The following is a 72,089-nucleotide window of genomic DNA, read 5'->3' as shown; positions in this document are numbered from 1 at the left end:
ACCAAAAAAGGCAGGAAATGGAAGAAGAAACAAAGCAAAAAATGCAAGAAATGGTAGAAAAAACAAAGCAAAAAATGAAAAAAATGGAGGAAGAAACAAATCAAAAAAGGCAGGAAATGGAAGAAGAAACAAAGCACAAAATCCAAGAAATGGAACAAAAAGCAAACCAAAAAATGCAAGAAATGGAAGAAAGAACAAACCAAAAAATTCATAAAGGCAACAAACGGACGAACAGATAAACAGAAAATTGCAAGAAGCAATGCAAACGCTGCAAGGGTTGAAAACTGAAATAGAGACACTAAAAAAACACAATCTGAAGAAAGGCAGAAAATAGAAAAGCTGGACAAACAGTCAGGCACTACCAATACAAGTATTACCAACAGAATAGAAGAGATGGAAGAGAGAATCTCAAGTGTTGAAGATACATTAGGAGAAATGGATTTATCAACCAAAGAAAACCTTAAATCCAACAAATCCTTAACACAGAACATCCAGGAATTATGGGACACCATGAAAAGACCAAACCTAAGAATAATAGGTATAGAAGAAGGAGAAGAAATCCACCTCAAAGGGGCAGAAGGCATATTCAACAAAATCATAGAAGAAAACTTCCCCAACCTTAAGAAAGACATGCCAATGAAGGTACAAGAAGCCTACAGAACACCAAATAGAGTGGACCACAAAAAAAATCCCCTCGCCACATAATAATCAAGACCCCAAACATACAGAATAAAGAAAGAATATTAAGAGCAGCTAAGGAAAAAGGTCAAGTAACATATAAAGGCAGACCTATCAGAATTACACCTGATTTCTCCATGGAAACTCTGAAAGCCAGAAGGTCCTGGATAGATATTCTACCTACACTAAGAGACCATGGATGCCAGCCCAGACTACTATACCCGGCAAAGCTCTCAATCACTATAGACGGAGAAAACAAGATATTCCATGACAAAACTAGATTCAACCAATATGTGTCCACTAACCCAGCCCTACAGAAAATTTTGGAAGGAAAACTCCAACCCAAGGAAGCTAACTACAACCAGAAAAACATAAGCATTAGAGAATCCCTCTCTACCAACAGCCAAAAGAACAAAGGGGTGAAACTCCACCCATAATTCCACCAACAACAACCATCGCAAATCGAAGAAGGATGAGCAATCAATGGTCATTAATATCTCTCAATATTAACGGCCTTAACTCACCCATAAAAAGACACAGACTAGCAGAATGGATTCGAAGACAGAACCCTTCCTTCTGCTGCATACAAGAAACACACCTGACCCTCAAAGACAGACATTACTTGAGAGTTAAAGGTTGGGAAAAATTTTTCAATTAAATGGACCCAAGAAACAAGCAGGGGTAGCAATCCTAATATCTAACAAACTAGACTTTAAAATAAAATCAATCAAAAGAGATGAAGGAGGTCATTACATACTCATCACAGGTGAAACCCACCAAGATGAAGTGTCTATCCTGAACATCTATGCCCCCAATACAAAGGCATCCACATTCGTTAAAGAAACATTATTAGAACTTAAATCTCATCTAAAGCCCCACACAGTTATAGTGGGAGATTTCAACACACCACTCTCACCACTAGACAAGAATACCAGACAGAAACTCAACAAAGAAGCAAAGGGTCTAATAGAAGTAATGACCCAACTGGGATTAACAGATATCTATAGAACATTTCATCCACATAAAAAAGAATATACCTTCTTCTCACCACCACATGGAACCTTCTCAAAAATCGACCACATACTTGGCAACATATCAAACCTCAGCAGCTACAAAAAAATTGGAATAACTCCATGCATCTTATCAGACCACCATGCCTTAAAATTAGAATTCAACAACAACACAAATTGCAGAAAACCTACAAACTCATGGAAATTGAATAATGCTCAACTGCACCATCCCTGGGTCAAAGAGGAAATAAAAAAAGAAATTAAAGACTTCCTCGAATTCAATGAGAATGAAGACACAACATACCCAAACCTATGGGACACTTTGAAAGCAGTGCTACGGGGGAAGTTCATAGCACTAAGTGCTCACATGAAGAAACAGGAACACAGTTATACCAGAGAATTAACATCACAGCTAAAAGCTCTAGAACACAAAGAAGCAAACTTCCCCAGGAGGAGTAGACGCCAGGAAATAATCAAATTGAGGGCTGAAATCAACAAAGTAGAAACCAGGAAAACAATACAAAGAATCAATGCAACGAAGAGTTGTTTCTTTGAGAAAATCAACAAGATAGACAAACCTTTGTCCAAACTTACCAAACAGCAGAGAGTGAACACGCAAATTAACAAAATCAGAAATGAAAAGAGGGACATAACAACAGACTCTGAGGAAATCCAGAGAATCATTAGGTCATACTTTGAAAACCTGTACTCCACAAAATTCGAAAATTTAAAGGAAATGGATGACTTCCTGGACAGCTATCATTTCCCAAAACTAAATCAAGAACAGATAAGCAATTTAAATAGACCTATAACCCCTATGGAAATAGAAGCTGTCATCAAAAGTCTCCCAACCAAAAAAAGCCCAGGTCCAGATGGCCTCAGTGCAGAATTCTACCACAAATTCAAAGAACAGCTTATACCAATTCTTCTCAAAGTGTTCCACACAATAGAAGCAGAAGGGTCTTTGCCAAACTCTTTCTATGAGGCTTCAATAACCTTGATCCCCAAGCCACACAAAGATACAACCAAGAAAGAGAACTTCAGACCAATATCCCTCATGAACATTGATGCAAAAATACTCAATAAAATACTGGCAAATCGGATCCAAGAACACATCAAAACAATCATTCACCACGATCAAGTAGGTTTCATCCCAGGGATGCAGGGATGGTTCAACATACGAAAATCCATCAACGTAATCCACCATATAAACAAGCTGAAAAACAAAAATGACATGATCATCTCACTAGATGCTGAAAAAGCCTTTGACAAAATCCAACACCCCTTCATGATAAAAGTCTTGGAGAGATCTGGGATAACAAGGACATACTTAAACATATTAAAAGCCATATACAGTAAACCAACAGCCAACATCAAACTAAATGGACAGAAACTCAACGCAATTCCTCTAAAATCAGGAACAAAACAAGGCTGTCCACTCTCTCCATACCTTTTCAACATGGTACTTGAAGTTCTAGCTATTGCCATACGACAACATAGGGGGATCAAGGGGATACAAATTGGGAAGGAAGAAGTCAAACTTTCACTGTTTGCAGACGATATGATAGTTTACATCAATGACCCAAAGAACTCTACCAGGGAACTCTTACAGCTGATTAACACCTTCAGCAAAGTGGCAGGTTACAAGATCAACTCAAGAAAGTCAGTAGCCCTACTATATACAGATGATAAAAGGGCTGAAAGAGAAATCAGAGAAACATCACCCTTTACAATTGCCACAAACAACATAAAATACCTTGGGGTAACGCTAACCAAACAAGTGAAAGACCTGTATCGTAAGAACTTTGAATCTTTAAAGAAAGAAATTAAAGAAGCCCTCAGAAAATGGAAAGATCTCCCATGCTCTTGGATAGGTAGGATCAATGTAGTAAAAATGGCAATCCTGCCAAAAGCAATCTACAGATTCAATGCTATCCCCATTAAAATCCCAGCACAATTCTTCACAGACCTTGAAAGAACAATAATCAATTTTGTATGGAAAAACAAAAGACCCAGGATAGCCAAAACAACCCTGTTCAACAAGGCAACGTCCGGAGGCATCACTATCCCTGACCTCAAGCTCTATTATAGAGCTATAGTCCTGAAAACAGCTTGGTATTGGCACAAAAATAGACAGGTAGACCAATGGAATCGAATTGAAAATCCGGGTATTAACCCACACACGTACGAACATCTGATCTTTGACAAAGAAGCTAAAAATATACAATGGAATAAAGAAAGCATCTTCAACAAATGGTGCTGGCATAATTGGAGACTGGCATGTAGAAGAATGCGGATCGATCCATGTTTATCGCCATGCACAAAACTTAAGTCCAAATGGATCAAAGACCTCAACATAAATCCAGCCACACTGAACCTCTTAGAAGAGAAAGTGGGTGGTACCCTTGAACGAATTGGTACAGGTGACAGCTTCCTGAACATAACACCAGTAGCACAGACAGTGAGATCAACAATTAATAAATGGGACCTACTGAAACTGAGAAGCTTCTGTAAGGCAAAGGACACAGTCAGCAAGACAAAAAGGCAGCCCACAGAATGGGAAAAAATATTCACTAATCCCACATCTGACAGAGGGTTGATCTCCAAAATTTACAAAGAACTCAAGAAGCAAGTCTCCAAAACAGCAAAGGACCCAATTAAGAAGTGGGCTGCAGAACTAAATAGAGAGTTTTCAATAGAGGAGTCTAAAATGGCTGAGAGGCACTTGAGAAAGTGCTCAACATCCTTAGCCATCCGGGAAATGCAAATCAAAGCAACTCTGAGATACCATCTCACTCCTGTCAGAATGGCTAAAATCAAAAACACCAATGACAATTTATGCTGGAGAGGATGTGGTGAAAGGGGGACACTCCTCCATTGCTGGTGGGAGTGCCAACTGGTTCAGCCACTTTGGAAAGCAGTATGGAGAATCCTCAGAAAAATGGGATAAACCTACCACAAGACCCAGCAACTGCACTCTTAGGCATATATCCAAAAGATGCCCATTCATATAACAAAGATGCCTGTTCCACTATGTTCATAGCAGCTTTATTTGTAATAGCCAGAACTTGGAAGCAACCTAGATGTCCCTCACCCGAAGAGTGGATAGAGAAAATGTGGTACATCTACACAATGGAGTACTATTCAGCAGAAAAAAATAATGGAATCATGAGATTCCCAGGCAAATGGATGACACTAGAAGAAACCATCCTGAGTGAGGTAACCCAGTCACAAAAAGAGAAACATGGCATGTACTCTCTCATATATGGATTTTAGTCATAGATCTGGGGAGTGCCAGCCTACAATCCTATGGCCAGAGAGTCTGGGAAACAGTAACTTCATTTACTGGCTGGTTAAGTACTGAGCTGAACTCAAGAAAGCCAGTATCAGAGAGGGAGGACTGATGATCAAAGGGATTAAGACTGGGCTGGTTGAACCCCCAGAAACAGCTGACCAGACTAAGGTTAACTCTTGAATCCCAGGCATCAGCCTGGGAATCCAGCATGGGACTGATCAAGACCCCCTGAATCTGGGTGTCAGTGAGGAGGCCTAGGTAATCTATTGAGCCTTGGACAGCAGATCAGTACCCATCCCAAGTATACACACGGTCTCTGGACTCCCATAGAACAATGTGAGGTGCACTCTCACCCTGAACTCTTGGGGAAGGGTCTAGGCCATGCCCTATATGAAATGACAGACTATGGACACCCCCATGGAGGGCCTCACCCTCCCTGGGGGAATGAGGGGATAACGGGGGGGGGCTGGGGGGCGGGCATGGGAGGAGGGGAGGGAAAGGGAGAGGGACCTCGTACTGACTTGTGAAGCAACCTTGTTTCTTATCTAAATTTAAAATGGAAAATAAAAAAAATATTTAAAAAAAAACAAAAAACAAAAAAAAAAGAGTGAGCTTTCTTCTAGGAGGTGGTGGTCCCTGATAGTCTCATATCCATGCATATATAGGCAGCAGAAAATGGATTCAGTACGTTTAGAGGAAAAAAAAACACATAGAGTTAGGAGAGAAAAAATGGTGGGAAGATAGGTAAGACATTGGAGAAGAGGAATGTTGGGATGCGGAGTAGATTCGACTGACATCCATTACATGTACAAAATACCAGAGCAATATGAAAATTCTACTTGGTTTTATAAGACTCAAAGAAATTTATTTTAAAACAATTATCTGGTATACATGCAACATTTATCATCTGTTAAAGACGAAAAGAAATTTTCATGCTAAAGAGATAGACATGCTTCTTAGTACAATACAAAAACACACCAAATTGATACTTACATGTTGAAGTATTGTGGTAGTTAAATAGTAAATCTTTTTGTTTCTACAATTAGGCCGCTGTATTTCTATAGGAATTGAAAGCTTACAGCAAATAGTAATCTTGAATATGAACTAAAGTGTTTTGGGCAGCACTTGTTGGGTTTGTGTGGCTTGATATAATGACTCCAGCAACAACGCACATATGGTGTATTCAGCACCAAGATGGCAGTGTAGCAGTGCAGTGTGACTTAAGCACTGCCATAAACTCCACAGATTCATTACCGTTTGGTTTTGAATTAATTTTTGGTTATTGCACATCCAGGGTCCGTTTACTGTCACCCAATTTTTCACTACCCTCACCAACGTGCGACCTCCCACAATTAAAGAAGCTGTGCTTGAAATCATACTGTAAGGCAGGGGCTTTCACACTCAACACTTGTGCAATATTCTCTCAAGGAAGATAAATCTCTAATCATTATAAAAACTGGTCCAAAGCACCTACTAATAGTCTACTATTCTAATACCTGATGACATTTGGCATAGTTTTTATCTTATGGCATTAATTGGGTAAAGGGACATTGATTTCACTTTAGGGATTCAATTGACTTTTATTTTTCAAAAAGCAGCTTTTATCTCATTATAAACTGTAACATGAAAATTAAAAGACCCAGAGACAGATATTGGGGTTCAAGCTTCAAGCAGAACAGAGAAGCAAAGTAGTCAAGCCAGTAGATCTTACTCTACCCAACTGATATGGCAATCCTGTCTCCACAAATCCTCTGAGATATAAGCCTCTCAGTTCCTGTCTCCTTCTGAATTTTATTCCTTTCTCTGCCCACCCATATCACTCCTGTCTCCATTTCCTAGTGCTGGAATTAAAGGTGCGTGATCCCAAGTGCTGAGATCACCTTTGTGTAAGATGTTTCTTTTAGGACTGGGTAAATTTGATATAGTCAGCATGGCCTTGAACTAGCAGAGATCCCACTACATCTTAATCCTGAGTCCTGGGATTAAAAGTGTGTGCCACAACTGTCTGGCTAGCTAGTGTGGCTGCTGGGATTAAAGGTGTGTATCACCACTGCCTGACCTTTATAGCTTGTACATGGCTTTGCTTTCTGAATCTTCAGGCAAGCTTTAATAAATCATAAATAATATATCACCACAATAAACAGTATCATGTACACATAAGTTGTTAGTCATAAGGTGAGTATGTGTGTGTTAAATTATCACCTCTGGATTGAAAGACATTTACTCTGACAATTATATTGTCACATTGGCCATGTTGTAGACTACTTTTTAAATAGAAACTCTCACTTTCAAGACAGAGCACAGAGGGGGCATATCTGGTAATGAAGCACCCACAGTAAGTTCTCTATATTGTGCACTGCTGAGCACAGTGTGGTGGCGCTCACCTTTAATCCCAACACCCAGAAGAAGAGATGTGTGGATCTCTGAGATCCTACCCATCATGGCTAAAAGGTAACACCTTTTCCCTAAATCAGCCAAGCCAACAAAGAATATAACTCATTGAAATCGAGGAAGTCTTTAATTTCTTTTTTTATTTGTTCCTTTACCCAGGGATGGCGCAATTGTGCATTGTTCAATCTCCATGAGTTTGTAGGGTTTCTGCGATTTGTGTTATTGTTGAATTCTAATGTTAATGCATGGTGGTCTGATAAGATGCAGGGGGTTATTCAGTGAGCTGATTCTGTGGGTTTCCCCATCATGGTCTTAACTCCTTTGTTCATATTATTGCTTCTCCTTTACTTCAATTGTACTGTAGGAACTTGGCTCAATGGTTAGTTGTGGATTTCTGCATCTGCCTCCATCTGTTTCTGGAAGAGTGTTCTATCTTCTCTGAGATTGTATGTTATAGACTGCATATTTTTTGCTTTATGTCTGGTATCTACTTATGAGTGAGTACATACTACGTTTGTCTTTCTGATTTTGGATTACCTGACTCAAGATGTTTTTTTTTTTGTAGTTCTGTCAATTTGCCTGGAAACTTTAGGATGCCATTGTTACTTACTGATGAGTAGCGATACATTGTATAAATGTACCACATTATCTTTATGCATTCAGTTGAGGGTCATCTAGGTTGTTTCCAAGATCTGACTAATATGAATAATATTGCTATGAACATAGTTGAGCAAATGTCCTTATGGAGTGAATGTGCCTCCTTTGGGTATATACCCAAGAGTGATATTTCAGGGTCTTCAGGTAGGTTGATCCCTAATTTTCTGAGAAATTGTGATTTCAACTGTGGCTGTACAAGTTTGCACTCCCACCAGCAGTTCTCCACAACCTCTCTAACATAAGCTGTCATTGGTGTTTTTTATCTTAGTCATTCTGATTGGTGTAAGATGGAATCTCAGAGTTGTTTTGATTTGCATTTTCCTGGTGACTAAGGGTGTTGAGTATCTGAAGTGTCTTTCCACCATTTGAGATTGTTCTGTTGAGAATTCTCTGTTTAAATCTGTACCCCATTTTGAAACTGGATTATTTGGTAGATTGACATCTAGTTTCTTGAGTTCTTTGTATATTTTGGAGATCAGCCTTCTGACAGATGTGGGGTTGGTGAAGATCTTTTCCCATTCTGTAGGGAGCCATTTTGTCTTGTTGACTGTGTTTTTGTTTTACAAAATCTTCTCAGTTTCAGGAAGTTCCATTTATTAATTGTTTCTCTCAGTGTCCATGCTACCAGTGTTCTATTTAGGAAGTGGTCTCCTGTGCCTATGTGTTCAAGTGTATTTCCCACTTCCTTTTCTGTAAGGGTCACTGTGGATGGATTTATATTGAGGTCTCTTTTACTTGAGTTTGTGCATGGAGATAGATATGGATCTATTTGCATTCTTCTCATGTTGGTAGTCAGCTATACCAGCACCATCTGTTGAATATGTTTTCTCTTTTCCATTTTATATTTTTAGCTTCTTTGTTAAAAATTAGATGTTGATGGGTATGTGGGTGTTTTTGATTTGATTCCATTGAACCATATGTGTTTTTTAATGCCAGCACCAAGATGTTTTCATTGTTATAGCTCTATGGTAGAGGTTGAAGTCAAGGACTGTGATTCCCCTAGATAATCCTTTATTGTATAGGATGATTTTGGCTATCATGGTTTTTTTCCATATGAAGTTGAGTATTATTCATTCAAAGTCTATGAAGAATTGTGCTGGGATGTTGGTGGGGATTACATTGAATCTGTAGATTCCTTTTAGTAGGATTGCCATTTTTATTATGTTGATTCTACCTATTCAAGAGCATGGGAGATCTTTCCATTTTCTGGTATCATCTTTACTTTCTTTCTTTAAGGACTTGAAATTCATGTCACACAGATCTTTTACTTGTTTAGTTAAAGTTACCCCAAGATATTTTGTGTTACTTGTGGCAATTGTAAAGGGTGATATTTCTCTGATTTCTTCCTCAGCCCATTTATCATCTGTATATATGAAGGGTATTGATTTTTTAGTTGATCTTGTGTCCTGCTACATTACTTATGGCATTTTCCAATTGTAAGAGTTCTCTGGTAGAATTTTTGTGGTCACTTATGCAAACTATCATATCACCAAATAGTGAGAGTTTGACTTCTTTTTTCCAATTTGTATCCCCTTGATTTCCTTTTGTTGTCTTATTGCTCTAGCTAGAACTTTGAATACTATGTTGAATAGATATGGAGAAAGTGGACAGCCTTATCTTGTTCCTGATTTTAGTGGAATTGCTTTGAGTTTCTCCTCATTTAGTATGATGTTGGCTGTTGGGTTACTGTATATTGCCTTTATTATGTTTAGGTATGCTCCTTTTATCCCTATTCTCTCTTTAACATGAAGGGGTGTTGAATTTTATCAAAGGCTTTTCAGCATCTAATGAGATGATCATGTGTTTTTTTTTCTTTCAGCTTGCTTATATGGTGTATTACACTGATGAATTTTTGTTTGTTGAACTATTCCTGCATCTCTGGGATGAATCCTAGTTGGTTATGGTGGATGATTTTCCTGATGTGTTCTTGGATTCAGTTTGCCAGTATTTTATAATTTTTGCATCTATGTTCATGAGGTAAATTGACCTGTTAATTCTCTTTCTTAGTTGTGTCTTTGTGTGGTTTGGGTATCAGTGTAACTGCAGTCTTGTAAAGAGAGTTTAGCAATATTCTTTCTGTTTCTATTGCGTGGAACAATTTGAGAAGTATTGATGGTAGTTCTTTGAACATCTGGTAGAATTCTGTACTGAAACCATCTTTTCTTAGTTGGGAGATGATTGATAACTGTGTCTATTTCCTTAGCGGTTATAGGTGTAATTAAGTTGTTTATCTGTTCTTGATTTAATTTTGATATGTAGTACTTACATAGAAAATTGTCGGTATCCTTAAAGTTTTCCAATTTTGTGGAGCACAGGTTTTTGAAGTATGACCTGATGATTCTCTGAATTTCCTCAGTTTCTGTTGTTGTGTTCTCCTTTTTGTTTCTGAATGGTTAATTTGGATATTCTCCCTGACTTTTGGTTACTTTGGATAAAGGTTTGTTTATTTTGTTGAATTTCTCAAAGAACCAACTCTTTGTCTCATTGATTCTTTGCATTGTTTCTTTTGTTTCTATTTTATTGATTTTTTGCTCAATTTGACTATTTCTTGCTGTCTACTCCTTCTGGATGAATTTGCTGCTTTTTGTTCTAGTGCTTTCAATTGTTCCGTTATTTCACTAGTGTGGGATTTTTCCTGTTGCAGGATTTCTGCCCGGGTCCTGTCGCCGCTTTAGCCCCCAAAATAACACACAAGACACTATATTAATTATAATGTCATTGGCCTGGCCATTTGCTATGGTTTCTTAATGACTAACTCTGATGTAATTATTAACCAATAATTACTAATATATCTTTTTATAAGGGCTTATGTTTCCAAGGACACCCTCCTGTCACATCCTTTCTTCCCTTGAGATCATGTGGTGACCCACACTCTTGACTACATTTCCCAGAATCTTCCTTGACTCCTAGTCCCACCTATTTTGCTTCCCTATTGTCCAACAGTGCTTTATGTACATATAGAAGGACTTTCCCCATCATTTCCCAGCTTCTTTTATGTAGGGTTCTAGTGCTATGAACTTTCCTCTTTGCATTGCTTTCATTTTGGGTATGTTGTGCAGTCATTTTCATTAAATTTTAGGAAGTCTTTTACTTCTTTCTTTATTTCTTCCTTGACCCAGTGGTGGTTCAGTTGATCACTGTTCAATATCCATGTGTTTGTGGGCTTTCTGAAATTAATGTTGCTGTTAAATTCTAACTTTAAGTTCTGGCGACTCAATATGGTACACAGATTTACTCCATTATCTGTTGAGGTTAGCTTTGTTACTGAGTATGTGGCCTATTTTTGAGAAGGTTCCATGGGGTACTGGAAAGAAAGTATATTCTTATGTGTTTGGGTGGAATGTTATACAAATGTCTGTTAAGTACATTTGAGTCAAAACATCTGTTAGTTCCCATATGTCTCTGTTAAAGTTCTGTCTGGCAGACTTGTCCAGTGGTGAGAGCGGGATATTGACATCTCCTGCTATTAATGTGTGGGGCTTGATTTGTGATTTAAGCTTTAGTAATGTTTCTTTTACAAATGAAGGAGCCTTTGTGTTCAGGGCATAGATGGTTCAGAATTGAGATTTCTTCTTGAAGGATTTATCCTGCAATGAATATGAAATTCTCTTCTTTATCTTTTTTATTGATTTTAGTTTGAATTCTATTTTGTTAGGTAGTAGGATAGCTACACCAGTTTTTTCTTCGGGTCCATTTGATTGGAAAATGTTTTCCCAACCCTTTACTCTGAAATAATGTCTGTCTGTGTGGTTGAGGTGTGTTTCTTATATGCAGCAGAAGAATGGATTCTGTTTTTGTATCCAATCTGTCAGCCTCTATCTTTTTATAGGTGAATTGAGACCATTTATATTAATGGATATTAAAGACCAGTGATTACTAGTTCCTGTTATTTTTGTTTTTGTTGGTGGTGATGGCATTGTGTGTTCAGTTTCCTTCTTTGGGATTTGCTTCTGTAAGCTTATCTATTGCCTGTGTTCTTTTGTATGAAGGTGTCTTCCTTGGTTTGGAGTTTTTCTTCTAGTACATTCTGTAGAGCTGGGCTTGTGGATAGATATTGTTTAAATTTGGTTTCATCATAGAATATCTTGCTTTATCCATTATGGTTATTGAAAGCTTTGGGGGGTAAAGTAGTCTGGGCTCTCTGGGCTGATCCGTAGTGTATCTAGAGATAACATCTGACCAGGACCTTCTGGCTTTTACTGTTTAGATTGAGAAGTCAGGTGTAATTCTGATAGGTATGCCTTTATATGTTACCTGGCCTTTCTCCTTTGCAGCTCTTAAAATTCTTTAGTTATTCTGTATGTTTACTTTGATTAATATGTGATGAAGAGACTTTTTTTGGTTCAGTCTATTTAGTGTTCTTTTAACTTCTTTTATTTTCATAGGTATATCCTTCTTTAGGTTGGGAAAGTTTTCTTCTATGATTTTGTTGAATATGTTTCCCATGTCTTCTCCTTCTTCTATCTCTATTATTCTTAGGTTCAATATTTTCATGGTGCCCCAGATTTCCCGCATAGTTTGTGTTAAAGATGTACCAGATTTAAAATGTTCTTTAACTGATGAATCTATTTCCTCTATTGTATCTTCAATGCTTGCAATTCTGTCTTCTGTTTCTTACATTCTGTTGTTTATGCTTGCATTTGTGGTTCCTGAAAGTTTACCCAGATTTTACGTTTCCAGAATCCCCTCAGTTTGTGTTTACTTTATTGCCTCTATTTCAAATTTCAAGTCTTGAATTGTGTCATTCACTTGTTTGATTGCTTTCTCTTGGTTTTCTTTAAGGGATTTGTCAGTTTATCCAATTTTTTTCTTTGTCTTGTTCTCCCTTTCTTTAAGGGAATGTTTTAGTTCCTCTTTAAGGGCCTCCATCATCCTCATGAAGTTATTTTTTTAGGTTGTTTTCTTCTGCTTCATCTGTGTTGGGATGTTCAGGTCTTGCTGTTGTAGCACTACTAGTTTCTAGTGGTGTCATATTGCTCTCTCTCTATATATATCTATATAGTTGAGTGTGTTCTAGGGTACATTAATATTTTTATAAACATTCAAGTAAAATTTTGGGCAAAATGAGTAATTGAGAAGATTTTGAAGACATTCATAACTCGGGATTTGATTTCGTACCCATAGTGATTTAAATTCCACGCCTACCATATGTTGCTAGCTTGAGAATGGGGCTAGTTAGAAACCTCGCAGCTTTAATATCCTGTGTTATAGAAGCTTCTAGAACTAGATAAAATAATACATATGGAAAATATATCATAGAATCTTCTGACAGCAGTGACTATAAGGATCTTTGTCTTGCATAGATGTGTTTTCTAAAGAACTGAAGACAAAAGTTTTTACCACATATGATGGAAAGAAGCAAATACCTTATTGAAGTTGAGCATAGATGTACATTTCCCTTATTAGATAATAAATACAGCTGAACTACTCCACTCTCAAGTGCTGTGTGAACTCTGTCTAGGTGGTCCTGGCTTTTGCAACCAGCCCAGCTTTGTTCAGCATACATACTTGGTGACTAAATTTGCCCACCAACTAGAAGCTTTTTGATATAATCTCTATGCTCACTGCTCTCATGCCTACTGTACCTTGCTAGCACTATCAGGCTCTAATCTACTTCTTGTTCACACTTGGGGCTTAAATTAATTCTGTCTGAAACCTTACCTTGGCCTTTTCCTCAAGTGACAAGGCTAATTAATTTTGAGGCAGATAATGTTGAGCCTTTCCCTAATCCTTAGACTATAGTGAAAATATTTAGTATAGACATTACTCGTATGTCTGAAGTATTTTTATTTTTCATGGGAAATTATAACTTGGGAAAACAGAAAATGTCGGAATAGGAAATAAGTTCCAATGTTTTATTGCTAAATAGTGTGATTAAAAGCAGTCATAATATTCCATATATATATATATATACATATATATATATATATTGGTTTTTCGAGGCAGGGTTTCTCTGTATTGTTTTGGAGGCTGTCCTTGTAGACCAGTCTTGGCCTCGAACTCACAGAGATCTGCCTGCCTCTGGCTCCCGAGTGCTGGGATTAAAGGTGTGCACCACCAACGTACCGGCTATATTCTGTATATTTTAACAGGACATATTTTGAGTATTTTCACCTCAAAGAAGTAATGTGTTTGAGGAACCACACTTCCTCTTATTTGAGCACCCAAATTGTGTGTATTTATACAAACATTACTTGGATCCCTGCAAATGGACATTGCCATATTTGTTAATTGAAATAAAAAATAAAATTTGATAAATAATAGAGGAATTAAAAACAGATATATAGATATATAGATAACTGCTCTTCCAGAGCCCAAGTTGCATTTCCAGCCCCAATATGGAGGCTCACAACCATCTGTAATTCCAGTTCCAGGGATTCAATGTCTCTTCTGGACATACACATGTGTCACACACTTACATACAGGCAGACAAAGCACTCCTACACATAAAATGAAATAAAATTCTAACCCCCCCAAAAACTGTATTTTCCTTTCCAAGTGTATTATAAAAGTAAATAAAATGGAACAGTGACTCTTTCAGAGGACACTTATTGCTACCATGAGAAGGAGCAAAACCTTTGCTCTAAGAGGTTATAAACTATCTAAGAAAGAGGAGAAAAAGCCTGGATCAACAAGAGGATATTAAGTGCCTGTAAGGCATGAATGCTAGGCAGAGGGAAAATGTACAGATGTGTTTAGAAAAACCTTCCCAAAGACTTTGAAGACTGACAACAATTTATACAGGAAGACTACCCTGACTGAACAATGCAAACTGCAAAAAGAAGCCTCATCAACATTCACCAATGGCAGCAACTCAGAAGGGGAAAGATGCATGGGTGGGAGTGAGGAGCCTTCGTCAATCAACAGGAAAGACCACACATCACTATGCACACACTATCCTGCTGAGGGTATTTCTCAGGGCTCCTTTCATGTCCCGATTCCTCAGACTGTAGATAAAGGGATTCAGCATGGGTGTGACCACAGTGTACAGCACAGCCACAATGACATCCTTGTCATTAGTGTTACTGGAGGAGGGGAAAAAATACAAACCAATAATGGCTCCATAGTACAAAGAAACTACACAGAGATGAGACCCACATGTGGACAGGGCTCTGCTGATTCCCTTGGCTGAGGGAGTTCTCAGGATGGTGGCTCCAATGCGGCCATAAGAAACCAGAATGCATATCAATGGCACCGTTATGATCACCATTCCCACAGTGAAGATGACCAGCTCATTGATGGTGGTGTCTGAGCTAGACAGTTTAAGCAAGGCAGAAAGGTCACAGAAGAAGTGTGACAGAGTATTGGCCCCACAGAAAGAGAGGCGGGCAAGCAGTAGGGTGTGCACAAGGGCACTGGCAAAGGACAAGACCCAGGACACAGCTACCAGCAGGACACAGAGGTTCTGACTCATGATGGTGGTGTAGTGCAGAGGCTGGCAGATGGCCACATACCTGTCGTAGGCCATGGAGGTCAGAAGGAAGCTGTCAAGATCTCCAAAAAATAGGAAAAAATACACCTGGGAGATGCACCCAGCATATGAGATGGACTGACTGTGTGTCAGCATGTTCATGAGCATCTTTGGAGCTGTGACTGATGAGAAAGAGATGTCTGTGAAGGCCAAGTGGCTGAGGAAGAAGTACATGGGGGTGTGGAGGTGAGAGTCCAGCCTGATGAGCAGGATGATGAGCAGGTTCCCCAGCACCGTGGTCAGGTACATGATGAGGAACAGGACAGAGTATAAGCCTTGGTCCTCTGGCTGGATGGGGAGCCCCAGGAGGATGAACTCAGATGCCGTGCTCTGATTATTCCTTCTGACGAAGCTCATTTTCTCTTTTTTGGAAATAAAATGAGATAGAGATGTGAAAGGGAAATGTCTATGGCTATTATGCAACAAAAGCCTTATCATGTTTGAGCCAGTTAGTTTGTTCATTTCACCACAAGCCAGGAGCTTTTGTCAATACTCACAAGATAGTGATGGTCAGCTCAAGGTAAACCAACCCAACATCTTGTGGAGAATCTGGGAAGCATTACTTTGGGAGTTCATGGTGGGAATCTGAGATTAGGTAATTAGGATGTAACGTCAAGTGAATAAATAATTAAAGAAATAGTAGATGATCTGCAGCCATCTGTTTGCCTTATGCCTGCCTCAGAAACACAAGTGGGCAAATGCCTTATTTTCAAGAGTTGGATTAAAATGATTGGACCCACATTGGGCTCTTTTGATACTTATCATATCAAGAATTGGAGATCTAGAGGCGAGTGCATGCGTTTGATGTAGAAGATTCAGGAGCAAACCTAAAATATTGCCTGACATCGCATGTAATCTGGCTCCAGCTCTTTACGAATAGCTCTTCACACTCAATATGTTCAGAATTCCTTTATCCTTCATGGAAAAGGGAGGAAAAGACTGTTCCTCCTTCAAATCCTTTGTCGAGTACTTCCTCAACCCAATTGCATCATCCCTTTTCAAGTCCTAGAAATTCTTGACTTTTCTAGTCAAATACAGCAGCTGGAGGAAATGGAGTTCTTGTTGTGTACATACCCAAACAGAAGGAGTGCTTATTTCTATTGTTTCTATTCTTTTGTTTTGATGCTGTTTTTAACTGGTATTTTTCTAATTTACATTTCCAACATTTTTAAAATAAATGATAACTTCTTTATTTATCCCCCATGCCATTTGGTCTTAGAACCACCCATGAAAATAGCTCCGATAAATTAAAGTGAACATTGAAAGCCCACCAAAATATACTGAGAGATAAAGATTAAACAAGAGGGGATATTTTCCACTCTCTTCTCAAGAAATAGATAAAGACTAATTTTGAATGAAATTATTATGTATGGATTAGGTTTCATGCTATCCTTTCAAAATTTGGATAGTCAGTTTTATGACAAATTTACACCTTGAGTTATTGACATTCTATATTAGACATGGAATTCACAGTTAATATCACACTATGGACACACACAAATGCACAGACACTTCAATAATCATTTAACATCTGTCTCTATATCTTTTTTCATATGACCTCTTAGGTGATGAGAACAAATACCTTCAACTAAAAAAAATGGCAAAATTCTCCCATCTATTTCAAGGTGACGTTGAGGGTGGTAAAACAGATGGGATCTACAAGGACCTCCATATCACACTTCAGCAAAAGAATTGTAAGCTCACAGTCAAACAAAATAGATGTAGCAATATGCATTGGGTCAGAACTCCTGAAAATTGGCATGATTTATAATTTTTTAAACCTTCAAGAGGACTCAGGGGGCAGCAACCCCATACCTAGCTCAAATTAGAGAGAGTGGGATATAATTGCTTTATTTCCTGGGGCCCCTCTGGGAGTGGAGCTACTTACTGAAGAACACATAAGGGAGATCTCTTGCTGTTAATGACAAAATAATCAACAGGAACTTGGCAGTTCACAAAGATTTTTTTCTTTTCAGCTTCCCTCAAGGAAAATGTAATTCAGAATCTGCAATGACCTAAACTGAAGGTTAAGAGTGATAACCAAAGTCCCTTGCTTACTCTAAGACATTTTGTGGTGTGGGGGTATACATGAGCAGGGTGTGAATGAGTACATATGACGCACACACATGTGTATGGAGGCTGGAGTTCAATGTAGGGGTGGCTTCCCTACCTGTTTTCCTAGCCTTTTTTGAGACCAGGTCTCTCATTGAAATGGTAGCTCACTATATTGGTTGGTCAATTAGCCCAAGAGACAGTCTTATCTCCATTTCTCCACTGCAGGGACTGTAGTCAAACAATATCGTGCTCAGTAGTTTTTTTAAGTATTAAGTCTTTTGTATTTTCAATTCTTTCTCCCATTTCATCCCAGATCCACTCCCCATTTCATGCCCACACAACTTTGTGTCCTCAATTTTTAAAAATCCATCAAGTCCATTGGTGTGTCTATATACTCTTAGGTGTGTGACCAAACACTGTAGTGCTGGCTCTATCAAGGGCCATGCTCTTGAAGAAAACCAAATCATCTTCCGGAAGCTATCTATTCCCAACAGCTCCAAGTAAGACTTCATTTCCGCATCCATTCCAATGCTGGGATTCCATATGGCTTCAGGTTTTATAGGTCTTATTCATGAGGTTTCAAGCACTGTCAATTTATATGTAATTGCCTTGTTGTGTTCATAAGGACCACAGACTGGATGACCACAGAAAGCTAATTTTATGTGTATGTACATATGTGTACGTATGCTCTCTGCATATATGCAGGAGCACACAGAGGTCAGAAGAGATGATTGAATCTCATGGATCCAGAGTTATAGGATGTGAGACCTCTATAACGTGGGTTCTGGGAACTGAACCTGCGTTTTCTGTAAGAGAAACAATTGCTCTTAATCACTGAGCCATTCCCAAATTAAATTTCTGATGTTTAACTTTTTTCAAGTTAAAGTAAATAGAGAGGAGTTCTAAGGTCTACAGTTGGGGAAAGTAAATTTAGTCTCGATGTTGGGAATATTCAGGCTCACTGGTCCATCCCGCTTCCAACTTCCACATTTTTGTTACTATTATTACTCTTTTCTTTGTTGGTTTTGTCTGTTAAAAAAACACTTATAGAATATAATTAGGTGAGTTAAATTTAATAGGTGATTTCTTGTCCTTAATCAGAAGTGTGAGAAACTTTTACAAAAGTGGTAGACACATTTAGACTTCTTTAGTGAAGGAGTTTCTAAGCAGAGGGGCCCTGTTCACAGAGTCAGATACACCTTCTTAGAAACCATGCTTTACTGTACACCTGTGGTTCTCAGCCTACCCAGTGTTGTGATCCTTAACACAATTCCTCATGTTGTGGTGGTCCAAAAAATGAAGTTATTTCATTGCTACTTCATAACCATGATTTTGCTACTGTTATGAATTGTAATGTAAATAATATACATGTAGGATATCTGATTTGCAACCCCAAAATGATTATGACCCACAGGTTGAGAATTGTTTCTATAGCGGCCATTATTTATCAGTGGCAAGAGTGTTTAATGCATAAAGAAAACAGTGAAACATCTCAGATTTTATAGAGCCCAATGCTGTACTAATTTGGTCTATTCTAATAGAGACAGAAGGGAATCAGGTATTGTAAGTGTTCACTAACTAGGCTCTGGGGAATTGTGTTCTGTGACTTCTTAGATCTATAGACATTCAAAGTGGATTTGTTCACCCTCTTCTAGGGATTAGCCTGATGAAACAGCAGCTTTCTCTCTCTAAGTCAGACTTCAAACTGAAAATATAAAATACTTCAGAATTCCTCAAAACATCATTCAGGCAGATTCAGATTTGTCTCAGATCATCACAAGTTTTCAGGGAAAAAAAAGCAAAACCAACTCATCCTTATGGATTTTTTCTTCAAGCTTATGAATGTAGCATGACTACTCCAGCCTCCCATTCAGATATGAATTCAACTTGTCTTTTCAATCTTTTGTTCACTTCTTAGACTCCTCTTCATCTAGAACCTTGATACACTTTTCTCCAAACTTCTATTTCTTCTGCACAGTTTTCTATCTTCATTCAATAATTTGACTTTCGTCTTGGTCTATTTGCTGTTTGTATTTAATATTCTTTATTCAGAACCCGGATTCCAGTCAATTCCATTAAAAATCCTTTAAGGAAGACTAATTCATTCTTCCCAAATAAACACTCTGCATGATTACCTTCTCAGAGAACAAGGTGGCAGTGAGCACAGGAACTTGATATAAAACTGCCGTATGATGCCAGCTCCATGTCTTGGAGTACTCTCACCATATGGCTCACACCATCTCACCTTGCTGACTGGCACAGTCGGTGAAGAGGCAGCGGTGGTAAATAAAGGGATTCCTTGGTGTGGATGACAGTAAGTGAGCCATTTTATGGAAGCACCTTATTGATGTTTCAAAGATAGGTTGAGATTCCTGAGGTCAAGATTCCAAGAAGGATGATAAAGCTTTCTAAGGAAAATCATAACCAAGAAATAGAGTGGGAGGTGCTAATGCAAAGTACTGAAGAGAATAAAAAAGAGACAGAACATAAAATCTTGGCTCTACAAGGGCTACTAATGGCTCAGTGCAGCACAAGTGTAGCTGCTGCCAAGCCTGTAGATCGGAGTTTAGTCCTCAGAATCCACATGGAGGAAGGAAAGAACCAACCACCCTAAGTTGTCCTCCGACCTCTGCACAGGTGCAAAAATAAGCACATAGAGGCACACACACACACACACACACACACACACACACACACGTGCATGCACACACATGGTAAACAAGTATTTTTAAATGACTTAAAAGTGGAGATATTTGGGTTTATTTAAAGCAGTGAGAGAGCTTACTCATGCAAACTCTTCATTGCCATAGCTACAGACAGGTGCATTTTATGCTGGTATAGGTAGTACAAGACTTGTTTTTCTCTATAATTATATGTAGGCCCTTGGAAAGGCTCGTGGGAGATAAAGACAAGCCATGGAAGTCAGGGAATTTTGGAACTTATCAGGCAACTTGCCTTCAAGTTGTGACATTTTGAGATGTGTTAGTCGATTCAGCTAGAGTAGGTTTCAGAGGGTCACATGTATGAAATCATCTCAGATTTTCCTCTTGGAAAAGTTTAAAATTTTGATTTTGAAACATAAACACTACTTCAGGAAATCCTTTGGTCAGCAGACAGGCTTCTGCATAGGTGAGAACTCTGGTTAATGAAGTAAGTTTACAGGGAGATGGTAATGCTCCTGATGGAAACCCCAAAGACTTGATATTTTCTATCTGGAGAAGTGGTCAAAAGTAGAGAGAATGAGTCACTCCACTGTCCTTTCCCATGGGGTGGTTATCATGAATGTTTGCTAAAGGTGACCTTTTTTGCATGTTTTGTGATAATCTTCCAAAATAATATATAATTTGGCTCATGTACCCTTAAAAATGTCCCACTATGACAGTAGAGCCGATAGGGTCTGGCAAGCCTTGTCTAAGCTGGGTAGTAGCAGAGGCCACCGTGCCTAGACTCTTAGTGGGAAAGATCTTGTATCACAGACTGAACTGGGGGAAAGAAAGAGGAAAATTGAAATTATGGAATTACTCAGGAGGAAAGAAAAAAGGAAGCAAAACCTGGTGTCAGAAAGCATCAGGACTGGGGAGTAGTGAACTTAAATACGGATGGCATCAGAAGGCTCAGGAGCCAGTGTCTACAGCTGAAGAATCAGCCTGCAGCCTGACTATCTTTTCTCACCTCCAGATGCTGTAGGGTCATGAAAAACCAGTCCAGCGTCTCAGAGTTTTTCCTGCGGGGGATATCTGGCTTTCCAGAGCAACAGCAGCTGCTCTATGGGCTTTTCCTGTGTATGTATCTTGTCACCTTGACTGGTAATGTGCTCATCATCTTGGCCATTGCCTCTGACCCACACCTCCACACTCCTATGTACTTTTTTTTGGCCAACCTGTCCTTTGCTGACATGGGTTTAATATCCTCTACAGTGACCAAGATGTTGTTTAATGTTCAGACTCAGTGCCATACCATCTCCTATGCTGGTTGTCTCATCCAGATGTATTTCTTCCTGATGTTTGGTGATCTGGACAGTTTCTTCCTGGCTGTGATGGCCTATGACCGCTATGTGGCCATCTGCCGCCCTCTCCACTATTCCACAATCATGAGTACCCGGTTCTGTGGCCTGATGCTTGCCCTGTGCTGGGTCTTCACCAACGTAGTTGCTCTGACTCACACTCTCCTCATGGCTCGACTGTCCTTCTGTGTTGCTGGGGAAATAGCTCACTTTTTCTGTGACATTATCCCTGTTCTGAAGCGATCATGCTCTGACACTCATGTCAACAAGTTAACGGTTTTTGCCTTAGGAGGCACAGTCCTCGTGGTCCCCTTTGTATGCATTGTCATCTCCTATGTCCACATTGTGTTTGCTGTCCTTAGGGTTAAGACTTCTGGTGGGAGTTCAAAGGCCTTTTCTACCTGTAGTTCCCACCTCTGTGTGGTCTGTGTTTTCTATGGGACACTCTTTAGTGCCTACTTGTGCCCTCCCTCTGTAGTCTCAGTAGAAAAGGACATTGCAGCTGCTGCAATGTATACAGTGGTAACTCCCATGTTGAACCCCTTCATCTATAGCCTAAGGAACAAGGACATGAAGGGGGCCCTAAGGAGACTCTTCTGTCATGGGAGAATTCTCTCTCCCTAAATATAATGAGAATAATGTTAAATGAGAAAACGTGTCTATGTTAAACTAATTTCTTTTTAATTTGGGGTGGGATGCTTGCTAACCATGAGATTGATATCTAGTTAATTCACCTCACTAGGTTTTTATCTTCCCTTGCATAAAGCAAAAATTATGGAAAATAAGTAATTTATTTCCTTGCTTATTCATTTATTCTTTTCTCCATTCTGTCCTTTTATTTGAGATTGGCTTTGGTGTATAACCCAGGCTAATTTTACACTCGCTGTGTAGCCTGAGTTGGCCTTTATCTCACAATTCTCCTGCCTCCATCTCCTGGGTGCGAGATTTGCAGTCATGAACATCAACACCTAGTTCAGTGACTTCTCTTGAGTTGGAATATAGAGTAAGACAAGCTAAGAAATTCATCTGATGCAACAACAAATGTAGTAGATGTCCAACAACTGATAGCATCTTCATGTGTACCACAATCCAGAAGTAACAAACTGTCCTCTGAGATCCAATTGTTCAACAAGTATTCACAGATTATTTGCTATGTGCCTAAAGTTAAGAAAAAGTCCCTGCTCTCATGACATTTCATTCTAGATTATCAGTTCATCGCTTGACATATTTGTCTTGTTCATATTTCTCTTGTTAAGAGAAAATAATTGACAGAAGTTAAATTCCAGGAAATCCAGAAACAGTAAAGAATTTCCCGCCACTATGAACTCGACATTTGGATTTCTGTGCTGACTTTCCACAGTTGGCAAAGGTTTTACATGGAATGCTGTTAGCCTTCTTTACAATGTTTATGCCCATTGCTGCTCAGAAATGCTCCTTGATGAGGTTGGAGAGACGGATCAGCATTTGTTACTCTTGCAGTGGACCTCAGATTCAATTCCCAGCACCTAGGTCAGGCAGCTGGCAACCACCTGTAACTCCAGCCCCAGGAGATCCTATACCCTCTTCCTGCCTCCTTGGACACATGCTCACATAGCCACACTGATGCAATTTTAAAAGTGGCGCAAGAGAGAAAGACCATGTGACAGAGTTCAAGTGCTGGGTTTTTTTTATTAGGGGAAAGGGATCATAAAAGGGGTGATGGGAGGGGAGACTGGCGTCTGGGGACAGGAGCAGTGGGAGAGAGGAAAGAGAGGGAGAGAGAGAGAGAGAGAGAGAGAGAGAGAGAGGAACAGACAGAGGGGGGAGAGGAAGAATGAGAGGAAGATGGGAAGTGGTCAGGGCCCTCTTAAAAGGGAACATAGTGAATTTGCACAGGTGATGCTCTTAGTGGCTGCAGCTGAGGGTGTATCCTATTAGACATCTCAGGACAGACCAGTACAGAAGCCTGAGAATACTTTTTAAAAAGACATATCACTCCTAAAAGAAACCAAAAAAAGATGTTAAATACCACCAGCCTTCTAGAGACCACAAGATGAGCATATTAAAACCTCTTTTCTCGTTTGATTGTAAGTTTTTCTTCATGTCTAAACTAGTCATCAGAATCTTAGCTTCAGAGAGAGAGAACAAGTTTGGTAAAGGTGCTTTTGCTTCCCTCCACATCAATGATCACACAAGTGTTAAAAATTTTACAGTAAGTACCATTGTGAGTTTTCTATTTGGTTTGCCCATTGTCTACTATCTAAACTACCGAGCCAACTAGGGGAGTGGAGTGTGTGTTCACTTTAGTTTTGCCAATATTACTGCAGTAGTGTTTAGGTAAGCTCAGCATATAAAGGACCACCAAAGGACATGATTGCCTGTCCCTGGTCAACTGTGTACACCCAGCCAAGCTAGCTACCATTATATTAGAAATTCTAAATGTATTTCTTTCTTGATATGTAATCTTTACTCTTAGCCCCAAAGTTCAAACTTCTGCCTCTGGAAGGCCACCCATTCCTAATGTGTTGTTGATACTTCAGTGGTTTACACTGAATTAGGGATTACTGTTAAATCCTTGTGTCTCAGCAGTACAATGTGATTGTCACTGGGATCAAAGGTGAGTGCTGAGCAGTCTGCTCATGCATCTTTCCTGTTTAAGGCTTCCACTTTTTATCTGCTTAGAACCCACATAGGAAAAGCAGGTCATTTCCAAATTACTACCCTAGTTTTTTAAGGTTGTTAAACATAACCAAAATTATTCCAGCTGCCTAGGTTGCCTTTCTTTCTTAAATATCTGTTTATAAAGCCAAGAATTAAGAACATTGCTGGGAAGTTCTGATACTGCTTCCCTTCATCGCTATTACCCGTCTGGTACGTTTCCATTTTTATGCTCTTTCCATCCCCATATCACGATACTCACTCAGGCACTGCTCACTGCCACCCAGTGTATAACGACCAATCCATTGCCAAATTATCTGCATTGACTACCCAAGTTTCTAATCTCCCTTACATGGCATCTTGTTTCCTGCACAATAAAACACTATCTACTTGCCTAGATTCATATATAATGCTCTCTTGACTCTCAAACAGCTGTGCTTTAGTGACATGAACCTTTTTAAATCTCCCTGAACTTAGCATGCTACTGTAATACTTCTGGTTTATTCCACTTCTTCTGTCTAGCCTGCTATCTGTCCTATTGCATACTAACCCTGCACATCCTTCATAATTCAGCTGAAAACCTTCTTCCCTATAATATTTTTGCTGCGACCTAGGAAGCATTTCCTATGTTCTCTCTTGTGCTACTTCACGTAATTATGTCATTGAGCTAAGCCTCACTTTCCTTAACTATAAAATATGTGTAATAGTCTATACTGTTATGTGGGTCAAAAGACACAACACAGACAGTGGACACTGTTAACACATGGCCTGACATACAGAATCATGGAAGAAAGCATGACCATTTTGTTACATTTATAGTGAGGCATTTTTGGTACTCTTTCATATTTTACTGTTTCTGCAAAGCTAGGATGTGAGTCAGAGGCTTTCCCTTTCCTTGTTCTGTGTGAGCGGAGCTAGAATAAGTAATGTGCTGAATAACTGTTAACTGACAGAATCTATAAAATAAGGGAAGCAACACGAATTTTTCCGACCTAATGATAATACATTAATTTTATGTGTGTATGTGAGTGTGTATATATGTGTGTATGTATGTGATAACTTTGTTTCACTTGCAGCTTCTTTCTTGAAAATTACATATAAATAACATATATGCATATGGAACCAGTTGGGATTGAGTTTGCAGGCAATATGACTCCCTGCTTGTAGCTTAATCAGGGAAATTATGAGGAGGTTTTCTTTGTCACTATTCTCAAAGTCAAGAAGCCTCAATTCCTAATGTGGAGTAGTTGAACTCATAATAGACTTTTCTGATGTTAGAGAAAGTACAATGTATTTTCTTTTTCTGGCCAATCTTCATTAGAACTATTTTTTAAATAAAAAAAGAGTACTGGATTAGAGGAAGGAAATGGTACATATTTTAAATGCCCATTCTTTGAACTTTCTTCACTAACGTTGACATCCTCTAACAATACTTGTGAACAAACATATTTCCAGGAAATAGAGGGCGTGATTTAAATTACTCTAGCAATTGTAATTTCCAAATCTAGAGACAAAATAAATGGGCAACAAGAACACAGAATTCAATTTTCATACTAAAGAGATGGTAGGAAAATAGAGAATAAGTATGCCAGAATGCTGTGTAAGTAATCAATATTTACTGACTATGCGTTCCATGATGAGAGCACATTGGGATGTGGTATTCGGAGATATGTGAATACATAGGTTTATTTTGAGGACATGAAATGATGTCATCAATTTGAGATTTTTGGACTGTTGAAGAGCTTCTTTGGAGCCTCTTTCATGTCTCGGTTCCTCGTGCTATAAATGAAGGGGTTCAGTAATGCAGTGACCCCTGTGTACCCAAGGTGTTGGATGAAGGTATAAGATAAAGCCCAGTAATTCCACCATAACACAGAGACATCACAGAGAGGTGGGAGCCACATGAGAACAAGGCTTTGCAGATCCCTTTGGCAGATGAAACTTTCAGTTTCAGGGTGGTGCCGCCAATGAGGCAGTAAGAAGCCAAGATGCATATTAGTGGCGGAGCAATGACTGCTGTGCCCACTGTGGAAATGACCAGCTCGTTGGGGGAGATGTCTGAGCATGCGGGCCTCAGCAAGGTAACGAGGTCACAGAAGAAATGAGAAATAGTGTTGTTGTCACAGAAGCATGGGCAGGTCAGTATGAGGGTGTGAAATGGAGCACTGACACAGGCCAGGACCCAGGACACAGCTACCACTGAGATATACAGCTCCCTGTCAGGACCGTGGTGTAGTGGAGGGGGTGGCAGATGGCCACAGACTGATCATATGCCATTGAAGTGAGAAGAACGTTGTCTAGGTCAGTGAATGGTATGGAAAAATTGCATGTGTTATACACTCTGCATAGGGACTGGGTGGCTCCTGAGTCTGCACGTTCCTTGGCATCTTGGGTACACTGACTGATGAGAAAGATGTCTGTGAAGGCCAGGTGGCTGAGGAAGAAGTGCATGGGGGCGTGGGGGTGACAGTCCAGCCTGATGAGCAGGATGATGAGGCTCTCCTGCACCGTGTCAGGTATGTGGTGAGGAAAAGGACATGATACACGCCTTGTTTCTCTGGCCATAAGGAAAGGCCCAGGAGGATGAATTCAGACACTGCTCTCTGGTTCTCCCTCCCATGTTATTCTTCTTGCTGTGAACAGAAAGTCGTTGAAGGATGAGGGAATAAACAGGTATTAATTTATGGCAGGAAAGTAGAAATACGATTCCTTTTATGGGTGAATATCATACGCTGATATCAATCATTTAAAGTGGGTTGCACATTAAACGAGAGAATTTGCCAACAAAGAAGAGAGTTTAATTAAGTGACATCATTGACATTCATCAGCATCTGGGACGAGGCAAACAGGACCCTGTGATGACTTGCAACTGTGCAGTCAGGGAGAACCTCCATTGCTGTAGGAGAGGACTTTGCACCTTCAAATTGCAGTGTCAACTTTTGAAATGTGTCTTAATTGGCATTAATAATTAAAGTGTAACATGGATATTTCAAAGTCTTCAAAAGCAAAGACTAAAGTAAAATTGGCTCAAAGATAAATTTCTAGGCACACAGCACATTGGTAAATCATGACCTGGGTTCAAGATCAGCACTGCAAAAGCAAATGGTCATTGCAAAAAAAAAGTTGGTGAGAAAACAAAAATATCTTTTTATTATGCTAACAAGTTGGAATATTATTGATAATTATACATTCATTGACAGTTATCATACTTATCAGGACATTTTCTGATCACCTCCTGGTTCAATGACCTTTCTTGATGCCATGAAAATACATTATCCAACATAGAAAGAGGGTATTGTTTGTTTATTTTGTTTTTAAATCAAGAGATTAAAAAAAAACAGAACAAGTGTTTCTCCCTTCTGCCTTTTTTATCCTCTCGTTTGGGCGTCCAACATCTCAGCCTATCCATTTACTGAGCATGCCTGTCAGAGCTCCAGGGTCCCAAGGTCACAGAAGAAATGTTTCTAAAACAGTATCAAGTTTCTAAAACTATGTTTGTGGCCTGCCCCCAAAGCTATTGTCTTCTCCTAGAAAGAGCATAAGTTACAAATGCAGCAGGAACATAGGAGAGTTTTGATGTAAAAAAAAAAAAAGATCATTTTAAGCCCAAATTAATGCCAAGTACCTACTACACACTTGTGCAGAGTGAGTGAGGTGAGGTGTCAGGGTTTTGTTGGAGTTCTCAGTCACAAGAAAAGCTAAAGAGCGTGTGAAGTTAGAGGTTTCTGACAATTCTTGTTCTCCTTTCTGATTTGAGCATCCTCCCGTCTCACTTAAAACACCATGTCCAGCCAGGCGGTGGTGGCGCACGCCTTTAATCCCAGCACTCGGGAGGCAGAGGCAGGCGGATCTCTGTGAGTTCGAGGCCAGGCTCGACCGACAGCCTCCAAAAACAAGACAGAGAAACCCTGTCTCATAAAACCAAAAAACAAACAAACAAGCAAACAAACAAACAAAAAAACCCACCATGTCCCGTGGCTTTTAACAGAGAGTAGCCAAATAACAGTTGTGAGAATCCCAAGTGGACAGGAATGGCAGAACACCCAGCCCATGTCCCCGGACTCTCACTGCTCACTGGTGTTTTGAGGCTGCTAGATGCTGTGGTCTGAAGCATGAAGCCCTGTGCCTGAGCACAACGCGGTGAATCAAGACGAGCATCACAGAGGAAAAGGGACAAAAAGAATAATGCACCAGGCTTGGCTGTAGTTAATCACTGCAGTGTGATGTGTTCACAGCTGTTAAAATCCGTGGAGAGGTCATTTTAATTTTTCATTATCATTTTTAATTCACTTGCAAAAATAGGTTTCCTTATTACATTTTCTTTCTTTTTTCTTTTTGGTTTTTCGAGACAGAGTTTCTCTGTATTGCGTTGGAGGTCATCCTGGAATTTGCTCTGTAGACCAGGCTGGCCTCGAACTCACAGAGATCCGCCTACCTCCGCCTCCCTAGTGCTGGGATTAAAGGCGTGCGCCACCAATGCCCGGCTGAATTTTCATAATCCTCCAATTTGGCTGACCTTTCACATCCTCCCTGTCCCCATCTTCTGGCTTCTCATCCCTGACTAACCCCCTCCATTCCCAGTATTAGTCCCCCCTTCTACTTTCCTAAAATTAATAAATATTAAAACAAGTATTTAAAATAGAAAGGAATTTTTGATGCACATGCAACTAATGACTTAAAAACTGAGAAACTAAATTAGTATGAAATTAAAACACCAGTTAAAAAGAAAGTTTGACATGAACTATTCCAAAGTGTTGATGTCAGTAATAGCTTGGGAGTTGTTTGCTTATGGTTGCTATTTTCTTCTATTAAAAATATCATTTTGAGAATATCATCAAAATATATTGTATGAAATTCTCCAAGAATAAGTAAAACTGGAAAAATCATTTCCCCCACTTTTCTCTACATGCATTTTAATTTTTATTACCTAAAAATTTATTCACTCTAGAAATGCTAGAGCACGCTTATGGATCAGTGAGTATCAGACTGTGCTAGGAAGTGGAGAAAGGAAATCATCAATGGATTCTAATAAGAAGCTGGAAAATTAAGACCGTGGTTAGTATGTTGAGCTTTCTAACTAGATATATCCTCCAATATACTTTCAGTGCCATCTAAAATGAAGTCTAAATTGAAGAGAAAGGTTAGCCTAGACTGGTTATTCGCTATCTACTCTAAATAAGTGCACATTATTTTACCTATAAATGTGAATGATCATATCAAACCCCCACATGTGATTTCATGGTGTGCCTCTAGCCAACTATCTCAGTCTCTCTTCTTAAATCCTAAACCTTTGGGGTGAAATACAAAGGAGTTACTGGCCGGTGATAATTGCTACATTCCTGTCTCTAGGAACTAGGAATAAGAAATTACTTCAGCAAGAGCACAGAGAATTGCAGAGCACACAGACAGACAGACATGCACGTATGCATGCACAGACAGACAGACAGATAGACAGACACACACACACCTCTACTATGGTTCTGCTTTGAACTTTATGCTCAGGAACTTCCTAGATCATCTTTTGGAAATCCAGTGCATCCTTGTGGTCCAAACCTCTCATTGACAGCAAAGAGAAAAGTCACCAACTTGTATCTTAATCTTCCAAATTCATGAACACAGTTGTGAAGACTCCACTCTGTACCTGAGAGAAACGGCTAGAGAAAGTCATTGAAGATGTATTGATTCCCAGTTTCCTTACAGTTCATCCCCCAGGACAGATGCCCTATGACAGTCATCCCTACGGTTTGATGATCGCTAAGGGAACTTTTTTGCTAGTCTGCCTCTGCAGGTGATTATTCATGAGCTTTGAGGTTGAGTCCTTCTAAGGCACATGTTTCTAAGGGTAAACTTTGAGAAAACACTGTCTTTAGGAAGAATACAAGCTTGCCAGTGAATATGACCTGAAGAGGTGGTGAGGACAACTTCTCAGCCAGTCAGATTTCCCCAGTCATAGTTAGGGAATTTTTCCCAAAACAGACATCTGTTGCTTAGAAAATTAATTTTTTATACCAAAAATCTAGACCAACCTACCAATGTTGATTTACTAATCCTATTAAATGGGTTTTAATAAATAAACAAGTATGTTTATGTAAGTGGAATTCATATTATAGCTCTTGTCTTCTATAATAATTTAATATGCTGCTCACTTCAGCAGCACATATACTAAAAATTAGAATGATACAGAGAATATTAGCATGGCCCCTGCACAAGGATGACATGCAAATTCATGAAGCGTTCCATATTTTTGAAGAAAACCACCTCAAAGGGGCAGAAAATATATTCAACAAAATCATAGAAGAAAACTTTCCCAACCTTAAGAAAGACATGCCAATGAAGGTACAAGAAGCTTACAGAACACCAAATAGACTGGATCACAAAAAAAGTCCCCTCGTCACATAATAATCAAGACCCCAAATATACAGAATAAAGAAAGAATATTAAGAGCAGGTATGGAAAAAGGCCAAGTAACATATAAAGGCAAACCTATCAGAATTACAACTGACTTCTCCATGGAAAATCTGAAAACCAGAAGGTCCTAGATAGATATCCTAACAACACAAAGAGACCATGGATGCCAGCCCAGACTACTATACCCGGCAAAGTTCTCAATCACTATAGATGGAGAAAACAAGGTATTCCATGACAAAACTAGATTCAAGCAATACTTATCCACTAACCCAGCCCTACAAAAAGTTTTAGAAGGAAAACTCCAACCCAAGGAAGTTAACTACAATCAGAAAAACATAGGAATTAGAAAATCCCTCTCTACCAACAGCCAAAAGAACAAAGGGGTGAAATTCCACACATAATTCTACCAACAACAAATTCCACCATTCCAAATCAAAGAAGAATGAGCAAGCAATGGTCATTAATTACCCTCAACATTAATGGCCTTAACTCACCCATAAAAAGACACAGGTTAGCAGAATGGATTCAAAGAAAGAACCCATCCTTCTGCTGCATACAAGAAACACACCTCACCCTCAAAGACAGACATTACCCGAGAGTTTAAGGTTGGAAACATTTTTTCCAATCAAATGGACCCAAGAAACAAGAAGGGGTAGCAATCCTAATATCTAACAAATTAGACTTTAAAATGAAATCAATCAAAAGAGATGAAGGAGGTCATTATAAACTTATCCCAGGCAAAATCCACCAAGATGAATTGTCTATCCTGAACATCTATGCCCCAAATACAATGGCATCCACATTCATAAAAGAAACATTACTAAAACTTAAATCACATATAAAGCCCCACACACTTATAGTGGGAGATTTCAACACACCACTCTCACTACTAGACAGAAATAACAGATAGAAACTCAACAAAGAAGCTAAGGGTCTCCTAGAAGTAATGACCCAACTGGGATTAACAGACATCTATAGAACATTTCATCCACATAAAAGAGAATATACCTTCGCCGGGCGGTGGTGGTACACGCCTTTAATCCCAGCACTCAGAGGCAGAGGCAGGCGGATCTCTGTGAGATCGAGGCCAGCCTGGTCTACAGAGAGATTTCCAGGATGACCTCCAAAGCAATTCAGAGAAACCCTGTCTCGTAAAACCAAAAAAAAAATATACCTTCTTCTTACCACCACATGGAACCTTCTCTAAAATCTACCACATACTTGGCAACATATCAAACCTCAGCAGCTTCAAAAAATTGGAATAACTCCATGCATCTTATCAGACAACCATGCTTTAAAATTAGAATTCAACAACAACACAAACTGCAGAAAACCTACAAACTCATGGAAATTGAATAATGCACAACTGCACCATTCCTGGGTCAAAGAGGAAATAAAAACGAAATCAAAGACTTCCTAGAATTCAATGAGAATGAAGACACAACATACCCAAACCTATGGGACACTTTGAAAGCAGTACTACGGGGGAAGTTCATAGCACTAAGTGCCACATGAAGAAACTGGAGAACTAACATCACAGCTGAAAGCTCTAGAACACAAAGAAGCAAACTCCCCCAAGGAGGAGTAGACGCCAGGAAATAATCAAATTGAGGGCTGAAATCAATAAAGTAGAAACTAGGAAAACAATACAAAGAATCAATGCAATGAAGAGTTGGTTCTTTGAGAAAATCAACAAGACAGACAAAGCTTTGTCCAAGACCCCAATATCAACCCACATACCTATGAACACCTAATTTTTGAAAAAGAAACTAAAAATATATAATGGAAAAAAGAAAATATATTCAACAATGGTGCTGGTATAACTGGCTGTCAATATGTAGAAGAATGCAAATGGATCCATATCTACTGCCTTGCACAAAACTCAAGTCCAAATGGATCAAAGACCTCGATATAAATCAATCTACACTGAACCTAATAGAAGGGAAAGTGGGAAATACACTTAGGCACTTGAGACCACTTGCTGAATAGAATACCAGTAGCACAAACTCGGAGAGTAACAATTAATAAATGGGACCTCCTGAAATTGAGAAGCTTCTGTAAAGCTAAGAATACTGTTAACAAGATAAATTGGTTCCCTACAGAATGGGAAAAGATATTCACTAACCCCACATCTGTCAGAGGGCTGATCTCCAAAATTTACAAAGAACTCAAGAATGAAGTCTCCAAAACCCCAAAGGATCCAATTGAAAAGTGGGGTACAGAATTTAATACAGAACTAAAAAGAGAATTCTCAATAGAGAAGTCTAAAATGGCTAAGAGATGCTTAAGAAAGTGCTCAACATTCTTAGCCATTAGAGAAATGCAAATCAAAACAACTCTAAGATACCATTTCACTCCTGTCAGAATGGCTAAAATGAAAAACATCAATGACAGTTTATGCTGGAAAGGATGTGAAGAAAGGGGAACACTCCTCCATTGCTGGTGGGAGTGCAAACTTGTACAGCCACTTTGGAAATCAGTATGGAGATTCCTCAGGATGACACTAGAAGAAACCATCCTGAGTGAGGTAACCCCGTCACAAAAAGACAAACATGGTATGTACTAACTCATATATGGATTTTAAACATGAAGCAGGGGAGTGCCAGCATACAATCATACTGCCAGAGAGTCTGGGAAATAGGAAGGACACTAAGAGATATGAATGGTACCCCAGAGAAAGGGAATGGGGCAGGATCTCCTGAATTGATTGGGAACATGGAGGGGAAAAGCAAAGGGGAGAATAGAAGGGGAGAGGAAGACGTGGGGGAGCAGGAAGTTTGAGTTGGGGGAAAGAATAGAGGTGAGCAGGATGAGAGATATATGCCATCCTAGAGCATTCATCCAGTAGCTGATGGAAGCAGAGACAGACACCCACAGATAAACACTGAACTGAACTCCTGGGACCCAGTTGCAGAGAGGGAATAGTGATGAGCAGAGGGGTTAAGACCAGGTGGGTGAAACCCACAGAAACAACTGACATGAACAAGGGTGAGTTCATGGACCCCCAAGTGATGGTTGAGAGGCCAGCATGGTACTGATCCAGACTCCCAAATGTGGGTGTCAGTGAGGAGACCTCGGCAATCATTGGGGCCTCAGGTACTAGATCAATATTTATTGCTGGCATCTGAATGGGCTTTGGTAGCCCATTCCACATGGAGGGACGCTTTCTCTGCCTGGACACCTGGGGGGAGGGCCTAGGACCTGCCCTGGATGATATAACAGACTTTGGATATCCCCCACGAAGAACCTCACCCTCCGTGGAGAGTGGAGTGGGGATTGGATAGGGGATTAGGAGTTGGAGGGCATGGGGGGGGGAGAGGGGGGGAGAGGGATCTGGGATTGACATGTGAAGCAAGCTTGTTTCTAATTTAAATAAAAAATCTAAAAAAATCAACTGTGCAATGTTATATGGACTCACAGAGAGTGAAGCAGCAGGCACAGGGCTGCACTGGTCTGCACCAGGTCCTCTGCTTACATATTATATTTTCAAGTTTAGTGTTGTGTGGGACTCCTGCATGTGTGAACTAATGGATCTCTAATTCCTATGCTTTGTCTTGGGGCTCTTTTCCTTCTGTTGATTTGCCTTGCACAATTTTGGTGTTTTCTTTTTACTTTATCTTATTATGTTTTAATGTTTTATTGTTACCTCTGAGAGGCCTGCTCTTTTCTAGTAAGACAGAGAAAGAAATGGACCCTGATGGGAGTGTTGATGGGGAGAAACTGAGAGGAGTAGAGAGGGGGAAACTTTAATTGTAATATATTGTGGGTAAAATGCATCTATTTTCAATAAAAGGAAAATGATAACTTTCTCTACACAGTAATTGTCTTATCATAGAAAGGAGAGTAACTGAGGATACATAACACTTAACACATCCAACCGTACCATCAAGTGTACATTTTACACCTGCATTCACAAGACTTCTAAAGTAATAAATGCCTTAAGCAACCTGTGATGGGAAGGGCCTTCTGTTTCTCTCTGAGATGCTTGAAATATAGTAGAACAGATGGTATCCCTAAGGAACTCCATATTGCACTGTGACAAGTGAAAAAGTTGTAACCTCACAAATAAGCAATTCTAAGTCAATATATCAGTATACTTTGTGTTATGATATGCAGCAACATGGGATCTTTGGCAGATCCCGTGCCAGGTGAGGGAAAATGGTGGGTGAAAGATCGAGACCTGTAGATATAACTTATATGGAAATATTATTGGAGAAAGGGAGTGGAATAAGGGAAGGGAGAGTAGATAGGGTGAAAAGACAGAGACAGAGAAAGACGAAGAGAGACAGAAAGAAACTTCCTCAGGGAAATGGCAGAAATATATATAGAGAGAAATTAAGCAGAGTTTGTCTCTTAAAATGACCTTAGCACCTGTATACAGAGCCATGGTCCTACCTGCCATATGTAGAGGGGTGACACACTGTACCAAGTTCCCACGGGGTAGGGCTAGGTTTGACTGTATTACAACACTTTGAGCAACAGCTCTGGAGAAATTGGTGTGAGTTCTAGTTTTTCAAAACTCCAAAAGGACAAAGGGGGCAATTTATCAATGAACTGGATATAACTGTTATGTGTTTCTGGCTCCCCCAGGAATAGAACCATGTGTTAACACAGACATAGGAGAGTTCATCCTTGGAGAAGTCATAATATAACCACTAAACAATGATTTGAGACATGGTGACTCATAAAGATATTTGCTTTCCTAGTCCCCCTGGGAGAGCCATGAGTTATAAGTCAATAATGAACCAAGCTGGAGGCTGACTATGATGATAAAAGCTCTTGTTTCTGAAGCCTATGCTATATAAAGAATTTTAAAAAGAAGACACAAAGTTGGGAGGAGCAACTGTTGGGTGAAGTTTCCATGGGTACTGGAGAGGGGAGCTTGGGTTTATATAATCTACATACATTGTGTATGCATATGAAAGTCCCAAATAATAAATTAGAACTACTATAAAATTGTTGACAATTGAAACCCTTTAATAAATCACTGTTCAGAACTGAAAAATAATTCTCAGTTTTATGCTCATTTTTTAAATTCAGTGGCCAGTTCTTTTTTCTTTTTCTATTGAAACTTTACAATAGGTTTTGATCACAGTGTCCCTCATCTTCTTCCAGATCCTCCCACCTTGTCACCTATTTAACTCTTCCACATTAATCACTAATCAAGTTAGTTCACAAATTTGCCTGCAGGTCAATCTTCTAGAGATACTTTTTTTAACTAAGATTCTCTCTTCCCAGATATGTCTAGGGTTGTGTCAAGTTGACAAAAAGCAAACACCATAGTGACAAGGCATATTAATTGTGTGCTTCATGCTTCAAAAAAGCAAACGATGAAAATATTATTAGTGTTTGTTACAAAGCAAGATGAATAATGAAGGAGATACTTATACTTACTTGTATTTGAACATTGCCTAACTTACACATGCATGGAAATGTGAAAATATGTGTCATTTTTCCATTGCAATTATTAATTCAAACTTTCTTTATTCTTTAAAATTTCAGAAATGTATGCAATGTGTTAGATCATATTTACATCACACTCTTCCCCTTCCACTTGCCAAGGGACTGTCTACCGTATCTTCATCCCAAAGTTATGCATTTTTACTTTTTTATTTCTTAACCCATTGAAACAAACCGGTGTTCTCCTATTGTGCATGGGTATTGGGTCATCTACTAGGAAATATGGAACCAAGCAGTAGCCATGCTCCTAAAGTAAAGTGTCTCTGCCTCCCACAGCCATCAATTGCCAATAGCTCTTCAGCGAGTGGTGGATATTTTGAGCCACTCTCCTCTATGCTGGAATTTTCAACTATCTTGATCTTGTGAAGGCCTTATAAGAATAACTATAGCTACTGTGGGTTCTTGCAGGCAACAGCCACATCATGTCCAGAGGACAGCTTTCCTCCCCTATTTCCAGCTCTTACATTCTCTCCTCTATCATACATCTTTAGTATTGCTTAATTCAATCATACCTGTCTTCCCAATACCCTTCCCTCTCACTCTTAAATCATTTATTCCCCCCAGTATTCTTCCCTGTTCTTTCATATCGCAATGCTCTACCAGTATCCCCTCTTAGAAGATTTAATTTGAATTTCAAGATCATAGTTTTCCAAAAATCTTCTTTGTGCACACTTCATTTTGTTTAAATCTATCCCTGCCTCCATTTCCCCATACACATCCCTTTGCTACATTCCTGAACACTTCTGACTCTAGGATTCTACCTCTTTACTTTCGCCTAAATTCTAATACCCCTCTCCCTAAAGGTATCCACAATCAACAAGCCATATGCATTAATGCATACTCTTTGTTAAATACATAAAGCAAAACATGTGAACATAGGATATGAAACCTCATATAAAAGACAACATGAGTCATTTGTCTTTTGTGACCTGGGTAACCTCACTCAACTTAAATTTTTCATGATTTACTTTTATACATTTGCCTGTAAATATCATGATTTAGTTTTCTTTTGCAGCTCATTAATATTGCATTGTGCATATATACCACATTTTTATTTTCCATTTTTCAGTTGATAGACTTCTAAGTTGATTCCATTTTCTACCTACAGTGAACATAGATGTACAAGTGTCTGTGTAGTAAGATATAAAGTTCTTTGTGTATGTTCTCAGGCCTGGTAGAGCTTGGTCAAATGGAGGATCTATTTCTAGTCTTTGAGAAACTCACATACTGATTTTCAGTGCAGCGTCCACGCCACAAGCAACTCCGAGGAATCAGGAAAAGAAAGACCAGATGTCCAGCTGTTTGTACTAAGAAGTGTCTTTATTTTGCAAATGCTAAGAGGTCTCTCCCTTGTAGGAGGGAGCAATCTCATATATAGTCTTACAACACAGTAGGAAAACCCCAGGTGGAAGAGAGCATGTTTTCCTCCTGCTAGATGTTGATGTCAGTGGGGCAATGCGGGAGCGGTAAGCCATGACTAGAAAACAGGATGCACCTGTGGCTATCAGCTGACAAACAACTCAGAGACCCTGTGGGGGGCTAGGCCCCAACATCTCCCCCCTTTTTTATTTTTTAAAATTTTGTTTGAACTGTTTGCTACTCTATAGAATCTTCCATACAAATTTCTTTGGCTCTCAGGCCATTATGTAGACTTTTGCTATTTTTTAGGGGCTACAGCCAGACCCACTCCTTGTAAAAAGTTTTCAGAGATGACTCACAAAATTGACCTTAAATTTGTAGCAATAACCAACCCTGTATAAATGCAAACAAACATTTATAAACAATATTTGGGAATGTGGGCGTAATTCTTTCCAAACTACTTCGTGCTGTTAAGGGGTGCTGTTCATACCATGGGGATCATGACAAAACTCAGAAACCTGTATAAGTCCTTATTTTCAGGGTCTGTAAGGATGCATCATCTTAGCTGTTTTAGATGTTGAATCACTTGGGCCACTGCTTCCAGAGGTCTTGCTTCATCAAACCATACTAGTCTGGAAGGAACCCACAGCTTTTTATTTTCTGTGGAAACAAAAGCAGAAATTTTTTCCCAAGTAACCTGTCCTTCTATTTAAATTTAGAAGTCAAAGCATTTTCAAAATATGTAAGTTGGATTATTTTAGCAGTATTGATAATTAAATGTCTTTTAGTAGTTTTCCTTTCTTTCTTAGCAATTAAACAGTTTAAAAACAACACAGCACACAGTATCCAGACTGTAATGAGAAGCTTTTCCTTTGAGAGGAGCCTTCCTGCCAGCCTGGTTCTAGAGCTGCATCAGTCCCAAATAAACACACAGGAGGCTATATTAATTATGAAGCTGTTGGCCTTGCATGTTTCTTACTGGCTAGCTCTGACTTAAGTAATTACACCATAATTGTTAATCTAAGTATTTCTCTTACCGGAGAATAGTTCCGGGCTTCCTACCTCATGGCGGTAACATGTTGACTCTCTTGTGTTTCTCCTACCCAGAGTCCTCCTGGACTCCTAGTCCCTCCTATCTAGATTCCTACTGGCCAGCAGTGCTTTATTGACAAATAACAGGACTTGCCACATCATGTATTTTCCATTCCATATACTTTTACCTTTTCTCTCTTCTTTCACTTAATACCAGTATCTCATTTACTAACTGTTACCAATTTTCAGCTCACCTATTTTCAATCCATCCTCCAACTGAGGATGATCCTTCAGGCAAAAGCCTTAAGATTTGCTCAATCCACCCTCCAACTGAGGGTGAGCTCTCAGGTTCCCCTTTCTTTCCTGACCTTGTGGGTGAAGGCCTGGAGATTTAACTGGTACCCCTAACTTGGTACCTCCTTCCAATATACCCTCATAGCCTTACTTGCTAGCCAGACTTTGAGGGTGATCTCTCAGTTCCCCTTTACTTTCCTGACCTCAATGGATCAGGTGAAAGGCTGGATATTAATTTAATATATCTTCTCCTTAGAAAGTGATCTCTCAAGAAAAAGCCTGGAGATTTGACCTTTCAATTTTACTGTTAGAAGTCGAGGTACCTGTTTTTAAATATTTTCTTTCTTGAGTCTCTCCTCTCCACAGTCTTCTTTCTGGAAAATCTTTCCCAGTCTTTCCAAGTCTCTCTGGATCTCGGTGGGACCTCCAATTATGGCGCCCATGCCACAAGCAACTCCGAGGAATCAGGAAAAGAAAGACCAGATGTCCAGCTGTTTGTACTAAGAAGTGTCTTTATTTTTCCCTGTGCTAAGAGGTCTCTCTCTCTTGTAGGAGGGAGCAGTCATATATAGAGTCTTACAACACAGTAGAAAAACCCCAGGTAGAAGAGAGGGTGTTTTACTCCTGCTAGATGTTGATGTCAATGGGGCAATGTGGGGGCAGTAAGCCAGGACTAGAAAACAGGATGCACCTGTGGCTATCAGCTGACAAACAACTCAGAGACCCTGTGGGGGCTAGGCCCCAACATTTCAGAGTGACACAATTATGTATTGATTTATGTACCAATTTTGGAAATAAAAAAAAATTAACTTGGTGGCGGTGGCTCATGCCTTTAATCCCAGTTGGAATCAAAGGCAGATTGATCTCTGAGTTTTAGGTCAGCCTGGTTTACAGAGCATGTTCCAGGACAATCTGGGGTACACAGAGAAACCCTGTTTCAAAAAACCAATATGCAAAATTTTTGGAAAAATCTAGAGTTCTAATTGGTGTTGCGATAGAGGATGTTCCTTTGTATATGTTTCTCTTATTGGTTAATGAATAAAACACTGATTGGCCAGTAGAGGCAGGAAGATAGGCGGGGCTAGGAGACATGGAGAATTTTGAGGAGAGAGGCAAGAGAAGTAGCACAGAGAGGCCATGCTGCCAACAGAGCAACATGCTGGAATACAAGTAAGCCATGGTCTTGTGGCAATACATATATTAATAGAAATGGGTTGATAATTAAGACAGAGATAGCCAGTAAGAAGTCCTAGCCATTGGCCAACAGCTTATAAATTAATATAAGTCCTTGTGTGTTTATTTAGAGCTAATGGGCTGTGGTATCAGACTGGAAAGAAACTCTAGCAACAGTGTTACTAATGAAAATAAATTAAAGTATATTATAAAATTAAACAATTCACATACAGGAGAAATATTTCTGTTTTCTTGACAAAGGAAAAACATTTATACAGAAGGCCATAAAATTAGAAAATAATAAAATGCAAATGCCTGGAATCAAATAAAAATTTTATATTCCTAAAGGTAGGGAACACTGTGAAAAGGAAAATAGTATGGAAGTGTTTGCTAAACAAACAACAAACAATATCATTTTGCTCCTGTCAGAATGGCTAAAATCAAAAACACCAAAAACAGTTTATGCTGGAGAGGATGTGGAGAAAGGGGAGCACCTCTCCATTGCTGGTGCCAGTGCCCACTTGTACAGGCACATTGAAAATCAATATGGAGGTTCCTCAGGAAAATGGGAATCAGTCTATCACAAGACCCATCAATTCCACTCTTAGGCATGTACCAAAAAGATGCACATTCATACAAAAAGGACATCTGTTCAGTTATGTTCATAGCAGCACTACTTGTAATAGCCAGAACCTGGAAACAGTCTAGATGCCCCTCAACTGAAGAGTGGATAGAGAAAAATGTGCTCAATGGATTACTACTCAGTGGAAAAAAACAATGGAATCTTGAAATTCACAGGCAAATGGATGACTCTAGAAGAAACCATGCTGAGTGAAGTAACCCAGTCCCAAAAAGACAAACAAGGTAGATACTCACTCATTATGGATTTTAGACATAGAGTAGGGGATTGCCAGCCTACAATCCCACCACAAGAGAGTCTGGGAAACAGGGAGAACTCTAAGAGAGACATGCCTGGTACCCTAGAGAAGGGGAATCTGACAGGATCTTCTGAGTGGATTGGGAGCATGGGAAGAGGGGAGCAGGAGCTAGGAGTAAGAGAGAGGGAGAAGGGGGGAAAGAAGATGTGGGGGAGCAGGAAGGTTGAGTCAGGGGAAATTAGAGGAGAGCAGGATGAGAGATGCCATAATAGAGGAAGCCATTATAGGTTTGAGGAGAGATCTGGTACTAGTGAGTTTCCCAGAGATCTACAAGGATATCACCAACTGGCAATATAAGCAATAGTAGAGAGGCTACCTTAAATGCCTTTCCCCGATAATGAGATTGATGACTACCCCATATGTTGAGTGAAGCCTTTTTCTTGTCTGCTGCTTTGGTTTTTCCCCACCAGTTGCCTGGGCTCTGCCACGTTGTATTCCCCAAATAACACACAAGACACTGTGTTAATTATGAAGCTGTTGACCATTTGCTTGATTTCTTACTCGCTATCTCTGACTTAAGTATTTACCCCATAATTGTTATTCTAAATATTTCTCTTACCAGAGAAAAGGTCTGGACTTCTAACCCCTATGCAGCTACATGGTGACTCCCTGTGTTTCTCCTACCCAGAGTCCTCTGGGACTCCTAGTCCCACATATCTTGCTTCCCTATTGGCCAACAGTGCTTTATTGACATATACACAGGACTTCCCCATCACTTATATACCATCCTAGAGCATTCATCCAGTAGCTAGTGGAAGCAGAGGCAGACAGCCACAGCTAAACACTGAACTGGACTCCTGGAACCCATTTGTAGAGGCAGGAGTGATGAGAAAAGGGATCAGGCCTGGGTGGCTGAAACTCACAGGAACAGCTGATCTGAACAAAGGGGAGCTCATGGACCTCAGACTGATGGCCAAGAGCCAGCATGGTAATTATCCAGACCCTCTGAATGTGGGTGTCAGTGAGGAGGCCTCAGCAATCTATGAGGCCTCAGGTAGTAGATAAGTATTTATCCCTGGTGCACAAATGGACTTTGTGAGCCCATTCCACATGGAGAGATGCTCTCTTAGCCTGGACACATGGGTAAGTACCTGGGACCTACCCCAGATGATATGACAGACTTTGCATATTCCCCATGGAGGCCCTCACCCTCCTTGGGGAGTAGAGGGGAATAAGGTGGTTTGGAGGAGTTGGTGGGGTGCAGAGGAGGAGGGGAATGAGAGTGATCTGGGATTGACATGTGAAGCAAGCTTGTTTCTAATTTAAATAAATAAAAAATAACAAAAAAGCAATCCCTCAAGAGAAACAAAACCTGTGGCTGAGGTGAAACATAGACTGAAAAAGTACAACCTGAAGACTCACTGAAAAGCACCAAGTCACAGAAAGAGTCATGTGCAGAACTGAGAAGTTCTCAAATACAGAAAGAGGGAAACCCACCATCCTCACTGTGAATACATTCTCCTGATGAGGATATTTCTCAGTGCTCCTTTCATGTCCCGATTCCTTAGACTGTAGATAAAGGGATTCAGCATGGGTGTGACCACAGTGTACAGCACAGCCACAATGACATCCTTGTCATTAGTGTTACTGGAGGAGGGGCAAAAATACAAACCAATAATGGCTCCATAGTACAAAGAAACTACACAGAGATGAGACCCACATGTGGACAAGGCTCTGCTGATTCCCTTGGCTGAGGGAGTTCTCAGGATGGTGGCTCCAATGTGTCCATAAGAAGTCAGGATGCACATGAATGGCACAGTAATAACTACCACTGCTAAAGTGAGAATGACCAGTTCATTGATGGTGGTGTCTGAACTGGACAGCTTAAGTAAAGCAGAGAGGTCACAGAAAAAATGGTGGACAGTGTTGTCTCTAAATAGAGAGAGACAAGCAAACAAAAGAGTGTGCACAAGGCCATTGGTAGAGGAAAATATCCAGGACACTATCACTAGCAGGACACAGAGGCTCTGACTCATGATGGTGGTGTAGTGAAGAGGGTGGCAGATGGCCACATACCTGTCATAGGCCATGGAAGTGAGTAGGAAGTTATCAATACACCCAAACAATAAGAAAAAATATATCTGAGAAATGCACCCAGCGTATGAGATGGACTGACTGTGTGTCAGCATGTTCATGAGCATCTTTGGAGCTGTGACTGATGAGAAAGAGATGTCTGTGAAGGCCAAGTGGCTGAGGAAGAAGTACATGGGGGTGTGGAGGTGAGAGTCCAGCCTGATGAGCAGGATGATGAGCAGGTTCCCCAGCACCGTGGTCAGGTACATGGTGAGGAACAGGACAGAGTACATGCCTTGGTACTCTGGCCAGATGGGTAGCCCCAAGAGGATGAACTCAGATATGGTGCTCTGATTATTCTTCATCATTCTCTTCTCTTTAGCTAGATATGGGAAAAAAGATGATATGGATGAAGCAGAGGTCATGGCATCTATTATAGAATAACAGCATGTCTTTTTAATTGGTCACATTGAATGCTCTAAATGGAATATCTTGAGTTTTTGTCAAATTGTTTGGTTAGTGATTATGTGCCTAAAAGTGTTATGTCTACCTAGAAGCCAACTCAAATTGTTTCAGAGGAAAAAAATGGAAAACAGTGAGTATCAGATTTCTTCAGGTTCAACCAGAAGGTGAGGTCCACAAAAAGAATCTGAGAGCTGCTTCTGGCCTGCCTTCCAGTGCCCTGAACAGAACCACCTGAGACCTGGGGATCCCATCTGGACAGGATTCAGCCTGCCCAGAGACTGCCAGCACAATAGTCCCCTTCCCCACCCACAGGGCTAGGTAGGCCTGGGCCTCTTTCTGGCCCACCTTCCAATGCTCTATGCACAACTAGCCACTGCACACTGAAGCTCCCATCCTGACAGAGTTCAGCCTACCCAAAGACTGTCAAGGCCCTGGTACTGGGACCTCCATCCATGAAAGAGGAGAACCACCAGAATATTGGACCTGCTCACACCCACCAGAAGGGACCCATAGTCACATATCCATCAGGAAAGGAAGAGACTACTTCTGAACCCACTGGAAGAAGTTATGAGAAGGAGACAATATAAAAACAGACTAAACAACAGAAAAACCAATATGACATCCACAGGTCTAGAGATTATACACCATCAAGATTTGAACACCCCAATGAAAATGAAGCAGAAGAGAATGACATTAAAAACAACTTCATGAAAATGATTAATGCCCTCAGAGAGGATATGAGAAAATCCCTTGAAGAAATGGAAGAAAAAAAAAAACAAATCAAAATATCCAACAAATGCAAAAAAGGGATGAAAAGACAAAGAAAAATTGGAGGAAATAATTCAAACAGTGCAAGGGTTGAAAGCTGAAACAAAGACAATAAAAAACACAGTCTGAAGGAATGCTGGAAATAGAAAAACTGGGAAAATGGTCAGGTACTACATATGCAAGCATAACCAATGGAATACAAGAGATGGGAGAAAGAATATCAGGTGTTGAAGATACACTAGGAGAAATAGATTCATTGACCAAAGAAAATCTTAAGTCCAACAAATCCCTAACACAAAATATCCAGGAAATATGGGACACCATAAAAAGACCAAACCTAAGAATAATAGGTATGGAAGAAGGTGAAGAAAACCATCTTAAAGGGGCAGAAAACATATTCAACAAAATCATAGAAGAAAACTTTCCCAACCTAAAGAAAGAAGCCAATGAAGGTGCAAGAAGCTTACAGAACACCAAATAGACTGGACCACAAAAAAATTCCCTTGCCACATAATAATCAAGACCCCAAACACACAGAATAAAGAAAGAATATTAAGAACAGCTAAGGCCAGCGAGCCCAGCTTCAGGTGAGATTGGGTCTCCGGCTGGGACCACCCGCCCATCACCCATCCCCCTCCATCTTCAGGGCCGCTCCCGGCTTCCAGAAGAGCCGCCCACACAGGAAAGAGATCAGCCCCTCCAAGACCCCAACCCAGCGAGCCCAGCTTCAGGTGAGATTGGGTCTCCGGCTGGACCACCCGCCCATCACCCATCCCCCTCCATCTTCGGGGCCTCTCCCGGCTTCCAGAAGAGCTGCCCACAAAGGAAAGAGATCAGCCCCTCCAAGACCCCAACCCCAGGGAGTCCAGCTTCAGGTGAGATTGGGTCTCCCGCTGGGACCACCCACCCATCACCCATCCCCCTCCATCTTCAGGGCCGCTCCCGGCTTCCAGAAGAGCCGCCCACACAGGAAAGAGATCAGCCCCTCCAAGACCCCAACACAGTGACCCCAGCTTCAGGAAAGAGATCAGCCCCTCCAAGACCCCAACACAGCGAGGCCAGCTTCAGCTTCAGCTGCAGTAAGGAAGGAGACCAGTGGAGACAGAAAGCCCCCACCAGCACCCACTGGAAGAAGAGATGGGAAGAAGACAGCAATAGAAACACCAACACGACCCCACCAGAATCCAGGGATCCAACACCAGCAAGACCTGAAAAGCACTACATAGATGAAGAAGAGGAGACAGACCTTAAAAATTATTTCATGAAGATGATGGAGAGCCTCAAAGAAGAAACGAGGAAATCCCTTAAAGAAATAGAAGAAACAAACAAACAAAAAATCCTTGAAATGGGGGGGAAATTTCAAGAAATAAACAAATCTCTCAAAGAATCTAAAGAGCACCAAGAAAAAACAACCAAGAAAATTAAGGAAACAGCTCAAACAGTTGAAGGAGTGAAAGCTGAAATAGAAACGATAAAGAAAACACAGAATGAAGGGATGCTGGAAATAGAAAAGCTCGGTAAACGGTCTGGAATTACAGATGCAAGTATCACCAATAGAATACAAGAGATAGAAGAGAGAATCTCAGGTGCTGAAGACTCATTAGAGGACATAGCATCGTCAACCAAAGAAAATCTCAAAACCAACAAATCCTTAACACAAAATATCCAGGAAATATGGGACACCGTGAAGAAGCCAAACCTGAGAATAATAGGTATAGAAGAAGGTGAAGAACTTCAACTTAAAGGTACAGAAAACATATTCAACAAAATCATAGAAGAAAACTTCCCTAACCTAAAGAAAGATATGCCTATGAAAGTACAAGAATCTTACAGAACACCAAATAGGCTTGACCAGAAAAAGAAGTCACCTCGCCATATAATAATCAAAACATCAAACCTACAGAGCAAAGAGAACATATTAAGAGCAGCTAAAGAAAAAGGCCAAGTAACATATAAAGGCAGACCTATCTGAATTACACCTGACTTCTCAATGGAAACGATGAAAGCCAGAAGATCCTGGTCAGATGTCCTACAAACGCTAAGGGAACAAGGATGCCAGCCCAGACTACTATATCCAGCAAAGCTCTCAATTACCATAGATGGAGAAAACAAAATATTCCATGACAAAGCCAGATTTAAACAATACGTATCCATGAATCCAGCTCTTCAGAAAATGCTAGAAGGAAAACCTAGAGCCAAGGAAGATAACTACATTCACAAAGACACAGGCAATATATAATCATACTTTACAAAACACTAAAAGAAAAAGGGAGGAGAAACTACACAAAATAACTTCACTAACAATAAATCAAGCGCAAACAAGGATCACCAATCAATGGTCATTAATATCCCTCAATGTCAATGGCCTCAACTTACCTATAAAAAGACACAGACTAGCAGAATGGATATGAAGACAGAACCCTTCCTTCTGCTGCATACAAGAAACACATCTCAACACCAAAGACAGACGTTATCTCAGAGTAAAGGGCTGGGAAAAGATCTTCCAATCAAACGGCCCCAAGAAACAAGCGGGCGTAGCAATCCTAATATCTAGCAAATTAGACTTCAAATTAAAATCAATCAAAAGAGATGAAGAAGGGCACTTCATATTCATCAAAGGAAAAATACATCAAGACGAAGTCTCGATTTGAAATATCTACACCCCAAATACAAAGGCACCTACATTCGTAAAAGAAACATTACTAAAGCTCAAAATGCACATAAAATCTCACACACTAATAGTAGGAGACTTCAACACTCCGCTCTCACTGCTAGATAGGACCTCCAGACAGAAACTTAACAAAGAAACAAAAGAATTAATAGAAGTTATGACCCAACTGGGTTTAACAGACATCTATAGAACATTCCACCCAAATACAAAGGGATATACCTTCTTCTCGGCACCACATGGAACCTTCTCTAAAATTGACCACATAATAGGAAACATAGCAAATCTCCACAGATACAAAAAAATTGGAATAACCCCTGCATCTTATCAGACCACCATGCATTAACATTAGAATTCAACAATAACACAAATCGCAGAAACCCTACAAACTCATGGAGATTGAACAATGCACAATTGCACCATCCCTGGGTAAAGGAACAAATAAAAAAAGAAATTAAAGACTTCCTCGATTTCAATGAGAATGAAGACACAACATACACAAACTTATGGGACACTTTGAAAGCAGTGCTGAGAGGAAAGTTTATAGCACTAAGTGCCCACATGAAAAAACTGGAGAACAGTCATACTAGAGAATTAATAGCACAGCTGAATGTTCTAGAACAAAAAGAAACAAACTCCCCCAGGAGGAGCAGACGCCAGGAAATAATCAAATTGAGGGCTTAAATCAATCAAGTAGAAACCAGGAAAACATTGAGAAGAATCAATGAAACAAAGAGTTGGTTCTTTGAGAAAATCAACAAAATAGACAAACCTCTGTCCAAACTAACCAAAAGACAGAGAGAGAACATGCTAATTAACAAAATCAGGGATGAGAAAGGGGACATAACAACGGACTCTGAGGAAATCAAGAGAATCATCAGGGCATACTTTGAAAATCTGTACTCCACAAAATTTGAAAATTTAAAGGAAATGGACAATTTCCTGGATAGATATCACTTGCCAAAACTAAATCAAGAACAGATAAATAATCTAAACAGACCTATAACCCCTAATGACATAGAAGCAGTCATCAAAAGTCTCCCAAACAAAAAAAGCCCAGGCCCAGATGGCTTCAGTGCAGAATTCTACCAGAAATTCAAAGAAGAGCTCATTCCAATACTCGTCAAAGTATTCCACACTATAGAAGCAGGAGGCTCACTGCCAAACTCTTTCTACGAGGCTACAATTACCTTGATACCCAAGCCACACAAAGACACAACTAAGAAAGAGAACTATAGACCAATTTCCCTCATGAACATTGATGCAAAAATTATCAATAAAATACTTGCAAACCGGATTCAAGAACACATCAGAAAAATCATCCACATGATCAAGTAGGCTTCATTCCAGGAATGCAGGGATGGTTCAACATTAGAAAATCTATCAATGTAATCCACCATAGTAACAATCTGCCAAAGAAAAACCACATGATCATCTCACTAGATGCTGAAAAGGCCTTTGACAAAATCCAGCACCCCTTCATGATAAAGGTCCTAGAGAGATCAGGGATAACAGGAACGTACCTGAATATAATAAAAGCAATATACAGTAAACCAACAGCTAACATCAAACTAAATGGAGAGAAACTCAAAGCAATTCCTCTAAAATCAGGAACAAGACAAGGCTGTCCACTCTCTCCACATCTCTTCAATATTGTACTTGAAGTTCTAGCTACAGCAATAAGACAACAAAAGGAGATAAAGGGGATACAAATAGGAAAAGAAGAAGTCAAACTTTCATTATTTGCAGATGATATGATAGTTTACATAAGTGATCCAAAAAACTCCGCAAGGTTACTCCTAGAGCTGATAAACACCTTCAGCAATGTGGCAGGATACAAGGTAAACTCAAAAAAATCAGTGGCCCTATTACATACAGATGATGAAGTGACTGAGAAAGAAATCAGAGAAACATCACCTTTTACAATAGCCAAAAACAGCATCAAATATCTGGGGATAATGTTAACCAAGGAAGTGAAAGACCTGTATATCAAGAACTTGTGTCTTTGAAGAAAGAAATCAAAGAAGATACCAGAAAATGGAAAGATCTCCCATGCTCTTGGATTGGTAGGCTCAACATAATAAAAATGGCAATCTTACCAAAAGCAGTCTATAGATTCAATGCAATCCCTATCAAAATTCCATCACAATTCTTCAAGGACCTGGAAAGAACATTAATCAACTTTATATGGAAAAACAAAAGGCCCAGGATAGCCAAAACATCCCTATACAATAAAGGAACTTCAGGAGGCATCACCATACCTGACTTCAAGCTCTATTATAGAGCTATAGTCCTGAAAACAGCTTGGTATTGGCACAAAAATAGGCAAGTAGACCAATGGAACCGAATCGAAAGCCCTAATTTTAACCCACACACCTATGAACACCTGATTTTTGACAAAGAAGCTAAAACTGTACAGTGGAAAAAAGAAAGCATCTTCAACAAATGGTGCTGGCATAACTGGGTAATGGTATGCAGAAGACTGCAGATAGATCCATGTTTATCGCCTTGTACAAAACTTAAGTTCAAATGGATCAAAGATCTCAACATACATCCAGCCACACTGAAACTTTTAGAAGAGAAAGTGGGAGATACTCTTCAACGAGTTGGTACAGGAGACCACTTCCTAAATATAACACCAGTGGCACAGACACTGAGATCAACAATTAACAAATGGGACCTTCTGAAACTAAAAAGCTTCTGTAAGGCAAAGGACACAATCAAAAAGACAAAAAGGCAGGCCACAGAATGGGAAAAGATATTCACTAACCCCACATCTGACAGAGGGCTAATCTCCAAAATTTACAAAGAACTCAAGAAACAAGTCTCCAAAACACCAAAGGATCCACTTGAAAGGTGGGGTACAGAGCTAAATAGAGAATTCTCAGTAGAGGAGGCTAAAATGGCCAAGAGACACTTAAGAAAGTGCTCAACATCCTTAGCCATCAGGGAAATGCAAATCAAAACAACTCTGAGATACCATCTTACTCCTGTCAGAATGGCTAGAATCAAAAACACCGAAGACAATTTATGCTGGAGAGGATGTGGAGAGAGAGGAACACTCCTCCACTGCTGGTGGGAATGCCGACTCATACAGCCTCTTTGGAAATCAGTATGGAGATTCCTCAGGAAAATGGAAATTAATCTACCACTAGACCCAGCAATTCCACTCTTAGGCATTTATCCAAATGAGGCAGGTTCATACAGCAAGGGCATCTGCTCCACTATGTTCATAGCAGCATTGTTTGTAATAGCCAGAACCTGGAAGCAACCTAGATGCCCCTCAACTGAAGAGTGGATAGAGAAAATGTGGTACATTTACACAATGGAGTATTACTCAGCAGAAAAAAACAATGGAATCTTGAAATTCGCAGGGAAATGGATAGCACTGGAAGAAACCATCCTGAGTGAGGTAACCCAGTCGCAAAAAGACAAACATGGTATGTACTCACTTATATATGGATTTTAAATATGGATCAGGATAGTGCCAGTCTGCACTTCCACAGATAGAGAGTCTGGGAAACAGGAAAGAACCTAAAAGATATGCATATATGCATAGTACCCAAGAGAAGTGGATGGAGACAAGATCCTCTGAATGGATGGGGAACACGGCGAGGGGTTGGGGGGAGTGGGACCTGGGAAGAATAGAGGGGGTAAAGAGGAAGGGAGTTGGTCATGGGGGAACAGGAAGTTGAGGGGGTGGGGGTAAAATAGGGGGAAGAGGGAATCATAGGATCGAAGACAGATCAGGCACCAGAGTGACCTCGAGTGATCTAAAGGTATAACATCAATTGGCAAGCTAATCAATAGTGGAAGGACCACCTCGAATGCCCATTCCTGATAATGAACTTGATGTCTATAACCATCCGGGAGCCTTCATCCTGTGACTGATGGAAGCAGAGGCAAACACACAACTAATCACTGAACTGAACCCAAGGAACCCAGTGACAGAGAGAGAGGAGTGATGAGCAAATTGGCAAAGAATGGGCTGGCAAAACCAGCAGAGACAGCTGATCTGAACAGGGGAGTGCTCTTGGACCCAAGACCGACAGTGGGGAGGCCAGAATGGGACTGATCTGGACCCCCCAAATGTGAGTGTCAGTGAGAAGGCCTGGGCAACCTATGGGGCCCTGAGCTGTGGATCAGTGTCTATCCCTGGTATACAATCTGTCTTCATGTGCCTATAGCACAAAGAGAGATGCCCTCTCAGCCTGGACTCTTAGGGGAGTGCCTTGACCCTACCAAGAGTAAAATGATAGACTCTAGATATCCCCTATGTGGAAGGATTTGGCAATAGGGTGGGAGGGAGGGTGGAAGGGGAGTGCGGGAGGAGGGGAGGGAGAGGGAACTGGGATTGACATGTAAAACAAGCTATTTAAAATTAAAATAAAAAATGATAAAAAAAGAACAGCTAAGGAAAAGGATCAAGTAACATATACAGGCAAACTTATAAGAATTAGACCTGATATCTCCATGGAAACTCTGAAAGCCAGAAGGTCCTGGATAGATACTCTACAAAAACTAAAAGACCATGGAGGCCAGCCTAGAATACTATACCCAATAAAGCGTTCCATCACTATAGATGGATAAAACAAGACATTCCATGACAAGACCAGATTTAAATAATATGTACTCACTAATCCAGTCCTACAGAAAGTTCTAGAAGGAAACCAACCTAAGTTAACTACAATCAGAAAAACATAGGCAATAGATAATCCCACTTTACCAACAGCCACAAGAAAAAATGGGAGAAAATCCACACAAAATTCCACCACCACCAACAACTCCAAAACAAACAAAAATAAACAATCAACGGTCATTAATATCCCTCAATATAATGGACTTAATTCACCAATAAAAAGACATAGGCTAACAGAATGGATTCAAAGACAGAATCCATCCTTCTGCTGCATACAAGAAATACACCTCAGCTTCAAACACAGGCATTACCTCAGAGTTAAAGGTTGGGAAAAGATTATCCATTCCAATGGACCCAAGAAATAAGCAGGGGTAGCAATCCTAATATCTAACAAATTAGACTTTAAATCAATATCAATCAAAAGAGATGAAGGAGATCATTTCATGTGTCTCCCAGGAAAAATCCACCAAGAAGTCTCAATTCTGAAAGTCTATGTGCCAAATACAAAGACATCCACATTTGTAAAAGAAACATTACTAAAATTAAAATCAAACATATAACCTCACACACTTATAGTGGGAGACTTCAACACTCCATTCTCACTAGTAGACAGGACCACAATACAGAAAATTAACAAGGAAGCAAAGGAACTAATAGAAGTTAGGACCCAATTGGGTTTAACAGACATCTATAGAACATTCCATCCAAACACAAAAGAATATAACTTCTCAGTGCCACATGGAACCTTCTCAAAATTCAACCACACACTTGACAACACATCAAAAAAATTGGAATAACTCCATGTATCTTATCAGATTACCATGTGTTATAGTTAGAATTCAACAACACAAATTGCAGAAATCCTAGGAATTCATGGAAAATGAATAATGTGCAATTGCAACATTTCCAAGTTAAAAAAGAAATTAAAGACTTCCTGGAATTCAATGAGAATGAAGACAAAATTACCCAAACTTTTGGGACACTTTGGAAGCAATGATAAGAGGAAAGTTCATAGCACTAAGTGCCCACATGAAGAAACTGGAGAATAGTCATACTAGAGAAATAGCAGTATAACTTAAAGCCCTAGAACACAAATAAGCAAACTCACCCCAGAGGAGTAGACACCAGGAAATAATCAAATTGAGTGTTGAAATCAATAAAATAGAAACTAGGAAAACAATACAAAGAATCAATGTAATGAAGAGCTGGTTCTTTGAGAAAATCAACAAGATAGACAAACCTATATCCAAACATACCAAACAACAGAGTGTGATCATGCAAATTAACAAAATCAGAAATGAAAAGGGGGACATAACAACAGACACTGAGGAAATCCAGAGAATCATCAGGTCATACTTTGACAACCTGTACTCCACAAAATTGGAAAATTTAAAGAAATGGACAATTTTCTGGATACATATCATTTGCCAAAAGTACATCAAGAACAGATAAGCAATTTAAATAGACCCATAAAACCTAAGGAAACAGAAGCAGTCATCAAAATTCTCCAACCAAAAAAAGCCCAGTCCAGATGGACTCAATGCAGAATTCTACAATAAATTCAAAGAACAGCCTATACCAATTCTCTTCAAAGTTTTCCACACAATAGAAACAGAAGGGTCATTGCCAAACTCATTTTACAAGGCTTCAATAATGTTGATAGCCAAGCCACACAAAGACACAACTACCAAAACTTCAGACCAATAAACCTCATGAACATTTATGCAAAAATACTCAATAAAATACTGGCAAATCAGATCCAAGAAAACTCATCCACCATGATCAAGTAGGTTTCATCCCAGGTATGCAGGGATGGTTCAACATATGAAAAACCCATCAATGTAATACAACATATAAGCAAGCTGAGAAATAAAAATCACATGAACATCTCACTAGATACTGAAAACCCCTTTGACAAACTCCAACACCTCTTCATGAGAAAGGTCTTGGAGAGATCCGGAATGGCAGGAACATATTTAAACATAATAATAATATACAGCAAACCAACATCTAACACAAAACTAAATGGACAGAAACTCAATGCAATTCCTCTAAAATCAGGAACAAGACAAGGCTGTGCACTCTCTACATATCTCTTCAATATTGTACTCTAAGTTCTAGCTAGAGCAATAAAACAACAAAAGAAGATCAAAGGGATTCAAATTGGAAAGGAAGAGGTCAAACTTTCACTATTTGCAGATGATATGATAGTTTACATAAGTGCCCCCCAAAAAAACTCTACCAGGGTACTCCTACAACTGATAAATACCTTCAGCAAAGTGACAATATACAAGACCAACTCAAGAAAATCAGTAGCCCTACTATATTCAGGTGAGAAAAGGGCTGAGAAAGAAATCAGAGAAACATCACCCTTTACAATTGCCACAAACAACATAAAATACCTTGGGGGAAAGCTAACCAAACAAGGGAAAGACCTGTATCACAAGTACTTTGAGTCTTTAAAGAAAGAAATTAAAGAAGACACCAGAAAATGGAAAGATCTCCCATGCTCTTGGATAGGTAGGATCAACATAGTAACAATGGCAATCTTGCCAAAAGCAATCTACAGATTCAATGCAATCCCCATTAAAATCCCAGTACAATTCTTTCACAGACCTTGAGAGAATAAGTCTCAACTTTATATGGAAAAGCAAAACACACAGGATAGCCAAAACAACGTTGTTCAATAAGGTAATGCCCAGAGGCATCACCAACCCTGACTTCAAGCTCTACCATAAACTTATTGCTCTGAAAACAGCTTGATATTAGCATAAAATAGACAGGGAGATCAATGGAATTGGTTAAACACCCTGACAATAACCCATACATATATAAACACCTGATATTTGACAAAAAAACTAAAATGATACAATGGAAAAATAATGCATCTTCAACAAAAGGTGCTGGCATAACTGGAGGCTGACATGTAGAAGACTGCAGATAGATCCTTGCACCATGCACAAAACTTAAGTCCAAATAGATCAAAGACCTAAACATAAATCCAGCCACACTAAACCTGTTAGAAGACAAAGCGGAAGGTACCCTTGAATGAACTGGGGCAGGAGACCGCTTCCTGAACATAACTCCAGTAGCACAGACACGAAGATCGACAATTAATAAATGGGACTTCCTGAATCTGAGAAGCTTCTGTAAGGTAAAGGACACAGCAATACAAAAAGGCAACTCACAGATTGGGAAAAGACATTCACTAACCCCACATCTGTCAGAGGGCTGATCTCCAAAATTTACAAAGAACTCAAGAAGCAAGTCTCCAAAACACCAAAGGATCCAAGTGGGGTACAGAACTAAATAGAGAATTCTCAGTAGAGGAATCTAAAATGGCTGAGAGACACTTAAGAAAGTGCTCAACATCCTTAGCCATCCGGGAAATGCAAATCAAAATAACTCTGAGATACCATCTTACTCCTGTCAGAATGACTAAAATAAAAACACCAAGAACAGTTTATGCTGGAGAGGATGTGGAGAAAGGGGAACCCTCCTCCACTGCTGGTGGGGGTGCCAACTCACCCAGCCACTGTGGAAATCAGTATGGAGATTCCTTAGGAAAATGGGAATCAATCTACCACAAGATCCATCAATTCCACTCTTAGGCATATACCCAAAAGATGCACATTCATAAAACAAGGATGTCTGCTCCACTATATTCATAGCAGCATTATTTGTAATAGCCAGAACTTGGAAGCAGTCTAGATGCCCTTCATCTGTAGAGTGGATACAGAAAATGTTGTACACTTACATAATGGAGTACTATTCAACGGGGAAAAAACAATGGAATCTTGAAATTTGCAGGCAAATGGATGGCACTAGAAGAAACCATCCTGAGTGAGGTAACCCAGTCACATGGTATGTACTCACTCATACATCGATTGTAGACATGAATCAGGGGAGTGGCAGCATACAATCCCACTGCCAGAGAGTCTGGGAAACAGAACTTTCCTCCATTGACTGATAGAGGCAGAGGCAGAGGCACAGCTAAACACTGCACTGAACTCATGGAATCCAGTGACAGGAAGGGAGAACTGATGGGCAAAGGGGTTAAGACTGGGCTGGTTTAACCCATAGAAACAGTTGACCTGAACAAGAGCGAGCTCTTGGTCCCCAGGCTGATGGCTGGGTGGACAGCATGGGACTGATCCATACCCCCTGGATGTGGGTGTCAGTGAGGAGGCCTAGGCAATCTATGGGGCCTTGGGTAGTATTTATCCCTGGCATGCAAATTGACTTTGGCTGCCCATCCCACAATGACGGATCCTCTCTCAGCCTGGATTCTTGAGGGAGGGCGTAGGCCCTGCCCTGGATGAAATGATAGACTCTGGAGATCCTCCATGGAGGGCCTCACCCTCCCTGGGGATCAGAGTGGGGATTGGTTGTGGGACTTGGGGGCCTGCTGGGTAGGGTGGGGAAAGAGGGGAGGGAGAAGAACTTGGGATGGACATATGAAACTAGCTTGTTTCTAACTTAAATAAAAAAGGAATAAAGGATAAAATATACTTGGAGAGTATTGAGTGGGGGCATTTGAGGAACTGAGAAAATTCGAGCCTACAGTTAGCTGGAAAAGATAGGAATTAGAGAACTCTCAGGAAGCCTGCATATGTACGATCCTTTCTTGCTTCATTAGAAATCTTCATTCTGTTCTCAGAAACAGGACCATGCAAAAGTCTAAGCAAAGGTTTTTAGGAGTCTGCCATCTGTTGGTAGTGATTGAAACAGAATCAGTGGGAATTTGAATAGTGATCCACTATCAGGTACTAAATATTTCCCCTTTATATGTGAATTTTTGCAACACAGAAGAGTCAAAATATATTGATTGAGTACAAAATTTGAGAAAATACCCAAGAAGATGATGATGGGAATCAAAGAAATGCGAAGGAATGTATGCCCCTCCTTTTCATCTCAAACATCCTTAGCCATCAGGGAAATGCAACTCAAAATAACTTTGAGATACCATCTTACTCCTGTCAGAATGGCTAAAATCAAAAACACCGAAGACAATTTATGCTGGAGAGGATGTGGAGAGAGGGGAACACTCCTCACTCCACTGCTGGTGGGAGTGCCAACTCATACAGCCACTTTGGAAAGCAGTATGGAGATTCCTCAGGAAAATGGGAATCAATATACCACAAGACCCAGCAATTCCACTCTTAGGAATATATCCAAAAGAGGCAAATTCATACAACAAGGACATCTGCTCCACTATGTTCATAGCAGCATTATTTGTAATAGCCAGAACCTGGAAGCAACCTAGATGCCCCTCAACTGAAGAGTAGATAGAGAAAATGTGGCACATTTACACAATGGAGTATTCCTCAGCAGAAAAAAATGATGGAATCTTGAAATTCACAGAGAAATGGATAACACTGGAAGAAACCATCCTGAGTGAAGTAACCGAGTCACAAAAAGACAAACATGGTATGTACTCACTCATATATGGATTTTAGACATGGATCAGGATAGTGCCAGTCTGCACTTCCACTGACAGAGAGTCTGGGAAACAGGAAAGAACCTAAGAGATATGCATGGTACCCAAGAGAAGAGAAATGAGGCAAGATCCTGTGAACAGATGGGGAACATGGCAAGGGGTGGGGGGAGTGGGAGCTGGGAAGAAGAGGGGGAGAAGAGGAAGACAGAGTAGGTCATGGGGAACAGGAAGGTTGAGGGGGGGGTAAAATAGGGGGAAGAGGGAATCATAGGTTGGAAGACAGATCAGGCACCAGTGTGACCTCTAGTGATCTAAACGGATGACACCAATTGGCAAGCTAAGCAATAGTGGAGAGACCACCTCGAATGCCTATTCATGATAATGAACTTGATATATATAACCATCCTGGAGCCTTCATCCAGTGACTGATGGAAGCAGAGGTAAACACCCACAGTTAAACACTGAACTGAACCCAAGGAACCCAGTGATAGAGAAGAGCAATGAGCAAATTGGCAAAGAATGGGCTGGCAAAACCAGCAGAGACAGATGATCTGAACAGGGGAGAGCTCTTGGACCTCAGACCGACAGCTGGGAGGCCAGCATGGGACTGATTCAGACCTCCTGAATGTGAGAGTCAATGAGGAGGCCTGGGCAACCTATGGGGTCCTGAGCAGTGGATCAGTGTTTATCCCTGGAATACAAACAGGCATCATGTGTCCATAATACAAAGGGGGATGCTCTCTCAGCCTGGACTCTTAGGGGAGTGCTTGGACCCTACCCTGAGTGAAATGACAGACTTTAGATATCCCCTATGTGGAAGGAAATGGCAATAGGGTGGGAGGCTGTGGGGGATTGTGGGGGGGGCGAGGGAGGAGGGGGAGGGAGAGGGAACTGGGATTGACATGTAAAACAAGCTATTTAAAACTAAAATAATAATAAAAAATTATCTTCAAATAAACTCCCTTTGTTGAAAAAATAGATATAAAATCAGAGAGAATGAAAATTTGCTGTCACCCTACTATTTTAAATAGATGATCAAGTAAAGTTATTCTACAAGAATCTATCTGTCCTGGTGTGACATGAGGAGCACTAGACCATAGGGAGAAGCAATGTACACCACAAACACATACACATAAGGACATACAAGGTTGCACAGTCATGCTACTTCTCATAAATTCTATTTCTACTCTGATGTGGGCCTTTGACGATAAGCCCAGATACCTGATTTACAAGGCATGAAAGCTTCTTCCATTCTTCATGGAATGTAGGGAATATAGTGAAACTGACAAGACTATAAGGTGCTCAGTGATCCACTGTGAGGAGCAGCAGAAGGTTTTCATCATGCAGCCTGCTGTGACAGATGCATGGATACATGGTTGCTCACAGCCCTGAGATACCAGTATGGGTTTTAATTTTCTAGTCCATGATGTGGACCTGGGGGTGATCCTCTATGCCTGGCCCCTGATTGGGTACAAGTTACATATGGTTGCATCATTACCTTGCTATTCTCCAGGGATAGAAGTGTTTGCTGAAGGAGACACAAGAGAGTTCATCCTTGGAGGAATTGTGATAATAAGTGTGAGGCAGCTAACAGGCAATGAAAAAGGTTATCACCTATCAGAGTTTCTTGTGTTATGAAGAAATGTAAACAGAAAGATTAATACCATTTTCCCCCATATGTGAAAACTGGAAGAAAAAGACATCCTGAAAAGCAAAGACAGTCTACTATGGTAGAGAGCAGGATAAAAAGAGGTAGACGTGGAGACAATAAAAGAGGGAAACAGAATGGGTTGACTTGATCAAAGTGCTATGTGTGTGTAGGACAAAGTCACAATGAAACTCTTTACTTTGTACATTGATGCGATTCAATGTTTTTAATAAAAATAAATGTTACAGCAATCTGTTCATAGAAGTGAAGTTAACGGCATTTGTCTTGAACAGATGCAGCTTCACAAGGATTAAATTTCAAAATGCATTATTTTAAATGGACGTAGAAAGCAACACATTTGAGTGAAGGGCAGAGATGTATCATTTTTTCATTTTCAAGCACATGACAGTTGATTAATATATATCCCTGCATGTGTGAACCAATTATAATTGCGTAGACTTCCTGAGACGCAGGCAGCGACTCCTCAGCTCACATTCAAAGAGGCCAAACTGCGGGACCCACAGTGTATGCGTAATCACAGCACTGCCTGGAATGCTTTGCAAAGTCTCTCACTACTGTTTTGCAGGGATTTACCTTCCCAGGACCCAGAGATCTCCAATAGGGTTTTATCCACCTATTTAATCAGTATTTGCCTGTTATGGTCTTTTTATAGAAAACTATTCTTGTTTCTATATGTGAACAGGCTCAGATGCTTGAAGGAAAAAAAGGTACATGCTTGACTACCTTCACACTAACACCACTAAAATGGAAAGAGAATGGACAGAACAAAGGCTACAAAGAGAAGCCCAGACTTATAGGGAGGCTGACTAACAAGGGATTGCAGTTAAATGGAAAATTTGCTTCTGATTGCAGGGTAAGGTGCTGAGGCTGGCAATAAGAAAATACTGGGTTTTTCAAATGGATAGGAGAAGGAATTATGACTAGTTCTGTCATAAACATGAAAATGAAGAATTAAACATACTTGTCATGATTTGAACATATGAACTATATACATGTATGGAAACAATACATGGTACCCGGTAACTATGCACATTTGGTGTCAATTAAAACTAAAAATAATAAGAGGAAATTAATTAAAACAAAACATAGTTATACTTTAAATTAAAGTTATTCAAAATATAAACTCTAGCTAAATTATGAAATTAAGTACAAATAACACCTTGAAATCAATCAGTCCCAAGATACATTAGCATCTTTAAGAAAGGAGAAAAAAGTCTTTGCTACTTAAGGGCTTTAACATGTCATAAAAAATGGAAACAATGAGGAAATGAAATCACAATTGTGGAAAATGGTTCTATATGGCAAACAAAAATGTGTGGTGCCTGTGCCACGAGCTAGCCTAATGTATCAGGCAAAACTCTGGATATTTAAATAAAAGACAAGGCATCAGGCCGTTTGTGCTCAGAGAATGTGTGTGTGTGTGTCTTTATTGCAAGGAGAGAGCAGCCTTATATACAGACTTACAGCACAGTGGAAAAACCCCAGGTATAACAGCTCATGTTTTCATAATTAGAGATTGATGCCAATGGGGCAATGCTGGGGCTGTAAGCAAGGGCTAGAAAACAGGATGCACCTGTGGTTATTGGCTGACAAGCAGCTCACTGAGACCCTGTGGGGGCTGGTGCCCAACAAAAAATGGGTGGATATGTCTCTGAAAAAAATTGCACAAGATTATCATGGTCAAAAAGACAAACAAAAAAGGAAAGATAGAAGGAAAGGAGAAAGGAAAGGGAGATTTAAAATTTAAAATTCCATGGTAAGGTGTGCTTGAAAACACAATGCCAAAAGTCACTAACAAACAGCATTCCCAGAGGAGAGGACACTTGTAGAGAGTGGGTACATCTCAGCTCACATTAGTGCAGCAGAAAAAAATTAATCACACAGAAAAAGTTGCTTTTGCAAGTATATTCCATAAAGCTCCTTTCATGTCCCGATTCCTCAGACTGTAGATAAAGGGATTCAGCATGGGTGTGACCATAGTGTACAGCACAGCCACAATGACATCCTTGTCATTAGTGTTGTTAGATGAGGGGACAAAATACAGCCCAATAATGGCACCATAATAGAGAGAAACCACAGAGAGGTGGGAGCCACATGTGGACAAGGCTTTGCAGATTCCCTTGATTGATGGAGTTCTCAGGATGGTGGCTCCAATGCGGCCATAAGAGACCAGGATGCATATGAATGGCACAGTAATGACTAGAGATCCCACAATGAGGATGACCAGCTCATTGATGGAAGTGTCTGAGCTGGACAGCTTAATTAAAGCAGAGAGATCACAGAAGAAGTGGTGGAGAGTGTTACCTCTGAAGAAAGAGAGACGAGCTAGAAGGACTGTGTGCACAAGGGCACCAGCGAAGGATAAGAACCAGGATGCAAAGACCAGTAAGATGCAGACGCTCTGACTCATGATTCTGGTATAGTGGAGGGGGTGGCAGATGGCCACATACCTGTCGTAGGCCATGGATGTCAGAAGGAAGCTGTCAAGATCTGCAAAAAATAGGAAAAAATACACCTGGGAGATGCACCCAGCATATGAGATGGACTGAGTGTGTGTCAGCATGTTCATGAGCATCTTTGGAGCTGTGACTGATGAGAAAGAGATGTCTGTGAAGGCCAAGTGGCTGAGGAAGAAGTACATGGGGGTGTGGAGGTGAGAGTCCAGCCTGATGAGCAGGATGATGAGCAGGTTCCCCAGGACCGTGGTCAGATATGTGACTAGGAACAGGGCAGAATACAAGCCTTGGTCCTCTGGCCGGATGGGGAGCCCCAGGAGGATGAACTCAGATATGCTGCTCTGGTTCCTTGTGTTCCTCATCTTTTCCTGAAGATAAAAAAGACATAGAAATGTAATAACAGCAAACATTATGGCCAAGGACTAATAAAAGCAACATCAACTTTGTGTGAAATTCTCAAACTTTTGAACACTAATGGAAGATTAGTGACTTAGAAACCAGTTCAACATATTTTGAGGAACTTTGAAATATAGCAATTACCAAATAAGAAAAGATTAGCTTTTATAAAGAATGGAATTCTGATTGCCAGGTGTTGGTGGCTCACGTGTTTAATCCCAGCACTTGGGAAGCAGAGGCAGGCGGATCTCTGTGAGTTCAAGGCCAGCCTGGTCTACAGAGCAAGTTCCAGGACAACGTCCAAAGCAATACAGAGAAACCCTGTCTCAAAAAAACAAAAACAAAACAAAACAAAAAAACCATAGAATGGAATTCTGAGCTAGGGAATGAAGGGAAAGGTCAGTTCAGTCATCAATAATAGCAAAATTAATAGCAAATCTAGCCAATGATGTTTGCTAGCTTCTTGACCCTCTTCAGAGTTCCAGAAGCATATTGGCTAAATCTCTGGGACTATATTGAAATCAAAAGAAACCAGTGGGCATCTATGAAGCTGTAATATGTTTTAGACACTTAAGGGCATAAATCTATATCAATAACATGAAATATCAGATGGCATGACTTCTACATACCCTTCACATCTTCCCCATTCCAACAACTCCATTGGTCTGCCACTCTTTCTAAAGAAGTTTTCATGAAACATGTATAAAAAGTCTGTGTCTCTTTTGGGTTTTCTTGTGTATTCTCTCAAAAAAACCCAATTTTGCCTTTTTAAGTTCATGGGATTTAACATCTCTAGCTACATCTTGAATCTGCCAGGAAAGCACTTGGTCCCTGTCTAATGTAACACACTGGTCTTAATCTGGATTTCTTTGCTAATGACTCTTAAGTGATAAGTTCTTTTGTTGTGTTTCTAACATTTCATTTATTATTGTTCCCCTCTTTATTAGAACTTTTCATGAGAACAATCAGAAACTAATAGTAAATAAAACACACTAGTCTGTATATGAAACACATAGCCATGTTTCATAAATAAAATCAATCTGAATGTCTTTGCATTTTAAAGCTCAAGTTTGAACTAATAATTTATGGAAGGAGGAAGTATTAAAGTTTGTGTTACTACTCCATTTCTGTCTTTGCTGAAATTACCTTCAAAGTGTTTAGTAAAGGCAAAAGGTATATAATCTGAAGAGGTCTTCAAAGTCTTCACATTGTCCAGTCCACTCTATAAATACTCTTATGTGATTTTGTTATTAGAAATTAATTATTCATTTAGTTTTGTCACCCATCACTGTGTTTTTATTGATCAACTTTTCATAATGAAACAATAATTATTAATTTTTGAACTTTGAGTTTTGTTATTTTTGGGATTTCCAGTATTACAACAAACATCATTATCCAATACCTTTTTTCAAAAGCAAGTATGATAAATTTCCAGAACTAGAATTAAGAGTCTGTATGTATTCATGATTTTGATAGACCACCAAACACAAGAAGTAGCAGTTGGTTAGAAAGGCTATTCCCATACATTCTATAAATGGGGTCATGATAGTTCAGTGTTTGCAGACGGCAGGAATCCGGCAATAGGGGAATAAAGGAAAGTCAAGATCATGATTAGTCTAGTAAAATCAATGGAGTTGGAATATTACTGAAAAGCAGATGTATGTAAGATCATATATGGTACAACAGAAAGTTTCAATTCTCTACCTAAAGCATTATTATGTGCAAGAAAAGTTTTGAGTAAAGAAGTGACTGAGAGCTTTAAACATTATACTGTTTAGTGAGTAGGAGTAGCAGAATGAGCTGAACAGGGAGCTGTTGCACAGCTGAGATACAAAATACTCATTGCATACACCTGAGTTTGTCAGTGGAGACAGATACAGGTACAGAGATTTAATATCAAATTTGAAAGAGAGCTATCAAGAGATGATGGAGATTAAAGACAAACAAAGAAACTATGCATCTCTCTTCTCCTGGATTAGGTACTGTATGAGATTGAGATAAATTTTTCTACATAGAGCTACTGTGTTATCCTATTCTCTCAAACTTTAGATAAATACTTAATTCATGGTAAATAACTGTACATGGGATTGTGGTGTGAAGAAGAGCCTAAAGATAGTAGTACACAATGCACATGCACACTAAAACACACATACACTCATACTACTGAGGACAAATTCTCCCCCTGCTCTGGCATGACCCTTTAGATGATAAACACAGATACCTTCAATTTCAAAGCATGAGAAAGCCCCTCCATTTCTCTCTAGAAGATATGTGAGACATTGTAATGAATAGGGCCTCTAAGGGAGAGAACGTCTATACTGGAAGCCAGAAGCCTCACTGGGTCAGAATAAAACAAGGTTAGATATGCCAATAAACACGTGCTTGCAGCTCTTGAGAATTTGGATGAATTGTAATTTTACAAAAGACAGAGAGGATCCCAGAGGGCACCACTGCCATCTTGAGTCTAAATTAAAGATAGGATATAATTGCTACATTTCCATTGCCTCCTTGGGGAAACAACTACTTGTTGAGGAAGTAAAGGAGAGTTTGTCATCCCTGGAGGAATAAAACTAATATCAACAAGGAAGCCTGTAAGAACTTTAGGACCATAAAACTTTTTAGCACCTTATTTATCTTGGGGAAATGAACAAAGCTGGTGGCTTCTTTGTGTTCTAGAGCTTTTCAGCTGTGCTGTTAATTCCCTAATACAACTAATCTTCAGTTTCTTCATGTGGGCACTTAGTGCTATAAACTTCCCCCGTAGCACTGCTTTCAAAGCGTCCCATGGGTTTGGGTATGCTGTGTCTTCATTCTCATTGAATTCTAAGAAGTCTCTAATTACTTTTTTATTTCTTATTTGACCCAGGAATTGTGCAGTTGTGCATTATTCAATTCCCTTGAGATTGTAGGGTTTCTGCAATTTGTGTTATTGTTGAATTCTAATTTTAACGCATGTTGATCTCATAAGGTACATGCAGTTATTCCAATTTTTGGAGCTGCTGAAGTTTGATATGTTGACAAGTATGTACTGTATTTTTGAGAAGGTTCCATGTGGTGGTGAGAAGAAGGTACATTCTTCTTTATGTGGATGAAATGTTCTATTAACTGTTAATCCCAGTTGGGTCATTACTTCTATTAGACCCTTTGCTTCTTTGTTGAGTTTCTGTCTGGTATTCCTGTCTAGTGGTGAGAGTGGTGTGTTGAAATCTCCCACTATAAGTGTGTGGGGCTTTATATGTGATTTAAGTTTTAGTAATGTTTCTTTTATGAATGTGGATGCCTTTGTATTTGGGGCATAGATGTTCAGGATAGACACTTCATCTTGGTGGATTTCGCCTGTGATGAGTATGTAATGACCTCCTTCATCTCTTTTGATTGATTTTACTTTAAAGTCTAGTTTGTTAGATATTAGGATTGTTACCCCTGCTTGTTTCTTGGGTCCATTTGATTGAAAAAATTTTCCCAACCTTTAACTCTCAGGTCATGTCTGTCTTTGAGGGTTTGTATGCAGCAGAAGGATGGGTTCTGTCTTCGAATCCATTCTGCTAGCCTGTGTCTTTTTATGGGTGAGTTAAGGCCATTAATGTTGAGGGACATTAATGACCATTGATTGCTCATTCTTCTTTGATTTGGAATGGTTGTTGGTGGTGGAATTATGTGTGGAGTTTCACCCCTTTGTTCTTTTGGCTGTTGGTAGAGAGGGATTCTCTAATGCCTATGTTTTTCTGGTTGTAGTTAACTTCCTTGGGTTGGAGTTTTCCTTCCAAAACTTTCTGTAGGGCTGGGTTAGTGGATAAGTATTGCTTGAATCTAGTTTTGTCATGGAATATCTTGTTTTCTCCATCTATAGTGATTGAGAGCTTTGCCGGGTATAGTAGTCTGGGCTGGCATCCATGGTCTCTTAGTGTAGGTAGAATATCTATCCAGGACCTTCTGGCTTTCAGAGTTTCCATGGAGAAGTCAGTTGTAATTCTGATAGGTTTGCCTTTATATGTTACTTGGCCTTTTTCCTTAGCTGCTCTTAATATTCTTTCTTTATTCTGTATATTTGGGGTCTTGATTATTATGTGGCAAGGGGACTTTTTTGTGATCCGCTCTATTTGGTGTTCTGTAAGCTTCTTGTACCTTCATTGGCATGTCTTTCTTAAGGTTGGGAAAGTTGTCTTCTATGATTTTGTTGAATATGTTTTCTGCTCCTTTGAGATGGTTTTCTTCTTCTTCTATACCTATTATTCTTAGGTTTGGTCTTTTCATGGTGTCCCATATTTCCTGGATGTTTTGTGTTAAGGATTTGTTGGAATTAAGATTTTATTTGGCTGATGAATCCATTTCTCCTAGTGTATCTTCAACACCTGAGATTCTCTCTTCCATTTGTTGGTATTGCTTGTATTCTGTTGGTAATGCTTGCATCGGTAATACCTGACCATTTGCCCAGCTTTTCTATTTCCAGCCTTTCTTCAGATTGTGTTTTTTTTATTGTCTCTATTTCAGTTTTCAACCCTTGCACTGTTTGCATTGTTTCTTGCAATTTTCAGTTTATCTTTTTATCCATTTGTTGCATTTTATGAATTTTTTGGTTTGTTTTTTCTTCCATTTCTTGCATTTTTTGGTTTGCTTTTTCTCCCAGTTCTTGTATTTTGTGCTTTGTTTCTTCTTCCATTTCTGCCTTTTTTGGTTTCTTTCTTCTTCCATTTTTTGCAGTTTTGTCTTTTCTTCCAGTTCTTGCATTTTTTTGCTTTGTTTCTTCTTCCATTTCCTGCCTTTTTTGGTTTGGTTTTTCTTACATTTCTGACATTTTTTATTTGTTTTTTCATCCATTTCTTTGAGGGATTTTCCTATAGCCTCTTTTAGAGCCTCTATCACTTTCATGAAGGTGGTTTTAAGGTTATTCTCTTCTGCTTCATTTGCATTGGAATGTTGGAGTCTTGCTGGTGTGGACTCTCTAGAATCTGGCGGTGTCATATTTGTTTTTCTGCTGCTGAGTGTGTTTTTGTATTGTCTCTTTCCCATCTCTTCTTCTAGTGGGTGCAGAAAGAGCCCCTTATTTCTCTGGTGGTTAGGGGACCAGAGTTCCCTTTTGGTGGGTGCTAGCAAGTCCAATAATCTGGTAGTTCTTCTATTCCTCATCCTCATTCTGGTCCCGTGGGTGGAGAAGAAGACCTGGAATCTGGGGTGCTTAGCCTCTCACCTGGTCCCCTGGTCCCTTTGCTGGATCTGCTGGTTTCCCGGTTTCGCTGGTGGGAGAGAAGACCTGGAATCAGGGGTGCCTGGCTCCTGCCGGGATTGGAAGCTCTGTGCAGTTCCCAGGTGATCCCCAGGCACTGGAACACAGGCCCAGATGCAGGGCCTGTTGTACCTGGTCCCGCTGGAACAGCTGGTCCCCATACTTTCCATCTTTACATCACTTTTTTATTACTCTATTTCTTTTACTTTTATTTTTTTCCTTTTTTTAGAAAGAGTTTCTCTGTGTAACTTTGGCTGCCCTTGAACTCACTCTGTATACCAGGTTGGCCTCTGCCTTGTGAGTGCTGGGATTAAAGGCATGTGCCACCAACTCAGCTAGCTAATTTCTTTCTTTCTTTCTTTCTTTCTTTCTTTCTTTCTTTCTGAAAAACACTTTATCCTGTTTCTTTCTCTCTCCCAAGCTTATGTATATTCATAACACACTATAAACCTTTTAGAGGTTTTTTTCTTCATCTGAACCTGTCTTTACTGTATATGTTTATCGTTTTCTGGCCACGAGCCTATTTTCTGCTAAACTACATTGCTAAAATTTAAAGCCACAGCTGTTTTACCTTATGTCTTTTCAAGATGGCAGGGGGCAGGGGTATGTTTACTGCCAGCACTGTGAGGGGTGCTCAACACCTTGGTTTATGCTGCCATCAAGCAGCATGCTGCCGGCTTGGAGTGTGGTCACTGCCACTGCTAGCTGCTCATACACACAATTCAGTTGTTATCAGGGCCTCTAAAAAGATCCTTGCAGTTTTCACTGATTATGCCAAGTCAGGACGACTCCCTTAAAGGAGCCACGCTAGTCTCTGCTTGTCTCTAGCAAAACAGAGCCCACCTGAGAAAAATGCTGCTACCAAGAAGCTGTGCTTCTCTCTGTTCTTTTGTTTCTAAAATCCCTTTTAAGCTTTTGTCATTCTACGTGGAAATTCATTCCACATGTTGCTGGTGCCATTTTGTAGTGTGAATATTTCTGGCCCCGCTAGGTCCTGCTGCCCTTCTCTGCCCCAAAGAAGCACATAGAAACTATATTAGTTATAAAGCTATTGGCCATTGGCTATGGTTTCTTATTTGGCTAGCTCAGTCTTAATTATTCATCCATTTTTCTAGTAATCCATGTATTTCCACATTGTCTTATCTTACCAGGGACCTCTTACTCCTCTAAGAGTGTCGACTGTTCAAAATCTCAGCAGTGAAGAGGAGAGAGCAATTTCCTTTTTGTGCCTGCTTATATTCTGACTTTGCCCAGCTATGTCTCTTCCTACCTGACCAATCAGCCATTCAGTGTTTTATTCATTAACAAATCAGAGAAATATACACAGAAGGACCTCCCCCATCACCTTCATCCATGTCTATCCATGTCTCCCTCACATGCCCAGATTCCTTCTCCTCCTTTCTCTCTGCCTGGAAGCTCTGCTTATGCCTCCTACTCCTTTCTCTCTCTCTGCCTGGAAGTTCTGCTTATGCCTCCTACTCCTTTCTCTCTCTCTGCCTGGAAGCTCTGCTTTCTCTCTCTCCACCTGGAAGCTCCACTTATGCCTCCTGCTCCTTTCTCTCTCCGCCTGGAAGCTCTGCTTATGCCTCTGACTGAGCTATTGGACATTCAGGTTTCTGTTACTCCAATTGCAGTGAAAAATTTTAATACAGTGTACAAATGTCCCACAAACTTTCCCAACTTTGTCTAAAGAAACAGAAAAGGTTTTAAGTCTAACATAGCTAAATTATGCACAATAAGAACAATTATCAGGTAAGCATTGCATTCACAATGTCCAGTCCATTTGTATTTGGGATATTGAGAGAAAATACTCTATTAATCTTATCTTGATAAATTTAAAGTTTTATACCTAAACCACTTTCTATCATAATCTATATTACCATCCTAAAATGATCTTTTTAGACCTCAAAACATTTTCTTAGGTAAATAATTTAAGATTTTATGTCTCTCCATCTTATATATCTTCTAATACCCCTAAACAATGACAAACATCCATAACTAGAGAATGATCAAAACCACCCACTTCACCTCTTGGGAATCTGGGTGTCATGTTCTGTAGACCACTTCCTGTTTGTCAGAAGGTGATGGCATCTTAGGGGTACTCTGAGAAAAGTGGGAAAATTGCCAAGTCCTGGGAAAGTTCACTTTTTTGGTTTAGTCCCCTTGTGATATAAGATTGCAGAGGTTATTCAAAGGCCTAAGTTGAATACTCTGTGAGACAAGCAGACCCAACATTTTTCTGGATGCATAATTTTGAAGAAACTGCAACAAAGGTATTCTTTTTTTCTTTTTTTTATTAATATTTTTTTTATTTTCCATTTTAAATTTAGATAAGAAACAAGGTTGCTTCACAAGTCAGTACGAGGTCCCTCTCCCTTTCCCTCCCCTCCTCCCGTGCCCTCCCCCCATCCCCCCCCCGTTATCCCCTCATTCCCCCAGGGAGGGTGAGGCCCTCCATGGGGGTGTCCATAGTCTGTCATTTCATATAGGGCAGGGCCTAGATCCTTCCCCAAGAGTTCAGGGTGAGAGTGCACCTCACATTGTTCCATGGGAGTCCAAAGTCCGTGTGTATACTTGGGATGAGTACTGATCTACTGCCCAAGGCTCAATAGATTACCTAGGCCTCCTCACTGACACCCAGATTCAGGGGGTCTTGATCAGTCCCATGCTGGATTCCAAGGCTGATGCCTGGGATTCAAGAGTTAACCTTTGTCTGGTCAGCTGTTTCTGGGGGTTAAACCAGCCCAGTCTTAATCCCTTTGATCATCAGTCCTCCCTCTCTGTTACTGGCTTTCTTGAGTTCAGCTCAGTACTTAACTGAGGGAGTCTGCCTCTTCTTCGATCAGCCACTAAATGAAGTTTCTGTTTCCCAGACTCTCTGGCCATAGGATTATAGGCTTGCACTCCCCAGAACTATGTCTGAAATCTATATATGAGAGAGTACATGCCATGTTTCTCTTTTTTGTGACTAGGTTACCACACTCAGGATGGTTTCTTCTAGTGTCATCCATTTGCCTGCGAATCTCAGGATTCCATTGTTTTTTTCTGCTGAATAGTACTCCATTGTGTAAATGTACCACATTTTCTCTATCCACTCTTTGGTTGAGGGACATCTAGGTTGCTTCCAAGTTCTGGCTATTACAAATAATGCTGCTATGAACATAGTGTAATAGACATCTTTGTTGTATGAATGGACATCTTTTGGATATATGCCTAAGAGTGGAGTTGCTGGGTCTTGTGGTAGGTTTATTCCCATTTTTCTGAGGAATCTCCATACTGATTTCCAAAGTGGCTGAACCAGTTGGCACTCCCACCAGCAATGGAGGAGTGTCCCCTTTCACCACATCCTCTCCAGCATAAATTGTCATTGGTGTTTTTGATTTTAGCCATTCTGACAGGAGTGAGATGGTATCTCAGAGTTGTTTTGATTTGCATTTCCTGGATGGCTAAGAATGTTGAGTACTTTCTCAAGTGCCTCTCAGCCATTTTAGATTCCTCTATTGAAAACTCTATTTAGTTCTGCAGCCCACTTTTTAATTGGGTCCTTTGATGTTTTGGAGACTTGCTTCTTGAGTTCTTTGTAAATTTTGGAGATCAAAATTAAGTGAATATTTTTCCCATTCTGTGGCCTTCCTTTTTGTCTTGCTGACTGTGTCCTTTGCCTTACAGAAGCTTCTCAGTTTCAGGAGGTCCCATTTATTAATTGTTGATCTCACTGTATATGCTACTGGTGTTATGTTCAGGAAGCTGACTCCTGTACCAATTCATTCAAGGGTACCACCCACTTTCTCTTCTAAGAGGTTCAGTGTGGCTGGATTTATGTTGAGGTCTTTGATCCATTTGGACTTAAGTTTTGTGCGTGGCGATAAACATGGATCGATCCGCATTCTTCTACATGCCAGTCTCCAGTTATGCCAGCACCATTTGTTGAAGATGCTTTCTTTACTCCATTGTATATTTTTAGCTTCTTTGTCAAAGATCAGATGTTCGTACGTGTGTGGGTTAATACCCGGATTTTCAATTTGATTCCATTGGTCTATCTGTCTATTTTTGTGCCAACACCATGCTGTTTTCAGGACTATAGCTTTATAATAGAGCTTGAGGTCAGGGATGGTGATGCCTCCGGACGTTGCCTTGTTGAACAGGGTTGTTTTGGCTATCCTGGGTCTTTTGTTTTTCCGTACAAAATTGATTATTGTTCCTTCAAGGTCTGTGAAGAATTGTGCTGTGATTTTAATGGGGATTGCATTGAATCTGTAGATTGCTTTTGGCAGGATTGCCATTTTTACTACATTGATCCTACCTATCCAAGAGCATGGGAGATCTTTCCATTTTCTGAGGGCTTCTTTAATTTCTTTCTTTAAAGATTCAAAATTCTTACGATACAGGTCATTCACTTGTTTGGTTAGCGTTACCCCAAGATATTTTATGTTGTTCATGGCAATTGTAAAGGGTGATGTTTCTCTGATTTCTCTTTCAGCCCTTTTATCATCTGTATATAGTAGGGCTACTGATTTTCTCGAGTTGATCTTGTAGCCTGCCACTTTGCTGAAGGTGTTAATCAGCTGTAAGAGTTCCCTGGTAGAGTTCTTTGGGTCATTGATGTAAACTATCATATCGTCTGCAAACAGTGAAAGTTTGACCTCTTCCTTCCCAATTTGTATCCCCTTGATCCCCCTTTGTTGTTGTATGGCAATAGCTAGAACTTCAAGTACCATGTTGAAAAGGTATGGAGAGAGTGGACAGCCTTGTTTTGTTCCTGATTTTAGAGGAATTGCGCTGAGTTTCTGTCCATTTAGTTTGATGTTGGCTGCTGGTTTACTGTATATAGCTTTTATTATGTTTAAGTATGTCCCTGTTATCCCAGATCTCTCCAAGACCTTTATCAGGAAGGGGTGTTGGATTTTGTCAAAGGCTTTTTCAGCATCTAGTGAGATGATCATGTGATTTTTGTTTTTCAGCTTGTTTATATGGTGGATTACGTTGATGGATTTTCGTATGTTGAACCATCCCTGCATCCCTGGGATGAAACCTACTTGATCATGGTGAATGATTGTTTTGATGTGTTCTTGGATCCGATTTGCCAGTATTTTATTGAGTATTTTTGCATCAATGTTCATGAGGGATATTGGTCTGAAGTTCTCTTTCTTAGTTGTATCTTTGTGTGGCTTGGGGATCAAGGTTATTGAAGCCTCATAGAAAGAGTTTGGCAAAGACCCTTCTGCTTCTATTGTGTGGAACACTTTGAGAAGAATTGGTATAAGCTGTTCTTTGAATTTCTGGTAGAATTCTGCACTGAGGCCATCTGGACCTGGGCTTTTTTTGGTTGGGAGACTTTTGATGACAGCTTCTATTTCCATAGGGGTTATAGGTCTATTTAAATTGCTCATCTGTTCTTGATTTAGTTTTGGCAATTGATAGCTGTCCAGGAAGTCATCCATTTCCTTTAAATTTTCGAATTTTGTGGAGTACAGGTTTTCAAAGTATGAC

At 39.9% G+C, this 72,089-nt stretch overlaps 4 protein-coding genes, 1 non-coding gene and 1 pseudogene across 5 annotated transcripts; 2 read left to right on the top strand and 4 right to left on the bottom strand.

Moving 5' to 3' along the window:
• Positions 1-14,914: 14,914 nt before the first annotated feature.
• LOC121132766 (olfactory receptor 50-like) lies at positions 14,915-15,859 on the bottom strand. Its single transcript, XM_040735667.1, has one exon. The coding sequence runs from the start codon at positions 15,857-15,859 to the stop codon at positions 14,915-14,917; it is 945 nt and encodes a 314-aa protein (XP_040591601.1).
• Positions 15,860-21,248: 5,389 nt separating this feature from the next.
• On the top strand, positions 21,249-22,184 carry LOC121136058 (olfactory receptor 1N1-like). The gene has a single exon (XM_040735668.1). The coding sequence runs from the start codon at positions 21,249-21,251 to the stop codon at positions 22,182-22,184; it is 936 nt and encodes a 311-aa protein (XP_040591602.1).
• Positions 22,185-25,909: 3,725 nt separating this feature from the next.
• Positions 25,910-28,249, bottom strand: LOC110343106 (annotated as a pseudogene).
• Positions 28,250-30,335: 2,086 nt separating this feature from the next.
• Positions 30,336-30,443, top strand: LOC121136085. The gene has a single exon (XR_005873214.1). It is a non-coding gene; the product is annotated as a U6 spliceosomal RNA (small nuclear RNA).
• Positions 30,444-42,303: 11,860 nt separating this feature from the next.
• On the bottom strand, positions 42,304-43,254 carry LOC101842821 (olfactory receptor 50). Its single transcript, XM_040735651.1, has one exon. It carries the CDS (start codon positions 43,240-43,242, stop codon positions 42,304-42,306), a length of 939 nt encoding a protein of 312 aa, XP_040591585.1. The 5' UTR covers positions 43,243-43,254.
• A 17,145-nt stretch (positions 43,255-60,399) lies between these two features.
• LOC101831349 (olfactory receptor 50-like) lies at positions 60,400-70,992 on the bottom strand. Its single transcript, XM_040735650.1, has 2 exons — positions 70,981-70,992; positions 60,400-61,341 (listed from the first exon to the last, which is right to left on the bottom strand). The coding sequence occupies exons 1-2, from the start codon at positions 70,990-70,992 to the stop codon at positions 60,400-60,402; spliced, it is 954 nt and encodes a 317-aa protein (XP_040591584.1).
• Between the last annotated feature and the right edge of the window lie 1,097 nt (positions 70,993-72,089).

Source organism: Mesocricetus auratus, unplaced genomic scaffold (assembly GCF_017639785.1).
Source record: "Mesocricetus auratus isolate SY011 unplaced genomic scaffold, BCM_Maur_2.0 Super-Scaffold_100047, whole genome shotgun sequence".
Taxonomy (NCBI): Eukaryota; Metazoa; Chordata; class Mammalia; order Rodentia; family Cricetidae; genus Mesocricetus; species Mesocricetus auratus.
The sequence above is the reverse complement of the archived record's forward strand: the minus strand, read 5'-3'. Positions and strand labels throughout refer to the sequence as shown.

Coding starts and splice junctions, on each gene's coding strand:
- LOC101842821 (XM_040735651.1), bottom strand. CDS start 43,242: ATGATGAAGAATAATCAGAGCACCATATCTGAGTTCATCCTCTTGGGG.
- LOC121136058 (XM_040735668.1), top strand. CDS start 21,249: ATGAAAAACCAGTCCAGCGTCTCAGAGTTTTTCCTGCGGGGGATATCT.
- LOC121132766 (XM_040735667.1), bottom strand. CDS start 15,859: ATGAGCTTCGTCAGAAGGAATAATCAGAGCACGGCATCTGAGTTCATC.